The following is a 66,579-nucleotide window of genomic DNA, read 5'->3' on the forward strand; positions in this document are numbered from 1 at the left end:
AGCTGATACACATTGAGCTTGCACCAGCTGATACACATTGAGAGTGAGGTCTGAGGACTGCCTACATGAGGTTTGTTGGGGGGGGGTCTCCCCATCTGTACTGCTGGGATGAATCCCCAACCTCAGGAAAAGCAGCATGGATATGTGGTCCTCCTGCAAAAATGCAGAGCATTCACAGATGCGCATGAAAGACATGAAGCCAGCTTGTCTAAGCCAACAGACTTTAACTCATCACAACATGGGAAGGAGGGCAGGCTGAGCAACACTCCAGGCCAGGCTCTACAATAAGCACCTGCCTAGGTCTGTGGACATACTCAGGTGGACAAGGACAATCAACAGGCCTTAGAAAGAACCTTGCACCTGTGGTGCAAAGAAGCTGACAACTTCTCAGAATAATCAAGACACTCAAGTAACACCCCACAAAGACTTCCCCACAGCAGATCTATAAGTCAATATCGAACAAATGTCTCTTCCCTGTGAGCTGATGTCATCTGACAGCAAGGAGTACCCTCCCAAATCCCCAAAGGCACAGGAGGGAAAATGGAAACATGTCTCACCCACTCTCCTCCAACACCCTGACCCTCTCCATCTTAATCAGTGGCCCACTTGGGTCTGCAACCACTTCACCTTTGAAATAAATACTAAAATATAATTTTAAGATTATTTTTTAAAAGAGAGATGTGAAGGAAACATGGAAGCATCAGACCCCAGCCTGGCCCTGCACATTTGTCACCAGTCGCCCGGTGGGAATGGGAGGCAGGTGGCATGCTGTAGTAACCAGCACAGCCGGGGACTGTTGTACTATGTACCACAGGCTCATGAGACCAGAGGGACAGGCACTGGGGTGGGGTGCTAGGTGGGAGCCAGTGGCAGGTTGTGTGGCAAACAGGCTTGCAGGGGGACCCCTGGCCACCCCATGGATTAGGAGCTAGTGTCCTGAGAACATGTGTCTCAATACTAAAGGCTGTGCTGAGCGCATGGTAAGCCTGGCTTGAGGGTGGCTGATCAGTGGCATTCAGCTGTCAGTAGCCCAAGGAGACCCAGGATTCACAGAACACCAGGTGGCATCAGCGTCCTTGAGGGTAGCCTACACCAGTGACAAAATGAAGGGCACACACGTGCTCTGGGTCTCCAGGGAGTGCTCAGAGACAAGAGGCAGGCAGGCAGGCAGGGCAAGCTCAGACCAAGCTGGGTTCTTCATGCAGCTGGGGAGCCAAGGGGCAACATCAGGCACTGAGAAGGGGTCACAGTGCTGTAAGGGGCTGGAGCTGAGACTTGAGAAGGGCATTAAGGGCCAGGTAGAGCTTTCTGGAATTCTGGTAAGAAGAAGGGGGCAATGTTATTTTATAGGGTCTGTGGCAAGTCTGCACAGAAATATATCCTCATGGCTTCATCATCACTGCCACTGTGACCATTGCCGCCATCACCACGGCCACCTTATTATCATCACCATTACCGTCTCCATGAACCTCACCATAACTGTCACAACCATCACCATGAACCTCACATCATCACCACCGTCACCATCCACCTCACCACCATCACCACTGTCACCATCCACCGCACCATCATCACCACTGTCACCATGAACCTCACATCATCACCACCATCACCATCATCACCACCACCATCACCATGAACCTCACATCATCACCACCATCACCATCCACCTCACCACCATCACCACTGTCACCATCCACCACACCATCATCACCACTGTTACCATGAACCTCACATCATCACCACCATCACTATCCACCTCACCACCATCACCACCGTCACCATCCACCACACCATGAACACCTTAGCATCATCACCACCATCCATCTCACCATTATCACCACCATCACCGTTGTCCACCTCACCATCACCTCATCACCATCTACCTTACCATTACCACCACTGTCACCACAAACTTCACTGTGATAACATCACCATGACAACAGTCACCATTAACCTCATCTTCCTGACTCTCGTCAGCATTGCCAATAGCATCTGTCCCTCAGGCTGACTTTCAAGGAGATTCCTTGGATATTTGTACCTGAGGCCACAGTATGAATTTATTAACACTGTACTTGTGAACCAGAGCCACCTCCATTTATGAAGAAATACTGAAGTGAAATCCGATACTCCCAGAAGTAATGTGGATGATTTGTCATGCATTGTCCAGGCTCTCATCACAGAGAATACACCACATCCTCACTCCCATGTCAGCCTGGCTATTGCTGTGGGTGTTACTAAATACCAGCCTGCTTTGCAGGGTCTTACCATCTCAAGGACAGAGCTGGAGCTTCAGAACCATGGGCCCCCCCACAGTGTACTGTGTTTCCGGTATATGCAACAAAGAAATGGTGGCCAGTGGCAGGAAACCCAGAGACTCAGAACAGAGTGGGTCATGACACTGAAGCTATGCCAGTCAGAACAGAAGCCCATGGCTCTGCAGAAAGAAATGCAGGACCTGGGGAACTGTGGCCTTACCCTTCCTACAGCTCCTTGGCCTGTTCAAATTCTTGTGGATTAACAAAAGGCACTGAATGTTAGAACTCCAAGGGAGCAAAGAAGTACTCAAGAAAAGACCTGCACACAGTGTCCTAGACCACACCCATCACTGCCTCGCCTTATCTTACACCTCACCAGGCACTCACTGTGTCCTAGACAACAAACACCCATGGTGTCCTATACCACCCCAGGCTCTCACTGTGTCCTGCACCACACCAGGCACTCACTGTATACTACACCACATCAGGCACTTACTATTGCCTAGATCATGCCCAGTATTAATACTCTCTTGAAATGTTAACATGAGTATCACGCATTCGGAGTAAGCATTGAAATCTACTTAGTGTTCCTAGCGAACTCTGATATTTATACCCAGTAATTTTGGGGAGCAGATTGAGTATTATTGGATGTGTAACCATGGGCTGGTTCATAGTTACATGGAGATGCTTGGCTTGTGGGTGGAAAAGTTACCTGTCCACTTGGACAGGCGGGCTTCTTCAAATCACATTTCCACCCCTCAGCATTTTGTCCGGTTCAGTCACAGTGAAGCAGGTTCCAGCTGGTTTCATCTGAGGGGGTACATGTGAAAGGGCAGTGACCACTCGCTCCAGGGGTGCATCAATTCCAAACAATGAAATCCGTAGATCAGGTACAAGTATCCAAGCCCTCAGGACAATCGGAGTCACTGTACAGTCTGCAAAAGGGGCAGCTCAGGCCTTGGTTCTGAGCAGAGCCTGTGCCAGAGCAGTACACAGGCCTGGCCAACCTTTATGACCCCAGCATGACTGGAGGCTACAGGGTGGATGTGTTCTTTGGTAACCACAGATAGGTGAGACACTCACTGCCCTTACAGGTGGTGCTCACACAGAGCCTAGCCCATGCCATGGGTTGAAGCCCATGCCAGAGCCCGTGCTGGGGCCCATACAGGAGCCTGTGCTGTGGGCTGGAACCTGTGCTGTGGGCCGGAGCCCTTGCTGGAGCCTCTGCCAGGGTGTGCTTCCACCTCTCACAGAAGCCCTCCAGGGAGCAAGGGGGGAAGGCGGGGTGCTATTTCTCCCAGAAAACAATAAGCTACTTCATGCTCCCTAAAGGGCTTTGCCTGTTTTGGCTGAAGGGAAAGACTCGAATTCACTGAGATATCATTTTCATTCACATTTGAATCAGCCCAACACTCATGAATGTTGAAAGATGAGCCAGGGCTGGAGTTGTGTGTAGTTGTGAAGCGGCTGGTGGGAATGCAGAGGGCTGTGGGCACTTCTTCAGGACCCTCATGGTATTGTGATGTGATTACTCAGCTGCCTGCCTTGCTGCTCAGGTGGGAGAGGAGCCTGGGTGCATCTGCATATGGACACACCCCTGAGCAATATCCGACATACTGGGCTGGGATTGGGTGACTTCTTTGTGCGTAAACTTACCCAAGAGACTAATACAAGTACCACCATCTCCCAGCTTGGCATCAACAGCAGAAGTTGATTTCCGTGGAAGCATAGTTAGCTTGCCCAATGTGCTGACTGACTCAGATTTCTGTGGTGCCCAGAGGGGACATGGGTTCAAGAGAGGCTCTGCGTGTCTGACACGAGGGTGCAGGGGCAGGGTGGGCACAGCTGGGCGGCAGGGCCAAAACTCGCAGTGCTCACCAAACACTGGGGCTGCTTTATTCTGGAAGCTTTGGAAGGGGGTACATGAGGCCTGGGTGCCCCAGGAAGAACTGGCATCAAGCGGAGCCATCTGATGCTCACTGACAAGAGCTCTGAGTCCCGTGGGTCCCAGGGGTCCAATCCACATAGTGAACATTTGTTCCCTTATGGCCTTCCTCAAGAAGGGAAGCCACCACAGGAATCGAAGCCCGAGCACTGGATCCCCTACCCATGCAGGGCTGGACGGCTCAGACAGGAACACAATTCTGGCTCTAACCCTGGTTAGGTACACAGGGCAGGAGCTCAGCCCACTTGTTGGCTGGAACCCCAGCCATTGGCTGCCAGCGTCTGACCCTCCTGGACAGTCTGGATCAGGCTGCCTCCTCTGTGGGGCAGGCACCTCCTTCAAGCTGTGTAACCATGAGCAGCAGCCCTGGCAGTGCCAATCCCCTGAGAAGTGTAGAGGAAGAAGGTGGGACATCCACTGAGTTGGCCAGGACCTCATGAAGCTCCCATGCCTCCATCCAGCCCTGCCCATCCCTCCAGGTCTCGGGGCCCCTGGATGTGCCCCTCCATCACTCACATGGGAAACAGTCCCCATTGAGGCTCTTCTTTGGCCTCTGTGCCTCCTGCCTAACAGGCCCCAGACCCCACCAGGATGCTGCCAATGTTCCAGGTTCCTAAGCCAGGGCAGTCCGCCCACCCACCAACCCTCTATCCCCTGCTTCCTCATCGGCTCCTGGGGCTCCCATTGAGCTGAGGGAGACTCATGAATCTAGCGTCTGTGTTCAGTGCACCAAAGGCAGCTACTTCCCATGAGCCTGCCGCAGGCTCACATGGGCTCTCCAGGCCCCAGCATGACACTCAGTCACGAGCTTTGAGTTGGCCAGAAGTCCATTGCCACATTGAGCAAACATGGTGGCCAGTGTTACAGAACTGAGTACTGACAGACGAGATCCACCAAGAAAATTTGTGGCAGTGGCCAACATAGACTATGTGTGCTGAGAGATGGAGCTCCTGCCCACATCCTGTGGAGGCAACTGGGTGTGGCCCTCAGACCTCCCAGCTGGGCTGGGGTGGAGTCAAAGCTGAGATGGGCCAAGGGTTTGCAGCTGAGGTAAGCTAGGGTGTCGAGGCTGAGATGGGAGGAGTCATGACTGAGGTGAGCTGGAGGAAGGGTCAGCTGAGGTGGATTGGGGGAGGGGTCATGGCTGAGGTAGACTGGGGGAGGGAGGGGGGGTCATGGCTGAGGTAGACTGGGGGAGGGAGGGGGGGTCATGGCTGAGGTAGACTGGGGAAGGGAGGTCATGGCTTAGGTAGACTGGGGAAGGGAGGTCATGGCTGAGGTGGACTGGGGAAGGGGGGTCATGACTGAAGTGAGCTGGGGTTGTTCTCCCTGGGGCTGAGCCCTGGGTGCCTAAGGAAGGCTGTGTGCTGGCTGCCATCCTCTGAACCAGGCTGAGGAGGGGCTGCCTCAATGCCGCCTACTCTGGCGTGCTTTCCCTGTCCTGTGCCAGGACTCACTGGTACTCCAGCACCTTCATGGGAGTATCACACGTGTGGGACATCATGAGCATGTTGTGAAGAGCTGCTCATCCTGCTGCTCTTGCTGGCCCAGCTGGGCAGACTGAGGGCTAGGAAGGTCAGGAGTTCGCGGGCTGGTATGGATTGTTCAGCTTCCAGAAGTCCACTCTTTCAGCTTTCCTCAGAATCCCTCACCACCCCATCCTTGGGACTGTGCCATGGCCTGCCAGGATCCATGTGGCCTCCTGCAGGGTGACCAACACCAGCCTCATCAGGAGTCTCGGCTTGGATGACGTTGCTGCCCTGGCCCTAAAGCCCACAGGAAGGCAGAGGGCTTGGTGAGGGCCAGGGCCGCACAAGGAGTTTGTTGCTCCATGTCCAGCCCTGTCCTGCTCCATGGCCTCTTGAACTGTGGGGACAAAGATGGAAGATGTCTTCTCTAGTCACTTAGGAGCAGAGTGCAGCTCACACCATGCGAACATCTGTGGGCCAACCAGGAAGAGCCAGGCTTCCCTTGTGTGACATCACTGTTCTACCTCACAGCTGAGGACACAGCTTGGGAGTGGACAAAGGCTGGTGGGCACTGTGTGCCTGGGCATGTAGAGTGAATGCTCCTTACAGAAGTATGTCAAACATTTGTTGGAACATTCCATGTGACTGTAGACTCAGTGATCTTTAACTGTATCCCTCTGTTCAATAGAGCTACACGCCCAGGTGGTGGGCCTGCTTGCGGGAACTCAGCATTGGTGACCATCGGTGTCTACTGAAACAACGTTGTATTCTTGCTCGTGCAAGCAGTGGTTGTGACAGTTGTAAAGGAGGCTTTGAGTACTGGGTGTGCTGAGTGTGTGGTGTTAGCTGTGGTGGAAACATTTTCCCCATGGGTACACACACCAGCAGAAGGTGTCACATTAATCATGTGTCTCACTAAGATGCTGCTTCGTGCCGCAGCTGAGGTGAGCCTGCTCTGCCTGTCGAGATGTCCACCAGTAACCACGGAGCCTGCGTCCTGCTGTGCAGTCTGTCGCTGCGGCCTGAGCTCACAGGGCTAACTGCTTTTCTGTCTCTTTGCTTGCAGAGTCACAGTGTACCCTGTGTGGGGAGCCAGAGGGTGAGTAGTTCATGGGCCTGGGGCGGGCACCGCATGTTCCTGGTGGAGATGATGGCTGAGGACAGCTGTGGGGCTTGGGAGGTTCTGTGAGGTGAGGGAGATGAGAAGAGGTGATGGAGGAGGTGAAGATCAATCAGGTGAGGGAGGAGGTGTGGCAGGCACAGTAGGATGCTAGCATAGTCCCTCGTGTCAGGAGGAAGGCCAGTAGAAAGTGAGCTCTGGGTAAGCATGGGTAGGAGTCTGACTCCAGAGGATGTGTTGATTGACACATCTCAACATGTCTGCTCAGAAGTGGCATAAGGCTCTGGTACTGGTACACACATCAGTCAAAGCTTCTGGTAAGCCTGGAAGCCATGGAACTGAGCCACACTGCCCTGCATGTGGGCATGTGCCTGGACAGGGTATGGGCGAGATGTGCAATGATGGTTTCTGGCTTTGCTAGCAAGCCCAGATTGCAGCCAAGGTCTCACATCTGTAAAGCTTGTGCTGAGATCACCACCGTGGAAGTCAGGTCATGTGTGGCTTATGACAAATGACAAAATGGAGGACTGGAAATCCATCAATCCCACTGTCTCATCTGCTCTGAGCAGTAAGAGGCAGCCTGATCAGCCCTGGTGGGGATAGGCCATCTCAATGGGTGCAAGCCCTGCACAAGTGACCCCAAGGGACCCTGGAAAGAGCCACTGCTGCTGGCCTCAGCACAGTGGCAGTCACAGTGCTGTCCAGCCCTGTCCTGTCCCATGGCCTCTTGAACTGCGGGGACAAAGATGGAAAATGTCTTCCCTAGTCACTTAGGAGCAGAGTGCAGCTCACACGATGGGGACATTTGTGGGCCAACCGGGAAGAGCCAGGCTTCCCTTGTGTTTAAGGATCAGCCCCAGGTCAAAGGAAACACAGAGAGGGGGTCCCAGGGTGGGGAGGCCCACTTGGGTGGGGGTGCTCCAGTGCAGGTGTGGGTTGTGCTAGATGCTGCCTGGAGAGGCTGAGATGTGAGGGGGTGATCCAGGCCCTCTTGCCTGCACCTTGAAGGTGTTTGAAAATTTTCTTCTTCACAACACTGCTGGCTGTTTCTTATCACATCCCACTGGGAAACATGCATGCTGTGTTTTGGCTTCCCATGTGGGTTGCTTCGGGCCCCTGGTTTGTTATAGGCAGGTGGGGCTGGGTGGACTGGAGGTTGGAATGAGAAGCTGTGGAGGTAAGTGGTCCTCACTTCAGTCCCATCACATGTGTGTTCCCACATAGGGTCGTGGCGAGTGTAGACGCTGGGTCCTATATGCCACCCAGAAATGATACAGATTGCAGGTTCCACATCTGTGGAGGTTAGGTGTGGCTGGGGGCTGCCGTGCCCACTTTGGAATCCTGCATCTCCCTTGGTCACCTGTTAGGGGAACATGTTTGTGGTTGGGGTGCAGTGCCAACTGTGAAGTCTTGTGTCTCCCTCGATCATACATTGGAGGGACGTGTTTCCGGCTGGGGCTGCTGCCTCTGGCCTTCTGGCCCAGCAATGCGTGTTGTTGGTGCTGCCATGGTCTTGGCTAACCGGTAGATTCAGTGAACTCAGTTGGCCCAAGCTAAACTGGACCTGCTGCTGGGGTCTGCTGTGTGAGGATAAGCAGCTGAGCCTCTCCCAAGGGGAGCCACTATCACCCTCAGCCTCTGGCCAAGTTTGGCAACCATGTCCCTGATGTGGGTGGCTTCATTATGTGTCTCAGAGGAGGGGTGGAGGCAGATCCCCTGTGAGTGGCTCAGGTCAGTCAGGAGATAAGACTCCCTGGCTGACCCCCACCCCATGCCTGCAGTGGCAGCAGAACGGTTGGCTGGCTCCTTCTGAGGCTGCTTTCTCAGCTGTGCTCCTTCTGGACAGGCACAGAGCATGAATATCCATTCAGCTACAAATTGTGGAAGTGATTAGCCTGAGTGGGAGCTGGCTGGGGCAGGAGTGAAATCTGCAATTGGCTCCCCCACCCCCAGCAGCTGAGCAGGCAGCAGAGCAGGCTGCAAGAACTCGAGGGTGGTATCTTTGCTCTGGGAAGCTCCTGTCCCACTGAAGCTGCTTCACCATGTCCGCCTTCCCTGGCTTCACTAGCACAAGGGATGTGCCTACTTACTTACATTTTGATAATTAACCTCTGGAGGGCTAGTCCTTTGGAGTCAGACAGTAATTAAGATTCCAGCTGGTCAAGCCAGGCCAGTGGTACCAGGGACAATATGGGTGGCTGGGAGCAGGCTGGGAGCAGGCTGGAGGCCTATACTGTCCAGGATCACTGCACGGCATTTTCCAGAAAACCTGCCATGGTCATGGCACATGACATGGAGCCACCATGGCTCAGCAGCAGTGCTGACAGCGAGGGTCCTGTGATTTGGATGGCAGTGGTTTTGTGAGATGAGGGCCTGCCAATTCTCCTGGGCCCCACTGTCTTGCAGAAGTGCGTGCATGGCCCCTCCCTGGCAGCTCTGTGGAGTGGGCCACGTGGCAGTGCATGTGTAGTTCACAAGGATATGATTTCCAACGCTTCTTGCCACTGGTGACTTCTGCTAATGATGTGTTTCACTAAGGGCATCTCAGCTGTGCCAGTGATTGTCCAGTTTCACTGTGAGTTACCAAGCGTGTGGTTTCCTGTTGGCCGCTGTGATGTCCTGAAGAGTGGAAGTGGCAGGAGGCCCCACAGTAGTTCACCCAGCACTGGCCAGCACTGTTCACCCATATGAGCTGTCTGAGGAGTGCATTCCCCTTTTGAGCTCACTGACAGAGGCTGGTGCCAGTTAGAAACTCAGGAAGCACAGACCAAGCTCATGGGCTTGTCCATCCACATGTTTGTCATCTGATTTTCCCTTGGAATGCAGATTCCAACAGTGGGGGCAGACGCCATGTCTAGGAGTGAGGAGACCATGTTTTACAGCCACTGCAATACAGTGTGGTGGCAAGGGTCCTGTGTGCTTCAACCCTGTGTGGCTCTGCCCTATGGAAGTCAAGGCCCAGGCAGTGTAGATGTGACCCGCTCCTGGCAGGAAAGTGTATGCTGCCACAGGAGGGCATATCCAGCAGGAGGCCCCTGGCACCAAGAAAAAGAGAATCCAGCCTGTAACCTGTGTACAAGCTGAGTAGGTGTGTGCATACGTGCTGTCTGAGCAAAGGTACCTGCGAGCTGAGGTACTCGGGTGTAGGTGACCAGCATGATGTGCAAAGGGAAATATCTAGACACTGAAAGGCTGTGACAGGGAGCACAGCCACAGACATGCTGGTCATGTGTGTGTGATGGGAGCAAGGTTGTGTGTTTGTGTGTGTTATGAACATAGGCACAGACATGCTAGTCGTGTGTGTATGAATGATGGGAGCATAGGCAAAGACATGCTGGTCATTGTGTGTGTGTGTGTGTGTGTGTGTGTGTGACTCAGGACCCCCATGGTCATGGCCTGTGTCATTGAGGGTCTGGGGCATGGCAGGCAGGACATGGGAGGTGAGGATGCTGAAGGGGATCAGGCTGGCATAGGCGACAAGAGGCTCAGCTGCCCTTGCCAAGGGTGCATCCAACCAGACATGTGCATGAGCTCCCCAGTGTTGCCAGGGCGCAGCAGTCCTAAGACCCCCTTGGTCTCTGTATGCTGTCTCCCACCAGTGTGCCCTCCGTGTGTAGGTGACCATGTGTAAGTACAGATGGGGAGAGATGCCCATGCCATGAGCATGGGAGTTGGTTATGCCCAGACACACGCACAGCCAGGCTTGGGGGACTCACAAGAGGAGGCAGATTTTTGGCTGCAAAACCAGAATGCCTGGCAGGGAGGGCCAGCTCCACAGAGCAGCAAGTGGGCTGTGGGTATGGGGCTGACCTGAGAATGTTCTAGGCCATGGGCCAAGCCTGGTGTTACCTTTCATCTAAGGGGCTAGAAACTGGACATGGATGGGGCTGAGGACAGAGTGGCCCTCCCACTGACTGAATGTCTGCCAGAGCAACCCTAGTTCTAGGGAGATCTGTGTGATTGGGACTCCATGGGCAGGCAATAGCTCCTGGCCCGGCTATCGCTGTGTGGTCCCAGCAAGGCGCAGCATGGAGCCATACTCCCAAGAGCTGCCATGGGCAGGCTGCAATGGCCAGCCTCCTGCAGCCTAAATCTTGGGGGTCTGGGGAGCCAAAGGCACCCCATGGACAGGAATCAGCCCTGGGGTCAGCAGAGGAAGGCACCGACATGGGGACTTGGGACAGTGAATGCTAGCTGCATAGGCACCGCATTAGCATATGCAGTCACACACCAGTATATACATCCAAAGAATGAGCAGCAAAGGAGGGGCAGAGGAGGACCGGAACCACGTCAGGCAGTTCTTCGGGTTCTGTCTCCATAGAAACTAGGCGTGCAGATGTGCCGGGGTATTTTTGTCCCTGAGGTTTTGTCTCTGAATTTGGACATGTGCACAGACAAAATGCCAGATGTGCCTCATGGCACGTGAGGCGTGCATCAGAGACACTGGCACCAGGCAGTGATCATGTCCAGAACCAGCACCGAGAGACACCAGGGTTTTGTGGCAGCTCCCAGCACTGGACTCTAAGAAGGATAACATGTGGAAACAGATTGCGGGGACACTCACACACTAGCCTGGACTGGGGGGTGGGGGCACTGGCAGCACAGCAGCTGAGGGTCCAGGACCACATGACACAGGGAGAAGCCCTGAAGAGGCACAGGTCAGATGTGCGTGATGGAGGCAGAACTCCAAGTAAGGGTCTGCTCATTCATGCTGATTCTGGTCCCAGCTGTTGCACTTCCCATCCAGCTCTCTGCTAACAGCCTGAGAAAACAGCAAAGGATGGCCAGGTGCTTGGATCTCTGCACTCATGTGGGGACCAGGAAAGCCCTCTGGTTCCTGGCTTAAGCTTGGTCCATCTCTGGCCATTGTATTCATTTAGGGAGTGAACCAGCAGATCGAAGTTTTTTTTTTTTCTCTCTCTCCTTGTTCTCTCTATTATTCTGCCTTTCAAATAAATATATATTTTTTTCTGTTAAGATAGTGTTTCTCTCGGACACCATTTAGTTCTGGAAGGTTCTGTAACTTGCCTGTGTGCACAGTGGTGGAGACTCTGACCCTAAGGCCTGGACACAGGAGGCAAGGGGTGGGAAGGGTCCTTGGAGCTGACGCACCTGCTCCCCCAGCTACAGGCAGGAGACCTCACTAACTCCCACATCTACCTGAAGCGCCACTGCACCAACACAGACTTTGTAGCTCCCCAGCCGCTTCTGCTGACACAGGGTCCTTGATCACAAGCCAGTCTGTGCCTTTCCCAGAAAAGCTGGCAGCACTCATGGCAGTGCTGTGGACACAGGCGAGGACACAGCTGCCAGGGGCGGGAGGGGCTGGGGCATTCATCAGAATCCCTGTCACCATCAAACACTGCTGTCAGGTAGAGGAGAGGAGAGAGGAGCAACTGAGCAACCACGTTCTCAGAGGAAACTTCCAGGGGACAGCGTCCGGAGCCTGGCAGCCTCCAAGAGCCAGCGTGTAGTCATGAAGAGCCCTAACAGCCATGTCTGGGCCAATCTCATGGCCCCCGTCCAGGGACAGAACTGAGTCATGGGGACCCTAACAGCCATTCTTGGACCAATATCGTTGGCTCCCCAATAAGGGATAGAGCTGCACCTGCAAGCCTGGCCTCAACCTCAGCAGGTGCCCCTCTCCTGCACGCAGAACCACCTGTGGGGTCTCAAGAAGGAGCCCCCATCCCAAGATCCCCAGGGCAGCTCCCATGTATCTACCTAGTGTGGAACTCAGGGGACCCTTAGGGGACATAGGAGCTGTGCCACTGCAATGCTTGGCAAGGGCTGGGATCAGCTGACTGTAGGCACCACAGTCACTGTCAGAGAACACCTGGACTGCCCTGCCCCTACTCGGGGCCAGTGAGCCTGTGTGGCGGCATCCACAGTGCTCATGTTCCCCATGGTGCAGGGAGCAGAGCACATGTCCCCATACCAGAGTGTGCCTATGGAAGCAGCACTTAACATGACACCATCCTTTATGAGCATATGCGTGTGGATCCTTTGTTCCATCTAACACTCATGTGGTCACTAACAAGCTCCATAATGGGAAGTTCTTTAGCAGAGTAAGGTCATGTGCAGAGTGCCATTGATCACACCAAAGGGAGCAACTGACTCGGCATGAGTGCTGTGAGTGAGCTCATAGGAGATGCCTAACCCAGGTGGGACACATTATTTTCGTCCCATCCACTCAGGTATTTTACAAGTCAGTCACTGGGATTCTACTGTGTACTCACAGGAGCTAGGTCTCCACAGCTAAGTCTGCCACCTCCCCAGAGGCCAGACGCCCACGGGCAGACTCAGAGACACGGAGGACATAGGGTAGAACGGCCAACACAGCCACTTCCAAAGTCTAAATCCCCAAAGCCGTGCCTGTGTTTACAGATGTGCATGTGGGAACGTGTGTACGTACATGTAAATGGTATTTGGCATGTTCTAAACTTGAGTGCACACACATACACGTGTCTGTTGCCAATAGACCCATTCTTTAACTACCTGTCACTGTGTGTTCAGACCAGTGATTTCTGCCACTATTGTATACACCACAGGGACCCACTGAGTCTACTGACCCAGGGCCAGAGTGGAAACAGGAGCTTGTCAAGCAGAGACCAAGGTCAGGATGTCTTCTAGGACTGAGGGCTCAGAAGCATTGACCTGTTTGAGGAGTTGAGCATAAACTGACTCTGCAGTACAGGGGCTCTCCCATTGAGCAGGTGGTGGTTGGCAGGGAGGACAGTGTGAGCTGAGTCTGTGGACACAGAGGCTGTCCTACTGATGATGTGGTGGCCCAGGGAGCCCCTGGAAGTAGTGGCAGTGAGAAGTTCTCACAGTGCTGGGACAAACCCAGGCTGGGGTGAACTATGTTTATGCGGGAAGCAAGCTCTGTAGGCATCCATCATGGTGTGAGCAGAACCAAGTGGGTGAATAGTCTCTGAGACTCGGCGGGTGGGTAAGTGCAGAAAGACAAACTGGGTCTCATTGAGTGAAGTGCGATATGTGAGAAACACACCGTGCTTGGTCCAGGAACTGACACGTGATCCTGTGGGAGAGGGCAAGTATCAGCCAGAGTCGTGAGGTGGATGGGGGACTGCATCTACCCTGAGAAACACTAAGGATTGTGTGGGGAATGACTGTCTACATTGAGAGACACAAAACAACACTGTGTGTGCTGGTTCTGTTCTCACTGAGGCACTAAGCACTCACTGTGTGCTCACTCTGTCCACACTGAAGTTCTAAGCACTTTCTGTTTCTCTTGCAGAGGAGGACGGTGGAGACCTGGTCCAGCCGGGCCTCAGCTTTCCCGGGCCAGCAGAGGAGGAGCTAGGTAGAGTATGGGCATAGCCCACAGAGTGCCTGGTTCCTGTGACCAGGATTTCCCAGATCCTGTGTGTGTGGTGTCCTTGGGTATGTTCTGAACAGAGCCCAGCAAAGGACACAGTCATTCTGAGCACACACGTGGCAGTGCTATGGAAACATGGATAGATGCAGGCCAGACCACCCTAGTGGACAGTGGCTCCCCAAGGTCCACTTGTGGCTGCCACAGGACCCCAGGCGAATGACCAATGAGCTGAGCCTTGGCCCAGAGGCGATTTCCATATAGCACTGAAGGGTGACAAATGTGAGTGACATACAGCTGCTTTGCTCCTGTCAGGGCCTCATGTGGCAGAGGCTGCACCTCCACTGGCCTCCTTCTGGAAAAGTCATTTCTTGCCCAGCTGCCTCCAGGCAGCATGAGTAGCCCCTGAGAACACCCGGCAGCATCTGGTTGGCCCCAGCTACCAGGTCTGGAAGGACACTGCTATTGGGGTCTGCAGCACCTGTTCTTCCACCCCAAAGGGAACACCAAGATACAGAGGAAACAGCAGACTCTGTACCAGCTCCTGTGGGTGCAGGGAGTGAGCAGAGCCCACACCCTTCCAGAGCTCCCAAGCATGCTCCCTGCCCCCCTCAGGGCTCCCAAACCTGCTCCCTGCTCTCCCAGGGCTCCCAAACCTGCTCCCTGCCCCCCTCAGGGCTCCCAAACCTGCTCCCTGCTCTCCCAGGGCTCCCAAACCTGCTCCCTGCCCCCCTCAGGGCTCCCAAACCTGCTCCCTGCTCTCCCAGGGCTCCCGAGTGTGCTTCTTGCCGCCCCCCCGCCAGTGCCCCATGTGTGCTCCTGCTCCCCACCCCCAACAGGGCTCCCAAGCGTGCTCCTCTTGCCTGTACTGGCATCACAGTGTCAGGGCACAGTGTCCAGGCTTGGCTGGTAGCATCCACTAAGCTGAGCTGCAGGTGTCCAGGCTTGGATACGGCATCCAGGTTGGGTTGAACGCATGTATAGGGGTGGGGATGTTTAGGCTGGGCTGAGGGTATAAGCATGATAAACATGTTATTAGAATTTAGCTATTTTACCCATTTTTACCTACACTGTCTTGTGTGGTAAGTGCTGCAGGTACATTGTAGATGATTAAGTGGCTCAGTTCCTGTGGTCATCATGTATCAAACATGACACTTGATCTTGTATATCCAGGACTGGCCATCACATGAGTGTAACATTTGATTACATGTTTATGTCACTGTGGCAGTCACATGACAAGCATATCATTTTATCATGTGTATACATGTCTGTGGTCATCATTTGACAAATGTGACATTCGATCACTTGCATCCATGATTGTGGCTATCATGTGAGATGTGTGATGTTTGCTTTGATGTTGTGTATTCATGTCAGTGGCAGTCACATGACAAGCATGGCCTTTAATCTCATGGACCCTTGACCACAGCCATCATGTGAGACTCATGTTTGCTTTGATCTTGTGTGTCCATGTCTGTGACTGTCACATGACAAGCATGACATTTTGTCTCATGGATCCATGTCTGTTTCATGTGACAAGTGTGAAGTTTGTTGGTGTTCTGAGGAGTTCCATGTCTAATCCCCTAACAGCCTCAGTAACAGGATACGTTTGTACTGCAGCCAGATATTGTACAGCGGATCTCTGGGATGTTTCTTGGGCTTTGTAACTTGATCCCCAGCAGTAGGTGAGCACTCCCTTTCCACTTTCTGCTTTGGGAACTTCCTGTTTCAGTTCCATGGCTTGTCTTCCTACCCTGGCTTTGTCCATACTGCCCAGTGTCTGCCAGGGTCATCACCTTGTCTTGGGATGAAACCTCCTCCTGGGGTCTGCTTGGGACTCCATCATGTGGAACCCACACTGCCCTGGTCTCCTCATCACTGGCAGAGGCCTGACTGCAGACCGCATCACCTCCGTGCCTTGAATAGCTTCCTGAGGTCCCTGGGACACTGCTGGGCCCTACTCTGGGCTGCCCGTGAGCCAGAAGGCAACAGAAAACTTTTCACAAGAGAGGCAGAAATGGAGGAGGCTAGAGTGACAACCTCACTACTTCTACGTAATCAGGAGCAAATGGCATTGTGTTACACACCTCCTTTCCAAATTAAATTCCCCATTTTCCATGGACATAACTACATAGTGTTTCAAGACTTGTTCCACATCTCACATTTATGAATCTGTCATCCTGCTGGGACAAACTAAAGTGACAAAACTTCACAACCATATTTTTAAACTATTTATTTATTTTATTATTTGATGCTATAGTTCCTTAGGCTCCGGGATTTCCCTTCCCTTCCCCCGCACGTCCTCACTGATTTTCCCTATATCATTGCAATAGTATAGCCCTTCATAAACAGTCATAAGTCTGTCATTCGACTATTTAAGTGTATCCCAACATTGTAGCTATGGACAATGACAGAATCCAGCATCCAACTGTCAAGATATATCCAAGTTTCATTCGGAGTCTATCGTTGATTTGGAGGTAGAAATACATACTGCATTGTATCTTTACCTATCGATATGCTAGTTTCTATTACACTGTTTCTATACATCCCCTTAAAAGAAAAGCCATAAAAATCAACAACAGGAAGAAAAAAATAGAAAATTAACAACATGGAGTTAAATATGCTATCAGATGACCAATGTGTCACTGAAAAAATGAAAAAAAACTTTCTTGAAGCAAATGATGCTACTGTGTGACCTATGAGTCACTGAGGAAGTTGATACGAATAAAAACTTTTATGAATAAATTAAAAAGGGCTGTTGCTCTCATGTTTGGATGAAGGTTGCCTTTTATCAGAGAGAACAAATGATATTTGTCCTTTTGGGATTAAATTATTTCACTGAACAAAATGATCTCTAGATGGACCATATGGTTGCAAATATAGAATTTCATTTTTAATGGCTGAGTAGTATTCCATAGAGTAGATGTACCAGTTTCTTTATCCACTCCTCTTTTGATGGGCTTCTGGGTTGTTTCCATGTCTTTGCTATTTTGAATTGTGCTGCTGCAAATATAGGATTGCAGATCCCTTTCTCATATGCAAACTTAATTTCCTTTAGGTTTAATCCCAAAACTGAGATAGCTGGGTCATACAGCAGATTAATTTTTAGTTCTCTAAGCACTCTCCATACTGGCTTCCATAGTTGTTGTACTATCCTATACATCCACCAAACAGTGAAGGGGGCGGCGATTACCTTTCTTCCCACATCCACACCAGCAGACGTTAGTAGAGTTCTGAATGTGAGCCACTATCACTCGAGTCAGGGGGAACATCAATGTGTTTTTCATTTGTAGTTTCCTGACAGATAAGGAGCCTGAGCATTTTTCCATGTGTTTATTAGCCACATGAATTTGTTCTTTTGAAAATGTCTGTTCATTTCCTTCACCCATTTCTTTACAGGTTTATTTTGTTTCAAAGTTGTTGAGTTTCTGAAGCTCTTTGCAAGTACTAGATATTCGTCTCTTATTGGTTGTGTAGTATGCAAAAAAATTTTTTCCCATTCTATCGGTTGCTTCTTCACTTTGTTGATCATCTCCTTTGCTGTAAAGAAGCTTTTTAGTTTGATGTAGTCCCATTTGTTTAATTTTAGCTTTGCCTGTGCTTTTGGTGTGCCTTCAAGAAGTCTTTCCCCATTCCTGTATCTTGGAGAGTGCCTCCCATGTTTTCCTCTAATAGTTTGGTGGTTTCTAGGTGCAGATTTATGTCCTTGATCCATTGAGCTGATTTTTGTATGAAGTGAAATGTCAGAGTCTTGTTTCTGACTTCTTTTTTTTTCACATTTTATTATTATTGCTATCATTTTACGATACAGTTCCATATTCCCTTATCCCCTCCCCAATTCCCTCCCCCCCGCCAGTTCCTTTATATCATGACTAACATATAATTCTTCATACTCAGTCACATGTTCATCATTGCGGGCATGGACAATGGCAGAAAATCCAGAATCCTATTGTCAAAATATAATATAAACAGTTTCACTATAAGTCCATCTTTGTCTGGAAACAGAGATGCATACCATACTGCATCTTCACATCTGGATGTTAGTCTCCATTACATGACTACTGTACATTTCCTTAAATGAAAAGCCATGATACAAAATCAACAATAGAAAGAAAAATAGAAATTTACAATGCCATGAAGTTAAATGACATGTTACTAGATATGACAGTCTCCATTACACAACTACTATACATTCCCTTAAATGAAGAACCACAATACAAAATCAACTTCCGGGAGAAAAAAGAAATTAACAACACCAAGAAGTTAAACAACATGCTATTAAATGTATAACGTGTAGCTGAAGAAGTGAAAATCAAGAACCTTCTTGAAGAAAATGAAGCCACTGTATGATCTACGAGTCATTGAATGATTTAATCAGAAGAAAGTGTTTTGAAGAGATGAAACCAACAGAAAACAACAAAACCCATGTGATAAAGTTTCTGCTGATCTTTGTTGGAGTGTGTCTCCTCCAGACAATAAACAGATGGGTTTTGTTTTTTAATCCAGTTTACTAATCTGTGATGTTGGATTGAGCTTAAGCAATTTACATTCAGAGTTAAATATACATAGGTGGTACTTTGGTCCTGTCATTTTAGGAATGGGTTGTTCATTGATTTAGTCTTTTGTTGTCATTTTACTGGGATGTTCTTCACACTTGCCTTTGGTTTTGGTAGGTGCTATTCCTCTTCTCTGTCAAGAGAACATCTTGAAGTATCATTTGTAGAGCAGGTTTGGAAGAGGCAAATTCATTTAGCTTTTCTTTACTGTGGAAGAATTTTATTTCATTTTCAAAGACAAAGTAAACTTTTGCTGGGCACATTACCCTGGGCCGACGATTTTTTGCTTTTAGAATCTGGAATATGTCACTCCATTCTCTTCTTGCCTGTAGAGTTTCCTGTGAGAGATCTCCTGTGAGCTTAATTGGCATTCCTTTATATGTCAACTGATTTTTTTTTTCACATGCACATTTAAGGATCTTTTCCTTATGTTCAATTGAAGAGAGCTTGATAAGCATATGTCTTGGTGAAGACTGCTTTTGATCAAGCCTGTTGGGAGTTCTGTGCCCCTCCTGGATCTTGTTTCCCAATTCTTTCTCCAGATTAGGGAAATTTTCCTTGATTATTTCATTAGATATATTTGTAAAGCCAGTTTCTCTTTCTGCACCTTTTGGGACTCCCATAACTCTTATATTTGGCCTCTTAATAGTGTCTTTCAATTCTTGAATACTTTTTTTGGCCTGATCCAGCTCTGCTTCCAGCTTTTTGTTTGCTTCGCCCTGGTGACAGGAGTTATCTGCCAATTCTGATATTTTTTCTTCTGCTTGCTTCATTCTATTTTGGAGACTCTCCACTGTACTTGTAATTTGCTCTACTGTGTTCTTAATTTCTGATATTCCAGTCTTGATTTGCTTTACTGCTTCCTTAAATTCTTTGAACTCTTGCATTAACTTCTCATTTTTGACCAGAATCTTTAAAATGAGTCTTATGGATTCTGTGTCCCCCATTTTCTCAATGTCTTCCTCAGTTAACTCTGAGGTTGGCATAGGGTTTTGCTCCTTTGCAGGGGAGTGCTCAGTATTATTCATTGTGCCCTTGTCTCTTCTTTTGCTCTTGATCATTGTACTTCTGGTTAGCAGAGTCTTCTTCTTGGGGCAGGTTTCTAAGCTGTGTGACCCACAGGTCTATAATGCGATTTTACTTATTGCAGTTGGTACACAACTTTTTGCTTGCAGCCACTGGTGCCACAACCTCCAGAGAGTTCCAGGTCTGGCTTCTTATGTCAGATATCCACCATGGTCTCCACAGCCCCAGCTCTTGCTCACCACTCTCCACCTCCTGTGATACCATGCTGAGGCTGCACTGTTGTCTCTGCAACCTTTCTCCCTCTTCCAGTTGGAGTGGGTTCCAGGATTAAAGAGACACCAGGTGTCCTATCTAGTTAGGTTGTTGGTGGCGCTGATCTTGTTGGAACCTGTTGGACGTTAGGTCTGGGTGCCACACGGACCTGTTTTGACCGGTACAATGCCACAGTCGGTATTATTTTCCTGCGGGACCTCAGCGAGTTCTCGTGATCTCAGCACATGCGCAGTTCACTGTTGTCCCCTGCAGTCCCCTACAGTCCCAAAGCTATTGCCACAGTGCATAAAATGGCACCCGATGTGCTACCACAACAGTTCTTGATCTGCTGGCAGTCAGATCCGAGGGCTACCCAGACTTGCCCAGGATGGAACCCGTAGAATGCCACATCGTTGCAGTTCACTGAGTCAGAAAAGAGCTCACTCCCCACTCAGAGCATGCTCAGTCCTTTCCCTTGCCCTTTCCTCCTTAGGCAAAATGGCGAACACTTCAGCTCCTGGGGGCTGACTCGGCTATGAAATCCTCGCTGTTCTTGTACTGCCCGCCTGGGATCTGCTGCTTTGTCTCTGCTCCTGGTCAAATCAAATGGACCAGCAGGACAGACAGTTTCCCATCTGGGTTCACCTCCCAAGCTCCCAGTGAAAGTCCCTTCCCACCTGATTGCTGGCGGAGTTCCGGCTGCTGGTGGAGTTTAGATCGCCATGCTGGAATATCATTCACTGCAACACCACACTGCTGTGCCCGTGTTACGTCCCGCCGTGCGAGTAATGGGGGACACAGAGAAGGGTCTGAGGGATTGAGGCACCAACCGGAGACAGGGATGGTGGAAGTCTCTCGAAGCCTCTCCGAGGCTTCCCTTTATTTCCTTCTCTCTTGACCTTTCACCTACTTCTTGTTTATGCTTTACCCCACACCCTCATTAGCGCAGATTGGCTACAGCTAAGACCAGGTGCTTCTAGCCCAAAGCCACCGCCTGTAGTGCTCGGCTTAACGAGTGCTAGTCAACTCCTTAGCCCACAACATGCCCGCTGCTTTCCTGTGTCTGTCAGTCTCCAGGTACCCCTCTGCTGTTGTTCCGTCCTTTCGTATTTCCTGAAATGTGTCCTCTCTGCTTCATTCTGGTTAAATGTTTCTCCGGCCGTTTAAACGTGTCCTTACCCTATTCCACCATCTTGATTCCTGTTTCTAACTTCTACAGGCTGCTATCCAATTGTCCCAATAGCATTTGTTGAAAAGACCAGACTTAGAAAATCCCCTGGATTGTTTTCAGTTCTCTTGTTGAAGATCAGTTCGTGTACAGTACAGTACATGTGTGGGCTCCCTTCTAGGGTTTCTGTTCTGTTCCATTGATCTGCTCTGTTTCTGTACCAGTACCAGACTGTTTTGGTGACCACTGCCCTATAATATGTCTTGAGATCTGGAATTCTGATTCCTCCAGCTTCACTTTTATTCTTTAGCATAGCTTTGACTGTTCATGGTCTCCTGTGTTTCCAGATGAACTTTTGTATCCTCTTTTCTATTTCTGAGAACACTGTTGTTGGGATTTTGATTGAATCTGTATATTGCTTTTGATAATATGGACATTTTGATGATGCTGATCCTGCTGGTTCAGGAACATGGGTAGGTTTCTCCGTCTTTTAATGTCTTCTTCTATTTCTTTTGTTACTGTTTTGTAATTTTCATCATGGAGATATTCCACATCTTTGGTCAGGTAAATTCCCAGGTATTTGGAGATTCCTCTCCACCATTTTAAAGGGAGCTGTACTTACTCTTTCCTTCTCAACCATGGAGTTATTTGTGTATATTTATGCCACTGATTTATGTTCATTAATTTTATATCCTGTTACATTGTCAAATTCTCTTATGAGTTCAAATAGTCTCTTAATTGAATCTTCTGGTTCTCTTAAGCAGAGAATCATGTCATCTGCAAACAGATAATTTTAATTCCTCAGTTCCAATTTGAAATCTTTTAATTTGTTTTTCTTGCATAATAGTTCTGGCAAGGTCTTCCAATACTATATTGAATAGCAGTGGTGAAAGCAGATACCCTTGTCTACTTCTGGTTCTTAATGGGAAAGTTTCCAATTGTTCCTCATTTAGTATGATGCTGGCATTGGGTTTTTCATATATTGCTTTGATTGTGTACTAGAATGTTCCTTCTATGCCCATCTTCCTTAAGGTTTTTAGCATAAAGTGGTGTTGAATTTTCTCAAATGCCTTTTCTGTATCTGTGATTTTGTTTTCCAATTTGTTGATCACATTTATTGATTTGCAAATGTTGAACCATCCCTGCATGTCTGGGATGAATTCCACCTTTTCCAGGTGAATGATCTGCTTGATTTACTGTTGGATTCTTTTGGCTAGTATTTTGTTGAGGATATTTACATCTATGTTCATCAGGGATACTGGTCTGTAGTTCTCTTTTTCTGTTGTGTGTCTCTCTGAATTTGGTATCGAGGTGATATTGGCTTCATAGAAAGAGTTTAGAAGGATTGCCTTCCTTTATATTCTTTGGAATAACTTGTGGATGATTGGAGTAAGTTCTTGAAACATTTGGTAGAATTCAGCAGTGACTACATCTGGTCTAGGGCTTTTCTTTGTTGGAGGGATTTAATTGCTGATTCAGTCTCAGTCCTTGCTGTAAGTCCATTTAGATTAGTAATTGCCTCATGATTCAATTTTCATAGATTTTGTGTGTCAAAAAATATATCCATTTCTTCTAGGTCTTCTGATTTGTTAGCATTTAGTTGCTTGTAACAGTTCCTAATAATTCTATGAATGTTCAAGGTGTCTGTTGCTATATTTCCTTTTTTTTTTTTTGTCTCTCATCATATTGATTTATATCTTCTCCATCTTACTTTGTTTTCTTTTCATTAGTTAGATTAGTGGAGAACCTATGTTGTTTAATATCTCAAAGAACCAGCTTTTTGATTCATTGATCTTATATATTGGTTCTTTTGGTCTTTATTTTGTTTATTACCTCTCATTCTAATTATTTACTTTTTCTATTAACCTTGGAATTGCTTTGCTGTTGTTTTTCTAGCTCCTTCAAACGTATGGTTAGCTCACTTGGTGCTTTACTAATTTCTTAACAGAAGCAAAGATTGAGATGAATGTTCCTCTTAACACTGCCTTGATCATATCCCATAAGTTTTCATATGTTGTGTTGATGCCTTCATGTGTTTCAAGCAGTTTTTTATTTTCCTTTTGAATTCCTTTCTAATCCGTTGTTCATTTAGTAGCACATTATTCAGTCTCCAGGTCTTTGCATGTCTTCTGGAGTATTTTGACCTATTGGTCTCCAGTTTCACTTCATGATGATCTGAGAAGATGCATAATTTCAATTTTTTTAAAAATTGCTAAGGTTTATTTTCTGGCCTATATCATGGACAATCCTGGAGAAAGTTCCATGTACTGATGAAAAAAAAAAGTATATTTTCTGTCGATGATATGAAAGGTTCCATAGATACCAATTAAGTTCATTTATTCTAATGTCTCTGTTGTTTCCTTGCTAAGTTTCTGTCCTGTTGACCTGTCCATTGATTTTAATGTGGTATTAAGGTCCCCCACTACTATTGCATTGAACTCTGTTTCTCCCCTTAAATCCATTAGTATTTATTTCACATAGCTAAGTGCCCTGGCATCATTCAACACCCATACATTTATTATGGTGATCTATTCTTGCTAAATGATTCTTTTGATCATTATATGGTGTCCTTCTTTATCTCTTTTAATGGTTTCACGTCAAAGTCTATATTATCTGAAATAAAAATAGATATGCCAGCTTGTTTTTTTTCCATTGCCCTGGAATATCTTTTTCTAACCTTCCACTTTCAGTTTCTGCACATCTTTTTTGATGAGATGTGTCTTTTACAGACAACGGAGAGATTTTCTCATCCAGTCCATTAATCTATGGCATTTGATTGATGAGTTTAACACATTTACATTCAGGGTTAATATGGATAGGTACTAATTTGGTCCAGTCATTTTAGCAATGGGTTGTTTATTGTTTGACTTAGTCATCTGTTGTCATTTTACTGGATGTTCTCCATGTTTGCCTTTGGTTTTAATAAGTGTTATTCCTTTTCGCTGTCAAGAGAACATCTTTAAGCATCATTTGCAAGACTGAGAGAGGGGAATTCTTTGAGCTTTTTTTATACTGTGGAGGAATTTTCTCTCACTTTCAAAGACAAAGAAAAGTTTTGCCACGTAAGTTATTCTGGGCCAACAATTTTCCCCCCTTTAAAATCTGGAATATTTCATTGCCTTCTCTTTTGGCCTGTAGTTTCCTCTGACAGGTCAGTTGTGAGTCTGATTGGGACTCCTCTATATGTTAATTGACTTTTCCACATGCATATTTAAGGATCTTTTCTTTATGTTCTGCTGAAGTGAGCTTGATCATCATGTGTCATGGTGAAGATCGCTTTTGTTCAATCCTATTAGGAGTTCTGTATCCCTTTTGTATGTTGTTTCCCAATTATTTCTCCATATTAGGGAAGTTTTCATTTATTATTTCATTAAATACACTTTTAAACCCAGCTACTCTTTCTGTGCTTTCTGGAACTCCCATAACTCTGATATTCAGCCTTTTAATAGTGTCCTTTAATTCTTGAATACCTTTCTTTCTTTTTTTTTTTTTATTGACTTAGTTCCTCTTCCAGCTTTTTGGTTGTTTTTTATTGTGGCAGGAAATATCTTCCAAATCTGAGATTTTTTTTTTTCTGCCGCACTCATTCTATTATTGAGGCTTTACACTGCATTTTTCATTTGCTCCATTGTGTTCTTAATTTCTAAGATATCAGCTTTCATTTGATTCATTGCTATTTCCTGTATAACATATTCCTTAAATTCCATTAACTCCTCTATATGCTTCTCATTGTTGATAAGTTTTATAACAAGTTTTCTAAATTCTTTATTCCCTATTTGCTCAGCGTACTTCTCAGTTAACGCTGTGGTTGGCAAAGGTTTTTTTTCTCCTTTGCATGGGAGGCATCAGTAATAGTCATTGTGCATCTGTCTTCTTTTGCTCTTGGGCATTGCTATTCTGGTTTGCAGATTCTTCTCCTTAGGACAGCTTTCTATACTGTGTTGCTCACAGGTCTACAGGTTGATTTGACTGATTGAGTTTAGTACCCAGTTCTTTGTTTGCAATCACTTGCGCCACTCCCCCCAGCAAGTTTCAGTCCCAGGCTCTCGTGCTGGGCTTCTACCATGGTCTCTGTGATCCCGCACAGCATTTCTGCCACTCCCAGACCAAGCAATGCTTGGGATTAGGGAGATACCAGCTGTCCTAAATTACTGGGTGCTGGTCTTGCTGGAACCTGCTGTCTGTTAGGTCTGGTGGCCACCCAGACGTATTTTGGGTGGAACCCATATGATGCTATGTCAATACTGGTTTCCCTTGGGACCAGTGTAATGCACTGGGTTAGAACTGAGTTCACTCCTGGCTTAGTGCATGTACAGCTCACTGTTGTCCCTCTGGTCCTACAGCCTTTGCCACAGTATACAAAATGGCTCCCAATGCGATACTCATGGGGGTCTGGACTGTGAAATCCACCCTGTTCCTGTACTGCTGCTTGGGGGCTGCTGCTCTGTCTCTGCTCCTGGTCAGATTAAAACAAATAAGCAAGACAGGCAGTTCTTTGAGTGAGTTCTCCTCCTGATCTCTTGGTGAACTCCCCTTCCTGCCTGGTTGCTGGTAGAGCTCCAATCACTGACATCGACAGCTGACCACTGCTCAGGTATCTGGTCATTGCAACACTGCTCCGTTGTCTCTGTTGCTTCCCTTTGTGGGTCTCCAGGTGCCCCTCTGCTACTGATCTGTTCTCTCCTATTTCCTGGAATCTGTCCTCTCTGCTTCACCTTGGCTAAATTGTTCTCCAATCAATTTATACCTGACCTCACTGTGTACTGTCATCCTGCTGTCCTCATGACCACTTTAATGCCATGATGACAGTATCATTGTTTCAGCACAGGTCACCCTCACAGAGCAGAGGGGTCCCACTAGGAAGGTTGGGCTCTCTTTCTCCCATCTCGGGCTCCATCTGTAACCCAGAGACATTTGCCAGAAATTCAAATTCTCATTAGCATCAGATGGATGGTGAGGCTGCCCTGGAATGTTACACGTGGCACAGCTGGATGACTGCTGTGACCATGTGGAAGCATCTTCTCCCCTACGGCTCCTAAGTGGGAGGCATGGACATGGGGAGGAAGGCTGCATGCAACATGATCAAGGACAGTGATGCAGCATGGTCCCCTACCTGTACCTTGGAGCAACCTGCAGATGCAAGAGCATGCTGGCTTTGTCACTAAAGTCTGTGAGCTTGTCTAAAGAATCCTTGTGCTTGAAAGGCAGAGAGAGAAAGGTGCACAAAGGAGACACACAGGGAGAAACAGGAAGACAGAAAGAAAGATGAAGACAGGAAGGAGAAACACAGAAAGAGAATCTGCAGGTTCACTTCCCAGATGGCTCTAATAGCCAGAGCTAGTTCGGTTGGAAGCTGGGGTCCAAGAGCCTAACCTGCATCCCCCTCCCACATGGGCGCAGAGATCCATGGACTTGGGCCATCCTCCCCTACTTTCCCAGGTTGCAAGCAGTGAGCTGGATCGAAAGTGGAGCAGCTAAGACTTGGACCAGAGTCTATATGATATGCCAGCCCTTAGGATGTGGTCCCCACTGCATAGCCCTTTCATGAAGGTGTTTTCCATGGACTCGGGAAGGAAACCACACAACTTCACTTTCCTACATGGAGACCACGGCCAGAGCCCTACCTCAGGCAAAATAAAGGATATTGTCTGGGTGTCTCATGGCAGATCCGCTGCCCCAAGTGGTCCACACTCATGCCACTCCTGTGTGCACTGCCAGGCTGTGTGTGAGCAGTTTCAGTGCACAGTGAGGTGGCTGGACCTGCGAGGAAGCCCCACTCCCACCCAGTGCCTGCCACCCTCAGGGCCCTCTGCCCCTTCAAGGGACAGCGGGGCTGCAGTGTCCCACACCCTGGTCTGCACTGGGCACTACTATCCTGCAGGGTCCAGCAGGTCTCCCAAGCATGGTGGTGTTCCCCGTGGTCCTCCAGAACCGGGAGTGCAGTGCAGGCATTTCTCCTGCCTGTCTTTGTCAGCCTCGGCTACTCCAGAAGTGTGGCTGCACAGCCTGCTGGGGCCTGAGACACATGTGGGTGTGGACATGAAGAAAGGTTTCCCTATCTAGCTTCAAGGCTACCATGGCCTGCTTAGTCTGAGACACAAGTGGGCGAGGCGGTGGAATCAATTGTGTCTGCTCTAGAAGAAAGCTTTCCCACATCTGGGCTGAGGCTGTTGAGTCACTGTAACCCCATCCAGAGTTGTACGTGCCTCCAGGTTCCCCTTGCTCCCAAGGTGGGGCAGGGGATCTTTGGGGTGCTGGCTGGGAGAACAAGGGAGGACTAGATGAGGTGTAGGAGCTTCCACTTTCAGAAAGGTGGGGGAACAGGCCTTGATAGGAAGGCAGGGGTTGTGGATGCCAACTTGAGCACAGTGGCATATAGCGATAAGTGTTGGGGCCTTTGTTCCTAATGTCCACCAAAACTCTGTCACCCACAGCAGGACTAGCCAAGACTGAGCCATTGCCTGTGACTTGGGCTCCCCCAGCACCCCCAGCACATAGCCAGGCAGGGAGAGCCAGCCCTGCACCTGGGGTGCCTGCACCAGGTCCATTTGGGCACACTGTGGCTCAGCATGGAGCATCCATGAATCAGCTGATAGGGGAGTATCTTGTGCAGTTCTGTTCAGGGAGAGGTACTGTAAGGTGAGGGGCATTCCTGAGCTGCAACCCCGCTCCATCTTGCACCTTTTCCCTCAGCGTCTACGGGGATGAGGTCTGGCAGGTAAGTGTGGCAATAAGGGTCCTTCCTGGAACCTGCTGAGTAGTGTGGACATGGGGCCTGCAGCTCACAGGGTAGATCACCCAGGAGCCAAGGCAGGGTTCCTCATCACCCAGAGCCACAGCTGGATGGAAGGGAGTGGGGTGGAACAGGACAGGCGTGTCTGTCCATTACACATAGATTTCTCTGTCTACTCTCACTTATGCATAACTGCCAAGTGTGCAGCGTCACAGTGAGGGGACAGAAGTGTGTGGGTGCTCCTGGGCTGTGTGTGAGTGGGACAGGAGCACTTGTGTGAGAGTGCCAGGCTGTCAGAAGGGACGGAGCAGCTTTAGCCAATCCTGTGACAGCTCTGCTGCTCTTACCGCACCCTGTGGTCCTTGATGCTAGCTGCTGGGCATCCATGGTGTCACATGCCTCGTGTCTTGAAGCTATATACAACCATACTGTTCATTCTTAGAGAAGCAATTGACTAAAGTTAGGGGTCTCAAATTACACTCTGAGTACCCCTAACCCCTGTCCTGCCCCCTGGGTCTTGGTCATGGGAAGATCTTGGGAGAACAGCGGCTCCTGTCCTCTGCTATGTATGAGAATCCCCTCCCAGGGGCTGACTCTTGTCTCAATTTGCAACTCGATATCCAAGTGGGAGCCAGTGTGGGGGAGGAAAAGGTGCTGTGGTACCCTTACTGAGCGCCGTGCGCTCTCTCCTGCCCATCTTGTGCTGGGCAGACATCGCAGCAGGCGAGAGCACAGTGATCCCCACCCCTCGTGTGGAATGCTGCATGTCCCAGCCTCCCTGCCTGCGGTGTTAATGGCGCTTTTGTTCTGCCCACAGACCAGGCATATGCGTGGTCGCCTCCGCCACCGCCTTTCGATGAAGACAGCTACGCCCCCGCTCCCAGGAGCATGAAGGGGTTATCGGCCAGCCGCGGCGCCCCAGCGCTGTGTTCCGGCCACACCTGCGGCCTTCCACCGCCTGCAGACTGCGACCTAGGCCATGGGCACCTGCACCACACACCCGAGGTGCGGCCGCCCTACCTGCTGAGCCCCACGGACCGCTGCTCGCCACGCAGCTCTGTGCATTCAGAGTGTGTGGCAATGCCCGTGGCGCTGGGTGAGCCAGTGTCGAGTAGCACCTTCCCCAGGATGCACTACAGCTCGCACCACGATGCCAGAGAAGCCTGCACCGTGACCCACGCGGGCGCCAAGGCCCACCGCCTGCCAGCCACTCTGCTGGACCAGTTCGAAAAGCAGCTGCCTCTGCCGCGCGACGGCTTCCACACGCTGCAGTACCAGCGCGCACCAGCCGCCGAGCCACGCAGCGAGAGCCCGGGCCGCATCCGGCACCTGGTGCACTCGGTGCAAAAGCTCTTCACCAAGTCACACTCCCTGGAGGGTACCGCCAAGGCCGGTATCCACAGCGCCAGGGCAGACGGCCGGGCGGACGAGCGGCCCCACGGCGCTCACGCACGGCATGGCCGACGCAGCAAGAGCAAGGAGCGCAAACCAGAGGCCAAGCCGCGAGCCGGGCTTAGCAGCTGGTGGAGCTCAGACGACAACCTGGACAGCGATGGCACCTGCCGCACCACCGCCGCTGCACGCCTGGCAGCCTGCTACCCTGAGCCGTTGCGGGCCGGCCCCTTCGGCGACCTCTCCCTCAAGACCTCCAAGAGCAACAGCGATGTCAAGTGCTCAGCCTGCGAGGGCTTCGCCACCCCTGAGACTCGCTACATGAAGCGCAGCTCCTGGTCCACGCTCACTGTCAGCCAGGCCAAGGAGGCCTACCGCAAGAGCTCCCTGAACCTGGACCAGCCTCTCACCCACCCGGAACTCAAGCCTGCCCTGCGGCCATGCCACTACCTCCAGGTGAGAGCCCAGTATGCCTCAGGCACGAGGCAGAGCACCCTGGAGACACACCTGGGGAGGTGCACGGATTACACAACTCACAGTATGTACCGGTGGGGGTGGATCAGTATGTGTAGAAGGCTTTGCACACAGTGCATGTGGGGGAGGGTTGGCAGTGTGCGCGGGTGACATCGTACATGGGGATGGCAGTGTGTGCGGATGCCCTCATACACTGTGTCTGAAGAGACACGTATAATCGTGTGCTCAGGTCTCAGCGCTGTCTGGGAGCCCAGGATGCCTGTGGTGGCCATGGGCACTCAGGGTCCTCCTATCCCCTCCCCCATCTGCCTCAGAGCTGGCCCCTCAGCCTGCACGTGACCTCCTGACTACAACTCGCACAGTGACCCTCAGCCTCCTGGATCTCAGGGCTGCGTGGGGTCTCTCCAAGGTTGGGAGCCTATTCCTCTCCATGTTTCGTAGCATTCCCGTATGCTCCTGCTGCACACACTTGGTTCATTCACCTGTGGCTCCATATCCTGGCCTCTATTGGAGAGCCGTGCGCATTACCTAGGGTTCTGGACTGCTCTGGGGTCACTGGTCCACACAACCAGGTGTGGGAGCCTCTGGCCTGCTCTGGGGGTTGCGGTCCACACAGCCAGATGTCAGGATGCTGGCAAGGCAAGGCACACCTGCCTGTCTCCGTGATCTAGAGGGCAGGGCCCTCTGTGGGCAGAGCGGCCCTGCAGCCCATGTCTTGCAGCCCCTCACAGTCATCCCTACTCGACAGGACTCAAATTTGCCAGTTGTTGCAAACACAGGCAGAGACCCAGGGAGACACCTGCATGAGGAGGAAGTACAGGGGTGGGGAATTCCAGCTGGAATGGTGGGGTGTGGTCAGCTAGCCTGTGGGGCCGGGCTTGGTGGGATCATCAGGAGTCACATGGAGACAAGAGGAGATGGCAGGCATAGGGTGTGATCTTCCTTCCTTGTTCTGTTTGCTCAGGAACACCTCCAGGTCCTCCCAGCACCCACATTGCCCCGTCCATCACTGAGTTCCTGACCTCATGGCCACCCGACAGGCACCCTGCTGGGACAGGCCTTGCCTGCTCTCAGATGGGACACAGCGCCTGTGTAGGGCCTCCCCAGGGAAGCACGTGTGGCCCGGCTCTGTGCTTTGTATGCATGCCACATACACACCCAGTCTGTCTGCATCATGGAGGGTTTGGCATGTGGCTTTCTGCAATGTGCAAGGCTGGTTCTCAAACCCCTTTGTCCCTGGCAGCCCTCACCTCACCAAGTCACCCATGCCTGCACCATAATCAACACCAACACATGTGGCCGCCTCATGTGTGTCCCATGACTGTAATATCATCCTATATGGCAGTCTTATGTGACCAGGTGGCTATCCATGTGAGTAGTCTGTGTGACCAGGTGAGCCTCTTGTGTTACCAAGTGTGCATCCTGCATGACAGGTGAGTGACCAGGTGGGCATCCTGTGTGACCAGGTGGGTATCCTGTGTGACCAGGGGAGTGTCCTGTGTGACTAGGTGGGCATCCTATGGGAGAGGTGTCTGTGTGATGCATGACTAGGTGGGCATCCTGTGTGACCAGGTGAGCATTCTGTGTGACCAGGGGAGTGTCCAGTGTCCAAGTGGGCATCCTGAATGACCAGGTGAGCGTCCTGACTCCAGGTAAGTGTCCTGTGTGACCAGGTAGGTGTCCTGTATGACAAGGTGGGCGTCCTGTGTGACCAGGTGGGTGTCCTGTGTGACCAGGTGAGCATTCTGTGTGACCAGGGGAGTGTCTTGCGTGACCAGGTAGGCATCCTGTGTGACCAGGTGGGTGACCAGGTGGGCATCCTGTGTGATCAGGTGGGCATCCTGTGTGACCAGGTAAGTGTCCTGTGTGACCAGGTAGGTGTCCTGTGTGACCAGGTAAGTGTCCTGTGTGACCAGGTGGGTGTCCTGTATGACCAGGTGGGCGTCCTGTGTGACCAGGTGAGCATTCTGTGTGACCAGGGGAGTGTGTTGCGTGACCAGGTAGGCATCCTGAATGACCAGGTGGGTGACCAGGTGGGCATCCTGTGTGATCAGGTGGGCATTCTGTGTGACCAGGTGGGCATCCTGTGTGTCCAGGTGGGTGACCAGGTGGACATCTGTGTATTCAGGTGGGTGACCAGGTGGGCATCTGTGTGTCCAGGTGAGTGACTAGGTGGGCATCCTGTGTGATCAGGTGGGTGGACCAGTTGGGCATCCTGTGTGATCAGGTGGGTGACCAGGTGGGCATCCTGTCTGACTGTGGCCATGACATGTGTGTGGCTATCTCACATGGCTGTCCTACATGGCCATGTAAACATGTGGCTGCATGGACCATGAGCATGGCCATGGGGCTGTCTCCTGCGCTGACACTGAGTTCCTGCTCTCTCCTAGGTGCCTCAGGACGAGTGGGGCGGGTATCCTGTGGGCGGCAAGCAGGATGAGATTCCCTGCCGCAGGATGCGCAGCGGGAGCTACATCAAAGCCATGGGTGATGAGGAGAGTGGTGGCTCTGACTCCAGCCCCAAGACATCCCCGAAGGCTGCCCGGCCAGAGCCCCTGCTGAGGCCTCTGGGTACACGGCCACTGGAAGACCTGCACACGTAAGCACTCCCTTCCTTGGGACACTGGCGTGCTCCCAGAAGACATGCACTCTGGCATGTTCCAGGGCCTTACTCAGTGTGGTTCTGTGACACTGATGATTTCCTTCAAGGAGCACATGAATGCCTGCCATGTGAGTGCATGATGCCATGTGAGCGTGTGCCTGCTCTGGGGGCATGTACCTGCTGTGTGTGAGTGTTTGTGCCTACTGTGTGAGTATTTACCTGCTGTGTGAGTGTGTGCCTTCTGTGTGTGAATGTGTCCCATCATGTGAGGTGCATGCGCATTGTAGATATCTGACAGGATTTCTGCCATGTCTCTGTAACTGCATCTCTAAAGCTCAGTGTCTACATGGGGGAGTGAAGTAGCTTCAGGAATAGATCCTCAAGGTCGGTTCTGTTCACTAAAATACATGTTACTCCTTAAACTCATTTACCAAGAATGAGCAGAGAAAGCTGGGAGGGCAGCACAAACCTGAAGGACATGGCTGTGGTCCCACTGTCCTCCTACCATGCATCCACTCCTTGCCACAACTGTGGTCCTGCTGTCCTGCTGTATGTCTACTCTAGACGTGACCATAGACCCACCATCCTCCTATGCATCCACTCCTGGCCAGGACATTTTGGTGGAAGCTGAGCATGCTGGGTCTTGCCCGCTTTCCCAGGAGAGCTGACCAGAGAGTGGAAGGAGAAGCAGTGTCCTAGCTGGGTGCTAGCAGCTGGAAGTTACAGCCTGTGACAGGTGACTTCCCCAGGTTCTCCTTTAGGCACAGGCACAGCAAGGGCACTGTTTCCTGTCATGCGTCCAAGGACCCATTGGCCTGTTCACACCCTGAGTGGTCAGCTGAATCACGAACAGGTCTTACCTCCCTCCTATCTAAACCCTTTTTATGCCTTGATCAGTGCAACACGAGTGCTGAAGTGTGAACACCTGTGAGAAGCACTTCAGCTGACAGGGTCCTGCTTGTAGAGTGGGAAAGACCACTCCAGGGGCTGGAGGAACCTACTCAGCCTGTATCAGCAGCTCCCAGTGGATACTGGTGGCTGACAGGTTAGTCCGGAAATGTGATCTGGCAATGGCAGGAAAGCCATGGGACCAGGGGAGGACTGGCAGCACACAGGGGTGAGCTCAGCCACCTGAGGTTCACTCCATGCACTGCTGGTCAGCTCTCTACATGGTCAGCTTCCATCAGTCCTCTCTTGCTGAGGATGCCAGGTCTGGACTGTGGACTTGAAGACAACAGCCAGGGTGTGCTGGCCCCTCACAGGGTGCTCTTCCAAATGCCTGAGACAACCCGTCACTGCCCTCAGCCAGCCTCAGGAGTCACTGCTTCCCAAGGGCAGTTGGCAGAGGGTCTGTCCCTGGAAGGGACGGTTGGCAGAGGGACCACCCATGTCACTGCCGGGGGCAGAGCATGGCTGGCAGAGGGACTGTCCATATCACTGTTATCAGTGGGAAGAGGGGGTCAGCAGAGGGTTCATCCGTGTCATTGCTGTCCCTGGAAGGGGGGTCAGGAGAGAAACCGTCTGTGTCACTGTTGTCTCTGGAAGAGGCGGTCACCAGAGGGACCGTCCGTGTCACTGTATCAGTGAGGGGGCGGTCGACAGAGGGACCGTCCGTGTCACTGTATCAGTGAGGGGGCGGTCGACAGAGGGACCGTCCGTGTCACTGCGTCAGTGAGGGGGCAGATGGCAGAGGGACCGTCCGTGTCACTGCATCAGTGAGGGGGCGGTTGGCAGAGGGACCGTCTGTGTCACTGTATCAGTGAGGGGGCAGATGGCAGAGAGACCATCCGTGTCACTGCGTCAGTGAGGGGGCAGTCAGCAGAGGGACCGTCCATGTCACTGCTGTCCATGGAAGGGGCAGATGGCATTGCCCAGTGACCCCTTGGCTGGGTTAGGGAAGCATGTTCAGCAGCTGGCTCTGTCAGCCCTGCTCGGCAGTCATGTCACACAGCACCACAAACACTGAATTTGGAAGCCTGCCTTGCAGGTGGCCCAGAGCCTTTCCCTGGCTACATGTGGTGCTCCATCCAGCTCTGGCCCTCGGAGGCTTCATATGTGTCCTCAATGCAGCTCTTTGGGGGGGAGCATGTCCAGACTCCAACTGGGATACAAGACAACCAGTCCTTCACTGACAGTAAGGAGATACCACACTGTACCCCAGCCTGCAGGGTTCCCAGTAACTGTGTCACTGGGAGGAACCCCCACAGAGTACATCTAAATGTCGGCAGACCCTCCCTACATGGCCTTAGAGGCATTGTTACCAGTCAATAAATACTGGTTATCCACTGGGAAGTTGCAGATCCATAATGCATATCCAAGCTGCTGGAATAAACAATTGTTTTGTTATGAAAGTAGAGCAGTTTCATCGGGGGACCTTTGCTGCTTCTTATGCTTAGTTGCTTTAAAAAGACAAAGTTCCAGTCATCTCCAAGCATGTATTGACAAAAACAGTGTTGCTGGGTCTCACTCACATGTCAGTGCTGCACACACATGTGCTGGCCACATCACATGTGCTAAGGATGCTGGCCTTACTGCCGGACACCTCCCTCCTGGCCCCGCATCCTCATCAGCATCCCGACTGGGTCTGAGGACAGTTGCCCTGATGAACAAGTTGATGTGTGGTTCTGGCTGAGGTTTCTTACCTGCCAGGTTTCACTGAGTACTGCTTGACGTGTTTGTCAGCTGTATCTATGTGTTTTGGGGAGACCCTCTGTCCAGTTCCTGTGTCTGTTGCCTAGAAGTATTGGCTGGGGTTTTGTCATTGATGGTCCCTTTCATATTCCAGATATTAGCCCTCTGACAGGTTTGGAATGTGCATGGTTTCTCTGCTCCGTCAGTGGTCTCCTCATTTGGTTGTTTGATGTGACTCCGTGTGCCTTGCTTTGCTTTACCACCTGCACTTTGGGGTTCCTTTCTTGAAGTCACCCTGTTTTCTTCCAGCTTTTCCTGACTTCGGGTCTTGCATCTGATCAGTGTATGTGATGAGAGCAAGGAATCTGACTGTCCTGTAAATGTGTGGCCACTTTGACAGCCCTGTTTGGTGAATGGCCATCTTCCCTGATGGTGCTCTTGGTGGCTTTGCCAGCAGCCAGGTGGCTGGTGACTGAGGGAACTCCTGGGCATTCTGCTGTGTCTCCTGACTGCCCATGCCAGGCATCTCCAGTCACTGCCGCTGTGCAGGCGGCTGCTGTGATGCCAACACTTGATGTGCGTGGTGCAGGCATCAGCTGTTCCAGGCCTCCTGTTCTGAACAATTCTAGGCTCTTGTTCTGACATGGAAAGGAGGCACTGGTGCCGTGTGTTGGTTGTTCACTGGTCTGTAGCTGGGGCTAGTAAACTTGAATATTCTAGAATCTGGAGCTTGAATGTGATTTGATGTCTGTGAGACATGACCCCCATACGTTGTGATCCCTCCATACTTGCATGGCCTGATGCCCGTGCCCCATGCTCCCTTCTATGCCTACAAGACCTGGCACCCATGCTCCCTTCTGTGCCCACGTGGCCTGACACCCATGCCCCATGCTCTCTTCCATGTCCATGTGTCCTTCCATGCCCATGTGCTCTGATGCCCATGCCTTGTGCTCCCTTCCATGCCCACGTGGCCTGACACCCATGCTCCCTTCCATGCCCACATGCTCTGATGTCCATGACCCGTGCTCCCTTCCATACCTGTGTGATCTAGTTCCCATGCTCCACTCCATACCCACGTGGCCTGATGCGTATGTTCCATGCTCCCTTCCATGCCTGAGAGGCCCAACACCCGTGCCCTGTACTCCCTTTCATGCCTGAGCGGTCTGATATCCATGCCCTATGCTTGCTAAAGTGGGAACATGGTGCACTCCTCAGATCACACATCAGTCTCACTGCTGGTTACCTGCACACATGAGGACAGAATGAGCACCTCAAACCATCTATGTGCAGCCATGACTGTCACTTTCCTGGTGGCCAGAAGGGAACAGATGCAGCCTCCCTGGGACTGCCTGCTTCTAAATAAACAATTGAGCTAATTGGCCACCATCTGCTCCCATAGAGCTGCTGCCACCTGCAACTGATGGTTTTCATTTTAGCTGAAAGGAGCCTGGAAGCATTTCTGTGCCAAACTGTGCCATGCATGCTGCCTCATGCCAGGTTGTTAGGCCAAACTGGGATCATACTGGCACCTACTGTGTGGACTTGTGGCTCCTGGTAGGAGCAGATGTCTGTCTCCCTGGACAACAGGTGACCTGGGGGTCAGTGCTTTCCGGGTGGTCAGCAGGGGATCCACAGACAACATCCTCACAGGCAAGGCATGAGGTGTGAGGTGTACTCCCACAGGAGGGAGCACAGCCCTGCAGATGCCAGCCCCACTGAGGACCCCCGAGACTTCCTACATCAGTGGCACGTATGGCGTAGCCCACTCTGGTCACAGACGTGACCTGTGTGGGTGTCAACATGGGTGGGTACAAGAGGAGCCACTGGAGCTGCCCAGGCATGTGAGATGTGGAGTGGGATTCTGCTTGTCCTACCCGGGATCCCACACCCTCAGCATCTGCTCAGATGGATGCATGCATCAGCCATTGCCTGCTGCCAGTTGAGCCTAGCACTGCATCTGCGCTGCTTGTACAGGCTGTGGTGAAGGTGAGGGCTGCCAGGCTTCCCACTGACCAGTTTCCTATGGAGTCTCCCTCTCTGGGCTACACTCTGGTGGATGCTGGAACACTGGTGACGAGACCCCCAGAATGGGTGGCAAAGGTGCTGAGAGCCCGTCCTCATCCTGTTGCTGCCCAGAGGGCTGCTGGGGCACCAGAGGGGGCATGTCTACTTGTAAAGAGTTGAAAAGCACAGTGGGGGTGCAGGTCCCAAAAACAAGGGCCTCCTCTCCTGTCAAGTGGTGGAACCCAGGCTGTCATGTCCTTACTGCCAGGGCCTGAGCCACACGTATGACTTGGTAGTGTCCTCTGCCTGCATTCTCTACACCACTGTGAGTGGCCTTGGGGGCCTCCTTACCAGTGTTCCGGCACCCACCAGAGTGGTAGTGTGGCCAGTTGTCCAGGCAACAGCTGAGTGCCCATGGACCCTGCCCCTGCACGGGCAGATGGATGGAAGGAGTGGCAGATGAATCTCGGGGGTCGGGTGGCCTCCCTCCTACTGGATGTGGGCCTGACTGTGCCCCAGAACACTGCCCACCCCCACAGAACCCCACTCGGCCCAACCCGGCACCTGCCACACCTGCCATGAGCACCTGCTTGCTGTGCCCAGTGGTGCCCAGAGTGGCCTACACCTCAGTCACTGCAGTGCTTCACCACATGCTACCCCCTCCACCAGGCCATGTCTGCTCCTGTCCACCCTGGTCCCCAGGCACACAGACAGCGCCTCACCAGCCTTCCAGATCCCACAGCCCTGTCGGCTATCCTGGCCAGCATCCTACACTCAGCCAGCCCAGGCTCCTCAGCCGAGCCCATCCCAAGGGCCCAGTCAGCATGGATGCCTTATGACTGTCAGAGAATTCCTGTTGTGGGAATTTTCCACTCATAACTCTGTAGTCTCATGTGGAGCAGTTACACTTATTTTTGTCTTCCTCCATTTCCTGATTTGATTCTCATGTTCTCAAAGAGAAAGGCAGTATCCATTCACTTTTATTACCCCATAGTTATCAACACAGTGACTACCTAATGAACACAGCTACCAGTTGGGTCCAGACCACATCCTGTCCCAGAGGGCAGTCACAGCTGGATGCTGTGTGCTGTCCCATGGGGCAGTCATGTCTGGGTCCTGATCATGTCCTGTCCCACAGGGCAGTCACAGCTGGGCATTGTGTCCTGTCCCATGGGGCAGTCATGGATGGATGTTGGGTCCTGTCCCATGGAGCTGACCCGAATGAATACTGAATGTCCTGTCCTACAGGCCAATCATGGCTGGATCCTGATCAGGTCCTGTTGCATGGGTCAATCACGGCTGGGTCCTGACCATGTCCTGTCCCATGGGCCAGTCACGCTGTATCCTGACCATGTCCTATTCCACGGGCCAATCATAGCTGTGTCCTGACCAAGTCCTGTCCCACGAGGCAGTCATGGCTGGGTCCTGACCACATCCTGTCCCGCAGGGCAGTCCTGGTGGATACTGGGTCCTATGCCATAGAAGGGGACTTGACCCTCCCAGTGCCCAGCTATGGCACCACTGCTTCATCTGGGGCCTGCAGGGACTGGCAGTCTCATTTCTGAGGTAACAGAGGTTTGGGCTGGTGGACCTCATGGCGCTGCCCTGCGCAGCTCCCAGCTTGCCCAGGGAGGGAAGGGTTGTCACGTCCACCCCACTCTCCTGCTGGTTCTGGGTTGCCCAGGGAGTGGTCATCTGCCTTCCCAGGATTAGAGTGGCCACCTGAGGCACCAGGTACCATGCTGGCACTATGAGGGCTACAGCTTCTGCCCCAGCTCAGCCCAGAGGGGACTGGGGCAGGAGCCACTTTGCAGAGAGCAGATGCCAATAATGAGGGTCCAGAGCATGAAGGACCAGGCAGAGGCCTTTCCAATGAAAACAGGGCTGTGTAGCATTATGACTGAACTCAGGGTGACCATTGTAAGACTCTGCCAAGGCCAAGACATTGTACATGCATGCAGTGGGTAAAGCTTCAAGTTCACAGAGAAGTTGATGAGTGGGACCCTCAAAGCCAAGAACCACAGGGACTGAGCTGGCTTTGGGGCCCGACACCAGGTGGGAGCAGAGAACCACGGGACTGAGCTGGCTTTAAGGACCCACACCAGGTGCACAGGAAGCAGAAAGAAGACCACCCATGCCTGTGGAGGCCTCTGGACGGTACCACAGAGACGCATCTTACAGGATGGCCAAGAGTATGCTGAGACAGTGCTGGCTCAGATCCCAAAATCCAAGACCCTTCCAGTGCCAGCATGCTGCCACCAGTGGAAAAATCCACACTGGGAAATTTGGTTTCATGCACAGAACTATTCTGAGATCTGTGACATTGCCATCAGGCTCTGCTGTGAGACGTATATGGCACACACAGGAACTTCTGACACTGCAATCTCATCCCCCAAGGTACCTTGTCACATAGATACAGAGTGTCAAAAATCTGAAATGCTTCTGGCCCAAGCTTTAGATGAAGGATACCCAGGATGTGAAGGTTTAATACCCCGAATGCACCAGGAATTGCTGCAACTGGAAACCCAGTTACTGCGTGAGCTGTGGTGTTGAATTGTCACTCACATGGGCACAGGTGTCCTTCTAGAAAGTTCAGTTAAGAGCCATGAGGAAAATCAAGTGAAAACCACAGCAAGATGCAGAGCTGCTACTGTGTTGCTCATGCAACCCCAGGCCATATGTACTCCAGACAGGCAGGCCCAACATGCACTGAGAGACCTGTGGGGAAGCCATGTCCTCCTGTGAATCGCATCCCAGCGTAGCTGCCTTTCCTATTCCCAATGGCGCCATTCTGGTCATGAGGACAGCAGAGCTTCCTAAGCCCCGTCAGAGAACAGCAGATCCAACAGGCCACTAGCAAGGAATGCCACGTGGCCACAGCAGGAAGGAAACAAACCACGCTCCATGGGAGCCTAGAGGGCTCCCTGCTGAGCAAACAGGCACAGGGGAGACACGGCCTGGCCCACAGCCCCTTTCCACACAACTGTCCTGAAAGCAGAGTGGCCCAGGGATGGGAGTGGGGAAGTGGGCAGCTGCCCTCAGATGCCATTCACTATGGACACTGTCCTATGGGAGTCCAGGCAAATTTGTCTCCTTGGAGGAGCTCACTGACCAGCCCCTCTGAGCTTCTGGACCCAGTTGGGGGGTGGGGAGCAGGCTCTCCCCATGCAGCCCACCAGCCATGGCAGCAGAGACCTGAAAAGGCAGGTTCCCTTAGTGACACAAGCCTTCCGTGGGAGGGCTAGTGGGAGCTGCAGCTGCAGGACAAGGCTTGTGATCAGAGGTCCCCTCAGCCCTACAGTGCAGATGCGGAAACACACACATGTGCGAGAGTGAAGGCAGACCATGGAGACCACCAGTGGCCCTGACAGCGTCTCCTCTGAGCTTACCTGCATGAAGGGACTGCATCAGGTTAGGGTGTGGCAAGGTAGGGCCAGGGCTACCAGAACAGCAGGAGGACTGGGCTAAATAGGGGTAGCCCAGTGTCTGTGTGATAAATCCATGGTTTCACAGACGAAGCTAAACACACCAATCTGTGCATTGTTGCTGCATCCAATGCCCAGAGCTGACCTCCACGTTCCCACTGCATGCTCAGGGAGTATAAAGCTGCCCTGACACTGACATAACATCGTGGCCATCCATACTATGAACTCTATCAGCTCTGGCACCTGAGCGTCACTCCCCAGTAGAGAGAAGCCACTTCCAGTGCAGCGCTGTAGCTGCTTTTCCAGTGCTTCTGCAAGAGCCAGCATCCAGCAAAAGCTGGCCAATGGTGTTGTGCTGCAAGGCCTTCACCATGCTCATTCTCATTTCTCTCTTGTAGACAGAGCTACCTGGATGCGACCAGTGACATGCCCATGGGCCACAGCCTGGAGCCATCTGCCAGCTATAACTCCCCCAAGTTCCGTTCCAGGAACCAGAGCTACATGCGGGCCGTCAGCACCCTGAGCCAAGCCAGCTGTGTGAGCCAGGTGGGGACCCCTCTGCCCCCTGGGGCCCAGTTACGGCCTTACTTGATGGGAGATTCACGCACATGGTGAGATTGAGCCAGTAGAGGACTGGGTTCCCCGACCCTGCTGACAATGGGTCAGCCAGGCCTCAGTCGCAGACCTGGATGGGCAGTGGTCAGTGCTGGGATCGTTGTCCCATACAACTGGGGCTAGGAAAGCTCCTGCCCAGCACGCACTGTGGGCCTGGCCTCAGCCAGGACCAGGACCTGTTCTCCCCCAACCACTGCAGGACTAAGGAGGACCCAGTGTCCCACAGGAACATGACAGAGACCCAGGACAGACGAGAAGCCCCCATAAGCTCCCCGACCCAGGTGCATGGTACAACACACAGCAGCCCACACAGTTCCTGGGTCAAACCCCATGGTGCAGGGGACTCAAACTCTATGTGACTGGAGTTGGACACAGCAATTCCCATTTATGTGTCACCGAGATGGGATGTAAGGAGGTCCACCAAGTATTCTTGGAGTTGTAGGGGGAGCATGGAGACAGTTGGAGGCCAGGGCAGTGGGGCTGCTGTGGGGTGCAAGCAGGTGACAGAGTGGTAGAGAAAGGCTCACAGTGCTTCTGGGTGCCCATGGGTGAGGGGACAAAATATAGCAGGAGGTCAGGAAGAAATAGCATGACCATCAGTAGGACGACACACATGAGGTGGTGCAAGAGGTAAACACTGAGACTCCAGCCTCCTCACACACTGGAAGGCCTGAGTCAGCCTGCACAGTGCTGAGTCAGCACTCCCTGAGGACACCTCACCCTCACTCACTAGAAGGCCTGAGTCAGCCTGCACAGTGCTGAGTCAGCACTCCCTGAGGACACCTCACCCTCACACACTAGAAGGCCTGAGTCAGCCTGCACAGTGCTGAGTCAGCACTCCCTGAGGACACCTCACCCTCACACACTAGGACTGAGTCAGCCTGCACAGTGCTGAGTCAGCATTCTTTGAGGACACCTCCCCATCACACACTAGGACTGAGTCAGCCTGCACAGTGCTGAGTCAGCACTCCCTGAGGATATCTCACCCTCACACACTAGGACTGAGTCAGCCTGCACAGTACTGAGTCAGCACTCCCTGAGCACACCTCAACCTCACTCACTAGAAGGCCTGAGTCAGCCTGTACAGTGCTGAGTCAGCACTCCCTGAGGGCACCTCACCCTCACCCTTACTAGAAGGCCTGAGTCAGCCTGTACAGTGCTGAGTCAGCACTCCCTGAGCACACCTCACCCTCACTCACTAGAAGGCCTGAGTCAGCCTGCACAGTGCTGAGTCAGCACTCCCTGAGCACATCTCACCCTCACATACTGGGAAGGACTTAGCATACAAAGTCCCAGCCAAGGCCCTTTGCTCTGTGGACTATGTATCCCTGAAAGCCCTAGCCCCTGGCCACTGCCCCTGAAACCTCCTGCATTCAGGTCTGCCCTGATCTCTACAAAGTCCCCAGCTATTGGTGCTGCTGCCAGTGGATCCAGGTAGACAACCGACTTTGGGGGGAAGTGATAGATGGCTTCTGACCCAGGACAGGTGTGACCACCTCATTCCCAGAGATGGCCATGATGACATCTGATCCAGACATGGTCTTCTAACCCGGGGTTTGGCTGTGACGACCTAACCCTCTGACCCCGGACACGGCCATGAGGGCCCTGTGGGGCCACCCTCAGCTATGCCATTCTTTTGCAGATGAGTGAGGCTGAGGTGAACGGGCAGTTCGAGTCAGTCTGTGAATCGGTCTTCAGCGAGGCTGAGACTCAGGCCATGGATGCCCTGGACCTCCCTGGCTGCTTTCGCACCAGGAGCCACAGCTACCTGCGCGCCATCCAGGCTGGCTACGCCCAGGACGACGAGTGTGTCCCCGTGCTCACACCCTCCGACATGGCCTCAGGCATCAGGCCCACCACGGGTGAGGCCCAGGGAGTGGGAAGCACCGTGGTCAGCTTCACTGCGCCCTATTGCTGAGCACTCTGATCCCGGTCACCTGGGCAAGGTGCTTTGGAGCTAGCCCTTCCGCCTCCCTTCCTTTTCCCAGGGTGGCATCCATTGCCCACTGAGGGATACCAGTAACCACTGTAGCCAGAGCAAACCAGTCCTGGCAGGAACTGGTGCAACAGCTGCTACTGCTGGAGTGGCTGCTTCTGGCACAGTGAATGGACCCACTCAGGTGGCCAGCGTGGATGTCCCCGCGGGTGAGAGCTTAGCGGTCATGCACGTGAGAGGGGCTGGTGTCTGTATAGCGGGGTTGCCTTTTTCCCCTTGTGTCTTCCCTCAGATGTGGCCAATTCTGGTTCTCGATGTTGGAGGTGCCCGGGGGATCCTGGCCAAGAGGAAACAGCTAGCGGGAGGATGATGGGGCATAGGAAGCCAGGATGCCCTATCATCCAGGCTGCCATTAGATTGATTGTGTTGTGTCATGGCTTCAGATACACAGTTTTAGGAAGCCACAGAGGACAGGGGGCCCACAGTGCATGGGGCAGATAAGGCTGGGCTCCTGGGCATGTATGGTCAGCCATTGCTGGACCTGGGTGGTTCCCTCAGGAGTCTCATTACTACATCTTCTTATAATATAGTCAGGGTGATCACTCATACTCTGCCGCCCATAGTTACCCCAAAGGTCAGACACAGGGCAAAAGCACTGCCCCAAAGTGCCCAGGATCTGCTGAGTGCCAAGTAGGAGCCAGAGGCTGGTCAGAGTCCTGGTGACCCATGACAAGGACAAGAGGCTGGCCAGGGTCAGGTGACCCATGACAGGGACAAGAGGCTGGTGGGAGTCTGAGTGACCCGTGACAGGGACAAGAGGCTTGTTGGGGGTCCTTGGTGACCTGTGATGGAGACAAGAGGCTTGTCGGGGTCCTTGGTGACCTGTGATGGAGACAAGAGGCTTGTCAGGGTCCTAATGACCCGTGACGGGGGACAAGAGGCTGGTTGGGGTCCTAGTGACCCATGATGAGGGCTAAGAGGCTGGTCAAGGTCCTGATGACCCATGACAGGGACAAGAGGCTGGATAGGGTCCTTGGTGATCCATGACGGGAACAAGAGGCTAGTCAGGATCCTGATGACACATGACAGGGGATAAGAGACTGGCCAGGGTCCGGATGACCCATGACAGGGACAGGAGGCTGGTTGGGTTCCTTGGGCCACATGCAGTTCCTGCTTCCATGGTGCCACCATGTGGCAGGGAGCAAGCCCCAAGGTATGCCATGGGTTTAGCGAACATGGTTGCTGATCAGCAGTGTGGTGAGAACAGAGGCCACAGGTGTCTGACACAGAGGAGGGGTGGGTTGTTGACGTTGATGAGGTGCTCCAGGAGCTTGTGGGAGGTGTATACCTCCAGAGGTGAGGCGTGTCAGTTTTATCTCCTGCAGGCTTCCCATGAGCCCCTGCGGTACTGTGGGTCAGTTCACAGTGCCCTACAGTGCAGATCAGATGATCCACATGGCCTCCCAAGGGCTCCCTGTGGTAGAGCAAGACGTTCTTCTTATAGCCCTGCTGGATGGAGCATTGTTCAGCCTTAGGGGTTCAGTATGTTGTCAATCTTGCATAACCAAAATAGCAATGGCAAAATAATTAGAATGATGTTAACAACTGGTATTTGAAATCCTGCAGACCTTGCTATATGTTCATTCATCTGTTAGTCTGCTGTTTCTAGAGAGGAAGAGGGGGATAGAGAGGTGTGCCAGCTGCTGGTTTACTCCCCAAATGGCCACAACAGCCAGACTGGACCAAGCTGAAGCCAGGAGCCTAAAGCTGCATCCAGGTCTCCCATGTGGCTGAATGTATGCATGCTCATTGTACAGAACTAAGATGCATTGGACCTGAACCACCACCTGTGGCCTACCAGGGAGTGAAGATCAAGGGGAAAGGTCAGGATCAGAGCCAAGTGAGCCCTGGGCACTTGGGCCTGGGCTCTGGGGTCCTAACTGCTCAGCTGGCCACACCCTGCAGGTTCCACTAGCGAGATCGCATCACCATTGTGTCTTGTGATTCAGGGTCCTGTCTGCCTTGGCCCGAGGGGAGGCGGGTGACACAGCATGCCTTTGCAGGGATCTGAGCCCCACACTGTGTTCCAACAGCCCCAAGATGTTGGGAGGCACTACCACTCTGGCTGTCGCAGACCTACATGGGTAGCCCCTGAGTGGGTCTGGCAGGCCAGGAACACACCTGCTGGCCACACGCTGACCCAGTCTCTGTCTCCCTGTTTTTCTCTCTTCCTCCCGCTCCCTCTCTTCTCTCTCCTACTCCCTCACAGCTGCCTCCTACGCCCATTACAAGAAGACACCCCCGCCTGTGCCACCACGCACCACCTCCAAGCCACTGATCTCCGTCACAGCCCAGAGCAGCACTGAGTCCACACAGGATGCCTACCAGGATGGCCGTGCCGCTAGACTGCCACCCTGGGCCCAGGATGGCCGTGGCCTGTATGGCTCCACAGACAGCCTGGACAGCAGCAAGGCTGTGAGCCTGGCCCTGGAGGCAGCTGCAGCCCAGCGTCATGCCACCGAGGGCCAGCGCACTGGGGACAAACCCACACCAGCCACCAAGGCTGAGGAGTTCCTCAGGAACCGGCGCTCATCCATCGGTGTCCAGGTAGCACAGGCTGTGCCCAGCCCAAGGCCATCACATCCCCACGCTCCTGGCCACAGCTGTTGCCAGGAAGCCCCACTTGTAGGCAGGGGTGGAGTAGGGTATCTCCAGCTGTCTGGGGGTGAGGTTCAGCTAAGGCTGGGGAGCCTCACACCCCTCAGGTGGGGGCCCCAAAGGTTGTGGGGAGGACAGAAGCGTGGCAGGGATGCCTGACAGCCAACCACTTGGTTCCCACTGGGCAGGCTTACAGCAGGTGCAGCCCAACAGGCTGACCCCAAGGCTGGCAGAGGCTGACAGGACGGTCCCACCCTGCCAAGCACCTCCATCAAAGTCACCCACCCCAACCCTTATCCCCACCCAACAGCTGCTGTCCCCTGGGAGGGCTGAGGGTTGCCTGCGGGTGCCATGGCTAGACCGTGGCCAGGGGCCCACATGGTGGCTTCGCTGTTTTGTTTAGGACTCTGAGTTCCCCGAGCCTCAGCCATCCCCAAGGTCAGATGTAAGTACCAGAGACTGCGGCCGCAAGAGACACTGTCACCCACCTCTGTCCCCTGAGAGCTCTTGTCCCGCAAGAGCAACCATCATCTGAGTGCTCAGCACCTTGAGTGCTCCCATCCCCACAAGCACTCCATCCTGAGTGCGCTCATCCCCCAAATGCTCTGATTACATTAGTGCTCTAATCCCCTATGTGTTTCTGTCACCCAAGCCATTCATCCCCTGAGTGCTCCCAGCCCCCAAATGCTCCCATCACCAGAGTGCACCAATCCCTTGAATGTTCCCATCATGTGAGTGCTCCTGTCCGAGCCCTCCTGTCCCTGAGTGCTCCCATCTTATGAGTGCTATTGTCCCTAAGTGCTCCTGTCTCCTGAGTGCTCCACTCCCTAAGTGCTCCCATTCCCACAAATGCTCCTATCCCTGAATGCTCCATCCCTGAGTGCTCTCATTCCACTGAGTCTCTCATTCCATTGTGTGCTTCCATCCCATGAGTGCTCCTATCCACTGAGTGCTCCCAATCCCCTAAGTACTCCTGTCCCTGAGTGCTCCCAATCCCCTGAGTGTTCCTGTCCCCTATGTGCTCCTGTCCCTGAGGGCTCTGATCTCTTAAGTGCTCCTGTCCCTGAGTGCTCCCATCCCTGGAGTGCTGGCATCCAAGGAGTGCTCCCATCCCCCATGTGTCAGTAACCCTGCTGGGGGCACCCATATGGACCACAGCGAGCCAGGTGCTGCCACCATGTGACCTGTGAGAGAGAGGGAGGAACACCTGTCCGGTCCAGGGCATTCAGTGCTGCTGTGACAAACAAAACACCCATGAAAATGGTCACACCAGGTTTCACTGCATACACCTCAGTCCCTATCCTGCCCCATTGCCTCACCTGGTCTCCTCACCGGGTCCCCTCACCTCAGAGTTCACCCTCACTCTGTCTCCTCACCTGAGAGTTCACCCCCACCTGGTCCTCTCACCTGGGCCATTCACCTGAGAGTTGACCCTCACCTGGTCCTTGCATTCTGTCCCCTCACCTGGTCCTTTCACCTCAGAGGTCACCCCCACCTGGTCCCCTCACCTGAGAGTTCACCCCCACCTGGTCCTCGCATTCTGTCCCCTCACCTGGCCCTCTCACCTGAGAGTTCACCCTCACTTGGTCCCCCAGTGATACTCTGGAGAAAGGCAGTTTTCATGCTCAGTGATGGCATCTCAATTTGGAGCTTCCTGATGCAAGATTTTTTTTTAAGATTTATTTTACTTGGAAAGTCAGAATTACAAAGAAAGGGGGAGGCTGCAAGAAAGATCTTTCAACTGCTGGTTCACTCCCCCAATAGCTGCAACAGCTGCAGCTGAACCAGTCTGAAGCCAGAAGCTTCTTCCAGGTATCCACATGGATGCAGGGTCCCAACACTTGACCGATCCTCCACTGCTTTCCCAGGTGATACACAGGGAGCTGGATGGGAAACAGAGCAGCCAAAACATGCACCATTGCCATATGGGATCCCAGTGTTGCAAGCGGAGGTATTAGCCTGTTGAGTCACCATGCAGGTCCCAGATATTTCTGGGACAGCGATGGCTCAGGGCATGCATGTGTCAATGGTTTGACCAGCCAGTGACTTCCGTGCTGAGGTGCCTGGCCAGGATCACTCCACACAGGCTGGGGCCACATGTTCCAGGGCCTCGGCAGGAAGCTCCCTGGAGTCCTTAACCCCTGGTCTAAGCTGATGTCCTGCTGCTCCCGACAACAGGCTGCCACATGTGGATGCAGGTGCTGCTGCATGCATGAGTGTGTATGGACAGAGGGGACACACGCAGACACCCACACACGTGTGGCTCTGTGGACACAAGGAACACCCCATACACACATGTGTGGCTCTGTGGATGTAGGAGACATCCCTCCACACACACGTGTGGCTCTGTGGATGCAGGGGACACCACACAGACACACATGTGACTCTGTGGACACAGGGAACACCATACACACATGTGGCTCTGTGGATGCAGGGAACACCGCAGACATGTGTGGCTCTGTGGACACAGGGGACACCCCCCACAGACACACATGTGTGGCTCTGTGGATGCAGGGGACACGCCCCACAGACACGTGTGTAATGTGTGTGCAGATCCTTATGTGTCTATGTGCAGGACACAGATGCGAACATGCTCACTGGTCATTCTTGAATCCCTATAAATCTGTGTGGCTGCAGCCGGGAGCGGGGTTCTATTAGACTGTATGTCTGGTTGTGTATTTGCGTTGTCTCATCGTGGGGCATGGTCAGGGTTTCGCTGTCCCAGAGCCCAGATCTGTCCAAGCTTAAGTCTGTGGTTCCGCCTGCACTTGTCTGTGTCCCTGATCCACATTATTCTGTGTAGCGGGATCCAGTGGGGTGCCCAAGAGCAAACCAAAGTGCAGCCTCCCCTTGTCTGTCAGCCCCATCCCCTTGTTAATTAGACAGATGCGTAGTCAGTCACAGCAATGGACAAGCCTGGCCAGCCCCAGCTGCTTCTACATGAGGTTCCATGTTCTGTGTTGCTGTAGGTGGAGACGGCTACTGACTCTGACACGGAGAGCCGTGGCCTGCGCGAGTTCCACTCGGTTGGGGTGCAAGTAGAAGATGAGAAACGGTAACTTGGCCCCCAGGCAGGAGCAGGCTGCCCTGCACTGCCAGCCCTCAGGGCCCAAACCTGGCCCTGTCATTCCACTGCAGAGTGACACTTCCTGGGCTGTGTGTCCACACAGACACAGAATCTTTGTTCCCAAAGCAGATGGTCAGAAACACATGGGTCCCACTGGAAGGGAAGGTTGTGGGAGCATCATGTACTGTTTACTTCCACAGGCCAAATGAGAGCAACTAATCCTGCACCCAGGTGCTGTGTCCTGGCAAGGGAGTCAGCATAGGGCTGACTTGGCATGGGCAAGCAAGGTCTTGTGTGTTGCTGGTGCAAACACAGGGAGAGCCTGTCCCCCAAGGGCATCAGTGTGCATCTGGCACAGACACCCTGGGAAGGAGGGTCCATCCTGGGCTCAGGAACTGGCTCTGCCTTCCGCCTCCATGATGGACACCAGCAGAGAGTGAAGACCCCCTGACTGAGCAGCTGCACACACAGCAGCTTGGGGCACCAGCCAGCTGTGCCTGGGATGTGTGGACACACAAAGACATGAACATGCACATACATGCAGACACACATGCACAACACAAATATGTAAGTGCAGAAATATAAAAGACATGCACAAAGATGCACAGACACATGCACACAGCATGCACATGTGTCACACAGCACCCACTCACCCGGTGTCCAGCTGCAAGGCTACCTCTGAGTCACGCGGCTCACACTCAGGTGCAGGATTAACCAGGACAGGGTTAGCTGCTCTCACTGGCCCACTGAGGAGGGCACATGCAGCTTCAAAGGAGCCGACTTTCCAACCCACTAGGTGCAAAAGCTTCCTTGAGCTGCACACAGACAACTTAGGGCTGCAGAGGACAGGGTATATGTGCCCATGGGGACTTGGGTGGATGAGCTCACTGTGTTTGCAGATCTGCTTGTTGCTCTGCGAAAGAAACCTTCCACAGGAAGGGTCGTCCCAGGGAGGCGCACAGGGTCTGTGCTGCGGGCGCGGGCAACCTGTCCCCTCCCCTGCAGGCACGGCCGCTTCAAGCGCTCCAACAGCGTCACAGCAGCAGTGCAGGCCGACCTGGAGCTCGAGGGCTTCCCGGGCCAGGTGCCCACGGAGGACAAGGGGCTGCAGTTCGGTTCATCCTTCCAACGGCACTCGGAACCCAGCACGCCCACACAGTATGGAGCGCTGCGTACTGTGCGCACCCAGGGACTCTTCAGCTACCGGGAGGACTATCGCACGCAGGCAGACGCAGCCGCTATGCCACCTGCCGACCCCTGGTTGGAGCCCTCGCTGGAGCCTGCAGACAGCGGGCGGATGTCCCCGTGCAGGCGTGACGGCTCGTGGTTCCTGAAGCTGCTGCACTCGGAGACCACGCGAATGGAGGGCTGGCGCCAGGAGATGGAGCGCGAGGCAGAGGACAAGGACCTAGCGGAGGAGAGTAAGTTTAGAGAGTGGCGGGCCGAGGGAGGGTGGGGCGAGTAGGCGGACTCAAGGCGCAGCTTCCAAACTGTCCGTTCTTCTGCGTCCTGGCTGACACCTGACCAAGCAGGCCCCTGATGGGCACCCAGGACAGCCCTGAGCTGCACCTGTACCTGGCTGGACTGCACTGGCTCACACAGGTCTCTGCCCCTCAGTGAGGAAGGACAACCCTTCCGGTCCCCGGCAGGAGCCCTACTCGTTCTGCCTTTGCTGGGAAGACACCTCTCTAGTCTGTGGGAACCTCAGGTGGGGAGGGCTCCTCCCCCGGTGACATGGCTCAGGCCTTGCAGGGTTGTTCCTTGAACCCCAGAGCCCACGGCAGCAGAGCCTGGTCCCTCTGTGGCTGTGTCTCCCATGTCCTCACGTGCTGCCATGTCCCCCACCTCTGCGCACATTTCATTCTGACTCCATTTGGCTGTGGTTCTCACTTGGGGCCCAGAGATGCTGCCTAAATGGCCAGAGCCTCCCATGGTCATCAGGCATTAGAGGTAAACCTGAGGGGGACATGTCAGAACACTGTCGTGAACCTACATGGTCCACATCACTGACACCATGGTACAGCATCTCCATGGCCTTAGCGTGTAGGTATGAACATGGCCTTGGTGTGCACAGCATCTCCCTGGCTTTACTGTGTGGGTATGAACATGGCCTTGGCATGCACAGCATCTCCCTGGCTTTAGTGTGTGGGTATGAACATGGCCTTGGCGTGCACAGCATCTCCATGGCCTTAGCGTGTAGGTATGAACATCAGAGGTTTCAGCTTCCCTAAATGAATGATCACAGGTGATGTGTGCTGGGACCCTCAAATGCATGATGCTGTGCATGCCAAGGCCATGTCCATTTTGCACACAAGCTTGCTTTTGTTTATTTCAAAGGCAGCGTCAGAGGGCAGGAGTGGGAGTAGAGATCTTTCATCTGCTGGCTCACTGTCCTGATGGCCACAATGGCTGGTGCTGGCAAGGTGGAAACCCAGAGCTTCATTGGGGGCCTGGTTGTCTAGGATGTTGCCTACCAGGATGGCAGAGTGGGATAGGAAATTCACACACCCGGACCCCCGGAACTCCAGTGCTCCTCATGGCCAGGGCTAGGGGCAGCACGAGCACTACCCAGCCAGTCAGTGGCTAAGCTGGTCTTATTTTTCAAAATTTGATACTTTTATTTTTCTTAATACAATATTAATTAACAAATTAAACCACTTGTATTCCCTTCAAATCATTGAGAAAAACCTTAAACAGCAAGAGAAAAATGAAACAAAGGAATTATGTAGACAGCCCAGAAGAAACAAATTCTTGTCAATAGCTAATTTTAACTTGATTAATAATAAGATACAACATCAAAATATATTCTTAAATCATCTCCCATATTTCCCAACAATTAATAAATTTTAATAAAATAATGTCATATTGCTAAGAAGAGCTGACTAAAGTTTATTTTTTAAGAAAAGCAAGTATTACATATGTACTTAACATTTTAAAATACTAACAAGAACTGAAAAAGTTGCATTTCCAGAAATGTTAATAGTTTTATACACACATATTCGTGTGAATTCATATCAGACATACATGTTCATATGTGCATATGCATTAGTTTAAAATGTATCATATGTATAAAGAAAGCATAAAGAATGAAGTGAATCAAAACTTGACTCTAAGTAATTTCTACAACATGGATTGCCTTAAAAACTGCAAGAGGAAAAAGCCTATTCAAATGAACAATTTTTTATTTATATTTCTTTTTTCATTTATTTTTATTATTATGATTTTATGATACAGTTCCATAGGCCCTGGGATTTCCCTTTTCCCCTCCCCAACTTCCTCCCCCTCACTGAGTTCCCCTATATCATTACTATAGTATAGTTCTTCATACATAGTCATATGTCCATCCATTGCAGGCATGGACAATGGCAGAGTCCAGCACCCTATTGTCAAGATTTAGTAAACATTGGAAAAAATTGGGAGTCAATCTTTGTCTGGAAGTAGAGATGCATACTGCTTTATATCCTCACATCTGAATATGATAGTCTCCATTACACAGTTACTATACATCTCCTTAAATGAAAAGCCACAAAACAAAATAAACAGCAGGAAGAAAAAAAAAGAAATGAACAACATGATGAAATTAAATAACATGCTACTGAATGACTAATGTGTCGCTCAAGAAATGAAAATCAAGAGCCTTCTTGAAGAAAATGATGCTACTGTAATATCTGTGAATCGTTGAAGAATTTAACCAGAAGAAAGTGTTTTGAAGAGATGAAACTAACAAAAAAAATCCAAATCCATGAGATACAGTTTCTGCTGATCTTTGTTGGTGAAATGTGTCTCCTGTGGGCAACAAATTGTTTTTAAATCCAGTCTACTAACCTATAATGTTTGATTGATGTTTAAACCATACACATTCAGGGTTAATATGAATGGGTGCTAATTTGGTCCTGTCATTTTAGCAATGGATTGTTCATTGATTTAGTCTTCTGTTGGTATTTTACTGGGATGTTCTTCACACTTGCCTTTGGTTTTGGTGGGCGCTGCTCCTCTTCTCTGTCGAGAGAACATCTTGAAGTATCCTTTGTAAAGCAGGTTTGGAAGAGGCAAGTTCTTTAACTTTTCTTTACTGTGGAAGAATTTTATTTCATTTTCAAAGACAAAGTAAACTTTTGCTGGGCACATTACCCTGGGCTGACGAGTTTTTGCTTTTAGAATCTGGAATATGTCACTCCATTCTCTTCTTGCCTGTAGAGTTTCCTGTGAGAGATCTCCTGTGAGTTTAATTGGCATTCCTTTATATGTCAGTTGACTTTTTTTCACGTGCATGTTTAAGGCTCTTTTCCTTATGTTAGATTGAAGAGAGCTTGATGATTATGTGTCACTTTTGGTCAAGCCTGCTGGGAGTTCTGTGCCCCTCCTGGATGTTGTTTCCCCAATTCTTTCTGTAGATTAGGGAAATTTTCCCTTATTATTTCATTAAATACATTTGTAAATCCAGCTTCTTTTTCTGCACTTGCTGGGACTCCCATAACTCTTCTGTTTGGCCTTTTAATAGTGTCTTTCAATTCTTGAATATTTTTTTGGCCTGATCCAGGTCTGCTTCCAGCTTTTTGTTTGTTTCCTCTTGGTAACAGGAAATATCTTCTAATTTTGAAATTCTCTCTTTTGCCTCCTTCATTCTATTTTGGAGACTCTCCACTGTACTTTTAATTTTCTCCACTGTATTCTTCATTTCTGATATATCAGCTTTCATTTGATTTATAACAAGTGTTTTGAATTCTATATCCCCCTTTTTCTTGATGTCTTCCTCAGTTAACCCTGGGGTTGGCAAAGCATTTTGCTCCTTTGCTGGGAGTCTTCAGTAACAGTCACTGTGTCTCTGTCTCTTCTTTTGCTCTTGGTCATTGTACTTGGGGCAGGTTCTTTTAAGCCGTGTCACCCACAGGCTTACAGTTCGATTTTACTTATTGCAATTGGTACACAGCTCTTTGTTTGTAGTCAATTGTTCCACTCCCTCCAGAGAGTTCCAGGTCTGGGTTCTTATGTTAGATTTCCACCATGGTCTCTGTAGTCCCAGCTCTTGGGTCACTAGTCTCCACCTCCTATGACACTGTGCTGAGGCTGCACCGTTGTCTGTACAGCCTTTTCCCCACTTCTGGTTAGAGCAGGTCCCAGGATTAGGGAGACATCAGGTGTCCTATATAGCTAGGTTATTGGTGGTGTTGATCTTGCCGGAACCTGATGGCTATTAGATCTGAGGGTCACATGGACCTATTTTGACCAGTACGATGCCCCACAGTCTGTATTATTTTTCTGTGGTACCAGTGCAATGCAATGATCTTTGTGAGTTTGCACCAGCTCAGTGCATGTGCAGCTCACTGTCCCCCCTCCCACCACCCTGCCTGCAGTGTTTGCCACACTGTAAGAAATGGTGCCTGATGTGCCACTACTAGAGTTCTTGATCTGCTGGCCCTTAGGTCTGAGGGCTACTCAGACTTGTCTTGGATGAAACCTGTTGCATACTACGTGTTGCAGTTCACTGAGACAGAAGTGAGGTCACTCCAGTGCAGTATATGCACATTCCTGCTCCCTAGACTTTGCCTCCTTTAACGAAATGGCACCTAATTAATTCAGCTCTAGGAGGTGGGCTGGGCTGTGTTATTCACCCTGTTCCTGCACTGCCTGCCTGGGACTTGCTGCTCTGTCTCTGGTCCTGGTCAAATCAAACAGACCAGCAGGACGGGCAGTTCTTTGTCTGGGTTCACCTCTGGAGCTCCTGGGTAATGTCCTTTCCCACCTAATTACTGGCCGCTGGTGGAATTCAGATCACTGTTCGCTGAATGCCGTTGGGGTATTGGTCACTGCAACACCACTCCATTGTTTTTGCTGCTTTCCTGTGTCTGTCAGTCTCCAGGTACCCCTCTGCTGTTGTTCTGTCCTCTCCTATTTCCTGGATTATGCACTCTCTTCTTCACACAGGCTAATATTTCTCTGTCTGTTTAAATATGTCCTTACCCTATTCTGCCATCTTGATTCTCTCCTAAGTGGGTCTTTATAGTGAATCCCAAGGGCAGGCGAGGGAGGCAGGGCTGTTCTTGACAGCATGGACAACTACGTGACAGACATTGCTGCCTGCTCTGTTGAGTTGATGTTTGGGATCATTCCTAGCTAGTCAGCTTTGGGTTCTAGTAATAGATTGGGCTCTAGGAGCAGATTCAGGGTTAGGCATTAGAGCACTTTTCAAAATAAAGATTAAAGGAAGTGCTTGCTAAAACAAAACTCCCAAGTTCTGAATATTCCAAATCCAATTCCATGAAATAGTTTTTGCCCAAACTCTCAGTTTTTTGGCCACAATTTCCTGAGTTAATTGAAAAAGCTTGCAGCATTCAGTTGTCGTGGTTACTAAAAGCAAGTGCCCGGCTCAGCATTGGTTTGTGCACAAGAACATGCATGCAGGCCCCGATTCATGTATGTGAGTCACCACATCCAGGCGTTTGTAAGCCGTAATTGGCCTGGCGCGTTTGGACCTTCCAAGTCAGGTGAGAACAAGAGGGAAGGACACAGATCCTGAACCCAAATGGCATATTTTCTGGAACAAGAACGTGCTAACGGAAACCCCCACAGGTTAGCTGACTTAAGCCCCTGAGAAGACCCACTTCTGAGGGGCAGGGCTGTGGCACTGGCCCCCGAAGCCCTATCTGGTGTGGGCATCACCACTGTGGACAATCCCTTGGAGAAGAACAGGGCAGCCCAGATGGCCCCACATTTGGCACTGTGAACCAAGCACCACATGGGCCAGATTGAGACCTGCCTGGGCATGCACCTGGACCAGGACTTCCAAGAGCTGACAGAGCGCTGGAGAGAGAAATGGGAAACTTCTGGGCAGAACAGCTGGTGGACAGTGGAGTGGAACAGTGGAGCAGGACATGGTTGAACTGCATGGCCGTGCGGCATGCAGGACACGGCCAGCGAGGGGGTTTTCTGCACTCATAGCCAAGGGAAACAAGTGCACAAACATGAGCTCAGGCAGGAAACTTGGAGCCTGAGACGTCTGAACTGGGGGGCTTCCAGGAACCAGGATCTGCCCACAGCAGGTTTGCTGTGGGGCTCCAGAGTAGCTATGAACGCTGTGACCACATCAATCACTGCAAAATCCATGGACTCACTTCAGAGCCTGAGGACCATCGTGCTGGGCCAGCATGCTATTGTGCAGCATGTGAAAGTGAAAATCAGGCAAGCCACTTGGGAAGTGAGGGGTGTCCTCGTGGGTGCCACCAGCCATGGGGATACCCTAACCACCTGCACCGAACTGAGAAGAGTAGCAGGTGGAAGAAGCAACTGACGCCCTGCAGTCACAACTCTGTCAGGGCCCTCCCTCTGGGCTTACCACCCACGTGCAGCACGTTGGTCCCCTGCTCGGTCCCGCCCTGGGACACCTGGCCCTATCGTTGCACCCACCATACTGATCATACACGGCTGACGGGAGGCTGTGGCAGAGTTTGAACTGCTTGGTTACCTTCTTGCTCAGCCCTCAACATATCTATCAGTCGTGTGTGGTCCAGGAAGCAACGTGACCACAGCAAGTCCCTGGCAGGGCCATCACGCACCTGTGGGATCCCATGGGGGTTGTCTTGACCCCCGGAACCTTGGCATCACTTCCGAGGATGGCCGTGTGTAAGTCCAGACCTGGAGGCAATGAACATGACTCTTGGATGTCACCACATGGTGATCACACATGAAAGGGGCTGGGCTTCTCAGGTGGTCATCTTATGGGTGCCAGGCCCTTCCTGACCTTTGCATCCAGGACCAACAACTTCCTCCCCACCAGCAGCACCGACTGGGCTGAGGGCAGGGGCACAGGTCACATAGCCAGGTCAGGAGAGGATTGGGGCACCCGAGGCTCCCCAACCAGCTCTGCCCCTAGGCCTCTCAGCCCAGGGGAGCTGGTGGGGACCCCAGAGACTGGACTCACCTGGACACCTGTACATGGTCACTCCTGCCCAGCAGAGCCCAGAGCAATGCCATGGACCCAGTGGAGGGGTACCTGGGCCAGCGGCAAGAGATGGCCAGCAGAGATGCCCTCCTACCCTCCCCAAGTGCTGCCAGTGGCAGGTAGACCAGGCCTGTCAACTGTAAGAAGTCACTGCATGGATAGGTGCTCCCACTCCCCTGCGTCCTTGTATAGTCTTCCATGTCCAGTCTAAAGCCAGAGCTGGTCCCAACTACCTTGGCATATTAAATCCGTCCCAAGGATACAACTGAAACATAGGGCTCCTCTCTGAATTTACTATCCCATTAGCCAAGATTCAAGACTCCTGAGTAAACGAACTTCTTACCAACCCATGATCTGCTCACTTGGAAACACATGCCTGGGCCGGTACAGGGGCACAGCATGCTAATCCTCTGTCCTGTGGCACTGGAATCCCAAATGGGCACCGGTTCATGTCCCAGCTGCTCCACTTCCCATCCAGCTTCCTGCTTGTGGTCTCAGAAAGCAGTCAAGAAAGACCCAAAGTCTTGAGACCTTGCACTTGCCTGGGACCCAGAAGAAGCTCCTGACTCCTGGCTTCAGATCAGTTCAGCTCTACAGCCATTTTGGAAGTGAACCAGTAGATGGAAGATCTTTCTCTTTCTGCAACTCTGCATTTCAAATAAATAAATGAAACTTTTTAAAGAAAAAGTATATGTCACAACAAAAAGCCAGGCATGGACGGGCATGGCCAGGGCAGCTTCGCGGAGGATGGCCTGCCAACAACCAGCTTAGATCCCAGCCCCTGCTCGGCTTCCAGGGCACCACATGAGCCCCCACACGGGACTCCATGGTGCACCAAGGCCCACACAGCTCAACCCCATGTGCCTTCCTGGAAATTGAGTAACAGGCATCTCAAAAGGCCACGGATACATGACAGAACCCAGGCCATACTGAGGCTGACCATAGCTTCCATTCTTGCAGCTTTCTTGGCTCCTAGCACCCACAGGAGACTGAGGCAGAGGCCATCCTGCAACCTGAGCTTTCCCCAGCAGAACGGCCCAGCGAGGGCTGCCCTGGGCTGGTGCTGGTTGCCTCTGACTATGGCCATGCCAGCCGAGTTGACCGTCATGTCAGCCTCGTCTGCTTGGGGAAGTTCCTCTCGGCATCTGCTCCTGGCCCTGACCTGTCTGTTTCTTCACAGTTCTCGGTAAGATCCGGAGCGCTGTGGGGAGTGCCCAGCTCCTCATGTCCCAGAAGTTTCAGCAGTTCTATTGGTTGTGCCAGCAGAACATGGTAAGTTCCCCATTAGCTTGCTGACCACCAGCCCACTGCCTAGCCTCACTGTGCCAGCCTGTCCAAGACAGCGACCAGGGCTGGGTGCATATAACAGAGCACATCTCAGTGCACATACATATGGAACAGTACACATCCCAGTGCACACATACATATGGAACAGCACTCATCCTGATGCACATACATGTGGGACAGCATACATCCCAGGGCAAACATACATGTGGGACAGCACACATCTCAGTGCACATACATATGGAACAGTACACATCCCAGTGCACACATACATGTGGAGCAGCACACATCCCGGTGCACACATACATGTGAGACAGCACACATCCTGGTGCATGCATACGTGTGGGACAGCACTCATCCTGATGCACATACATGTGGGACAGCACACATCCAAGTGCACACATATGTGTGGGACAGCATATACCCCAGTGCACACTTGTAGAACACACATCCCAGTACCCAAGCGTGGGACAGCACACATCCCGGGACACACACTTGTAGAACATGCATCCCAGTACACACACATGTGTGGAACAGCACATACCCCAGAACACATGTGTGTGTAGAATAGGGAACGGTGCCATTCCTGGAATGGGCAGGTCCCAGCCCCTGGCTCAGCAGTTCCCCCAGGGCAGAGCCACGGTTAAGCTGTATGTGGAAGCCCAGGGTTCCAGGTGGCTGGGGTGCCTCCGCTGGATTCCATGCAGAAGAGTGAGTGGAGGAGACACCATGTGCACTGGACGGTGAGGAGGCACCCCTGCCCCGGGGCTCGGTGCAGCAGGTACGGAGCGCGTGGCCGCCTCCTGGTGGCGCACGCCGTGCTGGGACCCAGGAGAGGCAAGGAGCTGGCCCTGAGCCCTACCCGTGTCTGCCCCGCTGGGGCCTGGGCCAGCAGCGCGCCAAACCCGCGGGCAAGTGCATTTGACCGCCTCATCCCACCCCAATACCTTGTACGGGAACAGCGAGCAGCTCTGCCACACGTGTGCAAACGCGGCTGCCCTGGACCCGCCCCGACCACCCATGTGTCCCTAGGACCCCAGCGCCATGCCGCGGCCCACGTCTCAGGACCTGGCCGGCTACTGGGACATGCTGCAGTTGTCCATTGAGGACGTCAGCCTCAAGTTTGACGAGCTGCAGCGGCTCAAACTCAACGACTGGAAGGTGGTGGAGTCGCCCGAGAGAAAGGTGAGGTGGCGCAGTGGTGGGAGGTCATGGGGTGTGGTCCTCTGCCCAGGGAGAGCCTGGGGGACTGGTGCCCGCATCCCAGCACCTTCGCACAGGCCAGGGGGATTCGAGGAAATGCGCCCCAGCCAGCCCACGGTCCTGCATCTCACGGGAAGCAGGTGCGGGGAGGTGAGGGGTCTGTGTCTTCCCCTGTCCCCTCCCGGCCCCTCACACTGACCTCACGCCCCGCTCCACGCTGACCCGCTCTCCCGCACCTCTTCCAGGAAGAGCGGAAGGTGCCCCCGCCTATACCAAAGAAGCCCCCCAAAGGGAAGCTCCCCATCACGCGGGAGAAGTCGCTGGACCTGCCCGACCGGCAGCGCCAGGAGGCCCGGCGGCGGCTGCTGGCGGCCAAGCGCGCCGCGTCCTTCCGCCAGAGCTCGGTGGGTGAGCGCGCCGACAGCATCGAGATCTACATCCCCGAGGCACAGACGCGGCTCTGAGCCGGACCCCGCCGGCGCCCACACCTTTTGTTACTCCCGTTTTTTATAATCTGCGTGAAGGACCAAGAATCACCGCTCCCGCGCTCACCAGATGGCAGGTGCTACAGCCGCAGGCGCGGGACCGAGGCCTGCGCCCCCGGACCCCCGAAGCCGAGAGGGACCGGCGGGCCCCTCTCCAGGGGCCCCTGGCCATGCGACGCGCACAGAGCTCAGCCGCGGTTTTTACTCCTTTGTAGCGCGCGGAATCCCGCCCCACACCTCCAGGCCTCACCACCGGGGTGCGTGCGGATCTCGTCTGCATCATCTCTGTCAGGCCTGCTGCTTCGCGATGGGAACTGAGACGCGTGACTGGCGTGGATCGTCCGATCCCGGGCGTGAACAGGGAGGAGCCCCCTACGGATGGGCTCCAGGGACGGGTCGTGGCCGGTCTCCCCCCCACCCCCCAGCAAGCACCTTGATTTCTGCCCGTGCCGCCCCTACAGCCCGCGCCGCCGCTCAGGAAGGGCCGCCCAGCCCGCAAGGCGCAGCGCCTCCCGCACCTCCCGCCGTGTGCGCCCAGTGCGGGCAGCCGGTGCAGCTGACGCATGTTTAGCTTCTTCAGAGTTATACTTTTTTAAAGTCTAGTAGTTACGACCCCTGTAAGAACAGACCCTTGTACATCAGCCTCGTATCCGGTATATATTTTACCAAACAGCCTTAAAACTTATTTGGAAGCAAAAATCAGTACGAATGTATATCCTTGAAAAATGCAAAAAAAAAAAAATTCCCGAAATATTCTTCTATAAAATAAATCCTATTCCCCGTGTTCAAAGCACTTTTCTACCTAAATAAACGTCCAAATCCAGAGCACTGGACAACAGTGACGCTTCTGCCGCATCGCTTCCGCCGTCAGGGGCAGGGTGAATGCTGGTCACATCCCTGGAGCCACGGGCACACACACAGGACTCAAGCCAGCACCTGACCACACACACCTGCACTCACACCTTACACATGCACACCCATCCACACACACTTGCTCACATAGGTCACACATGCACACGTGCACATACACATACCTGCCCATGCACACACCTGTATACATCTCACACATTCACATCTGCATACACACACCTCACACATGTACACCTGCCCATGCACACACGTCTGCCCCTACACACCTCCCAGGATGCACACAAGCCATCACTCAGCACACACTTGGTTGCTGAGGGTCTCAAATCCGCCAGGTCGGGGTCTGTTGCACACCCATCTTTCCTGGCCTCAGCGGTTCAGTATGAGTCTGCCAAGCCCCTGCCGAGCTGTCCCTGCCGTACGGCACATGGATCCTCCCCCAGGTGACCATTCATTGTAGGACACAGGCCACAGGCCGGGGTGCCTACATGTGTGTGGAGAGAAACGAGACCTGGCTGTCCACACACACTGCTCGCTTGCCTCGCCCCTGCCAGCCACTTCAGGCCCCTGGGATGCTGAGGTCACAGCATGAGATGTTTCCATGCATTTTAGGAGGAACAAAAGTGATGCATACAGGGTTGCAGAGTCCCCATCCCTAATCCCAGGGGACAGCCAGTGAAGGTGAGACCCCCAGCTCCTCAGAAGCTTCTTCCCTTCTGGCTGGTAGATGATGGTGGCCGTGGTGCTGAGGCTCAGCACAGCCCTGGCTGGAGGCCACTGACCAGCCTCCCCTCCCCACCTCCCAGCACTGTCCTTGCCATTGCCTGTGTCCTCCCAGAGTCTGGAACCAGTACCAAGAGTCAACCCAAAACCAGCACATCACAGTTCTGCTAAGAGCAAAGAATACCAGCAACACTGTCCACTCCAATCTGTCCTGAAGATGCTGGCACTGTGTGGACAGGTATGTCGCTGGGGGTCATGCATGACTAGCAAAGCCATATGCTCCTCCATGTCACTTCCTGCTCTTCCCACAGCCCCCTCTCTGGCCAGGAAGGGCCAGGCCTCGACATTGACCAACCTCTAGAAGTTTGAATCCCACCCTTAGGCTATGCCCCCTCTTCCTCCAGGCATCCAAAGTGCCAAGACAAGAACATGAGATCCCACTGGGGGTCCCACTGCATTCTCACGGCAAGGACCACACTGCACAAACCAGCTGGTCATGGCACCATTCAAAGACCTGAGGTCACAGGAGGATAGCTACCCACACAGAGCTCCCCACACTGGGAAGATGCAGATGGACACGGGGCTCGCATTATCTAGCAGCAGTTTCCTCCTCTTCCTCCTCCCTTGGCCCATCCCAGCTGTCCACACCCACAGGGAACCCTGAGGGATCTGACTTGCCCTGGCTATCCACAGGGAGTCCCAACGGGTGGCTGGCCCCAGCTGTCCAGGGGAGCTCTGAGGGGTCCTAGCTTGCCCTGGCTATTCACAGGGTAGCTCATCTGGTCTGTCCACATCCACAGGGAGCCCCGAGGGGTCCCGGCTCACCCTGGCTATCCACAGTGAGCCCAGAGGATCCTAGAGGCAAAAACAGTCTGGGGCCCGGCGCGGTGGTGCAAGTGGTTAAAGGTCCTCACCTTGCACACCCGGGATCCCATATGGGCGCCGGTTCTAATCCCGGCAGCCCCGCTTCCCTTCCAGCTCCCTGCCTGTGGCCTGGGAAAGCAGTCGAGGACGGCCCAAAGCTTTGGGAACCTGCACCCACGTGGGAGACCCGGAAGAGGCTCCTGGCTTCGGATCGGCATAGTATCGACCCGTTGCGCTCACTTGGGGAGTGAATCATCGGACGGAAGATCTTCCTCTCTGTCTCTCCTCTCTGTATATCCGCCTTTCCAAAGAAAAAATAATAAAAATAAGTCTTTAAAAAAAAAAAAAACACAGTCTGCAGACAGACTAGGTGTTTTTCCTTCACAGTGGAACGAGTCAAGATGACTCGGTTTCAGCTTCTCTCAGGAGGACACGATCATCCTCTTCTTTGAAGAAATGGCCTGAAGAATGTGCCAAAGAGGAGGTGACCTGGGTCAGAAACAGAAGGATGGAGGAGGCAGTGTGCTGGAGAAGGAAGATGTGGAAGCAAACAAATCATTCATTTGTTAGCCTATCAAACAGACTCTATGGCCCAGGATTATGATTGAGAGAATCCAGCGGGTGCAGCACAGCGAACAGCAGCAATGCAGGGTGGGCATTGGGCAGCAGCGTCCCAGGATACAGGGTGGACGTTAGGGGTCAGGCAGCAGCAGCCCAGGATACAGGGTGGGTGTCAGGCAGTGTCCCAGGATACAGGGTGGGCATTGGGCAGCAGCGTCCCAGGATACAGGGTGGGCGTGAGGGGTCAGGCAGCAGCAGCCCAGGATACAGGGTGGGTGTCAGGCAGTGTCCCAGGATACAGGGTGGGCATTGGGCAGCAGCGTCCCAGGATACAGGGTGGGCGTGAGGGGTCAGGCAGCAGCAGCCCAGGATACAGGGTGGGTGTCAGGCAGTGTCCCAGGATACAGGGTGGGCATTGGGCAGCAGCGTCCCAGGATACAGGGTGGGCATTAGGGGTCGGGCAGCAGTGGCCCAGGATACAGGGTGGGCGTCAGGCAGTGTCCCAGGATACAGGGTGGGCGTCGGGGGTTGGGCAGCAGCGTCCCAGGATACAGGATGGGCGTCGGGGGTTGGTCAGTGGTGTCCCAGGATACAGGGTGGGTGTCAGGCAGTGTCCCAGGATACAGGGTGGGCATTGGGCAGCAGCGTCCCAGGATACAGGGTGGGCATTAGGGGTCGGGCAGCAGTGGCCCAGGATACAGGGTGGGCGTCAGGCAGTGTCCCAGGATACAGGGTGGGCGTCGGGGGTTGGGCAGCAGCGTCCCAGGATACAGGATGGGCGTCGGGGGTTGGTCAGTGGTGTCCCAGGATACAGGGCGGGAGTTAAGTAGCTCAGTGTAAAATCACACCACCCAGGGCTTGTGTGGTTCATTTGAAACCTGACTTGTATTCATTGGAAATTTGTATTAGAAACTCTAGTGTTTAAATATATGGTAATAACCTAAGAGAAAATAGAACTATATAAAATAGTCACGGAAAGCACAAGACAGCAGTTACCCACAGGCAGGGCTGGCAGTGCCGATGGTGTGGACATGCCATCAGGAGAGATAGTCAGCTGATGAGAACAGGAAGCCAAGACCCAGCTGGACACTGCCCCAGAGGAGGGGAGTGCAGGAGATGTAGACAGGACGATGTCATTAAGTCAGAGTGCTGGGCTCACTGCCTGGCTCAGACTGCTCCACCTTCCTGCTGACACAGATAGCAATGGCTCATGTCCTCAGCTCTGCGCCCCAGGGGAGACTCCATCAAGTCCCCAGCTCTTGGCTCTGGCCCCAGCCCAGGATTGTGGGCGTTTGCAGGGTGACCTGAAGAAACAGACCTAGTGAATTTTTTAATTTTAGTTTTTAAATCTTGATGTGGAATAGTCTAAAACTCAAAATCAATGTCTTGCCTAGTGCTTGGCCACGTAGCACTGGCCTTGAGGACAAGGCCCAAGACTGCAGTGTGGTGTGCACAGGCCCCTCCTTTACCGTGGTCTCCGAGTGTCACCAGAGTCAGCAGATGGAGCATATAATGATCACGCATGGACACATAGCCCAGAGGGCACCTGACTCCCTGGGAAGCATGATTGTGTCCAGAGAAGGAATGGCAGGGCCAGAGGGCACAGCAACGCTCCCTCCTGGTGGTACAGAGATGGTCCAGACAGGGAGGTGAAAGTGAAGAGGCCCTAGGCAGACCACCCCACTCACAGTGCCTAGCCCATAGCTGGGAGCCCCATTCTCTCACACACAGGAACATTCCCCAGGGTGGACATAGCTGGGGGCCCCATTCTCACACACACAGGGCACTCCCCAGGGTGGACTGTCTGTAGGACCATGGGGCTAGTCTAAAGTGTGAAAACTTAAATGTTTGAGCCATAACAAACCAGGGACGGAAGGGCATCCAGAAAAGGCAAGGAAATGGGGACCAGTGGTGAGTGAAGCTAGACAAGGAAATGTACAAGCTGGAGACACATGAAAAAGGAAACAACCAACCAGACCCAGGAGACAGCCAAAGTAGTGTCCAGGAGAAAATGTGCCACAAGAAACACCTGCACGCAAAGGGACAGATTTCAGCAAATACACAAACTAGTGTTGCACCAGCAGGAACAGAAGAAAACAAAGCCCCAAACCAGAAGACAGAAAGAATTACTCAGTACCAGAGCAGAAATAAGTGAATCAGGAACTGGAAAAATAAAACCAAAAAGCAATGAAACCAAGAGATGGCGCTCAAAATCAGACATATCAGACATAAGATTCTGGACCTCCAGCAGGACTTTGAGAAGCCACAAAATGGAGTGATGAGGAAATGTTACACGTGATGCTACAGAAATTCAAAGAATTGTAAGACAACATCACAAACTGATGCCAATAAGCCAGAAAATCTGAGACAAGGGTGACGACTGAACACAGACGACCTGACAAAACCCACCAATGAAGAAGCCGAGAGCCGGAACAGACAATAAGTAGGAGAGACTAAGCTGGGAACCAAGTCTCCCACCAACCAAGGGTTTCACTGCTGAATCCCAGCAACACTGTGGAAAGGAACTAAAACTTGTCCCTGCCAAACAGGAACATGTCAAAGGAAGGGATTCTCCCCAGTTTATCCTGTGGGGTCAGCATAACCCCAACACTGGAGCCAGACAAGAACATGACAGCACAGAAAGAAAACCAGAGGCTGACATCGTCAGGAACCCAGATGCAGACACCCCCAAATACCAGCAGACCTGAGTAGCAGACCCAACTAACAGATCTGACCAGCAGACCCAACCAGTGGAGCTGACCAGCAAATCCGACCAGTGGAGCTGACGAGCAAACCCGGCCAGCACATCCAACCAGCAGACCTGACCAGCAGCACTTTAGAAAACCATTCACCGTGAGCAGGTGGTACTCTGTTCAGGATGCCAGGACAACTCAGCACACCACACATATCAGGTAAATGTGACACAGGAAAACCTCCAACCATCCCAGCTGGTGCAAGGCAGGGGGTGATGAAACTCAACATCCCTTCACACTTGGAAACAACTCAGCAAATCAGGTATAGAAGAAAATAACTTGATAAAATAAGAGTCAGACATGAGGACCCCATGGCTGACATACTGCAGGGGTTAAGGTTTAACGCTACATCCCTACAGTCTGGAACAAGGCAAGGACTCCCATGTTTGCATCATCTGCTCGGTGTGGAATGCCCCAGGTCCAGGACAATTAGGCAAGGGGGGAGACAGTGGGCATCCAGACTGGAAAGAAGTGAGCATGGCCCCATTTCCAGGCAACATGGCACTGCAGAGAAGACCTAACTATATCAGCCAGTCTCAGCTGAAACAGAAAGACACCAAACTGCAGGATTGCCGGCCAAGCTGCATGCTGCAGGAATGCAGGCCAAGCTACAGGCTGCAGGATTCACTCACAGGATCACAGCTGGGAGGGCCCATAGAGGAGAGGGAGACCAGATGCTGCTACTCACAGTGTGTAAAAAATGCAGCTTAAGATGGACACATATGCAAAGCCAAAACTCAAAACCAAACTGCCACAAGGAAACCCAAGGGAAGCATGCTGTGGTGTCCATTGAGGCAAGGATTTTTCTGGGCAACACATAACAACAACGCAGAAAAAAGCCTGGGACTTCCTCCACTGAGAAGCAAAGAGGCAGCATCTGACAAGGGGTTAACATCAAGATAAAAAAGGAATTGGCAACTCAATATACACAAAAACTAAAAATCCAATGAAGTAGTCAGAAATTGAGACCGCTGTGTGTGTTCTATGCTTCTGATCAACAATGAGAAGCACATACAAGAATTCAAAGAATTTAAGGAATATTTTACACAAGCAGCAGCAGTAATAAACCAAGTCAAGGCTGATAGAAATTAAGAACACAATAGAGCACATTAAAAGTACAAAGTCCCCAAAACAGAATGAAGCAAGCAGAAGAAAGAATCTCAGAACTGGAAGATATTCCCTGTCATCGTGGGGAGGCAAACAAAAAGCTGGATGCAGAGCTGAATCAGGCCA

General features: G+C 52.2%; 1 protein-coding gene across 1 annotated transcript; it reads left to right on the forward strand.

The window, feature by feature from the left end:
- Positions 1-28,736: 28,736 nt before the first annotated feature.
- On the forward strand, positions 28,737-59,557 carry DLGAP2 (DLG associated protein 2). The gene is made up of 11 exons (XM_040966751.1): positions 28,737-29,711; positions 32,120-32,328; positions 40,790-40,937; positions 42,649-42,868; positions 45,212-45,549; positions 46,004-46,045; positions 48,570-48,655; positions 49,673-50,088; positions 57,787-57,878; positions 58,923-59,075; positions 59,339-59,557. Exons 1-11 carry the CDS (start codon positions 28,752-28,754, stop codon positions 59,555-59,557), a joined length of 2,883 nt encoding a protein of 960 aa, XP_040822685.1. The 5' UTR covers positions 28,737-28,751.
- Positions 59,558-66,579: the final 7,022 nt, after the last annotated feature.

Source organism: Ochotona curzoniae, unplaced genomic scaffold, assembly GCF_017591425.1.
Source record: "Ochotona curzoniae isolate NIBS_2020 unplaced genomic scaffold, NIBS_Ocur_1.0 scaffold_4506, whole genome shotgun sequence".
Taxonomy (NCBI): Eukaryota; Metazoa; Chordata; class Mammalia; order Lagomorpha; family Ochotonidae; genus Ochotona; species Ochotona curzoniae.

What these genes read in the sequence shown, in the direction of transcription:
- DLGAP2 (XM_040966751.1), top strand. Translation starts at nt 28,752, where the DNA reads ATGAAGGGGTTATCGGCCAGCCGCGGCGCCCCAGCGCTGTGTTCCGGC. An exon ending in GGCCATGCCACTACCTCCAG is followed by an intron (nt 29,712 to 32,119) that starts GTGAGAGCCCAG and finishes GCTCTCTCCTAG; the next exon opens with GTGCCTCAGGACGAGTGGGG. An exon ending in TGGAGTCGCCCGAGAGAAAG is followed by an intron (nt 59,076 to 59,338) that starts GTGAGGTGGCGC and finishes CACCTCTTCCAG; the next exon opens with GAAGAGCGGAAGGTGCCCCC.